The 72,089-nt window shown below is 37.1% G+C and overlaps 2 protein-coding genes and 1 non-coding gene across 3 annotated transcripts; 2 read left to right on the top strand and 1 right to left on the bottom strand.

Moving 5' to 3' along the window:
* Positions 1–12,028: 12,028 nt before the first annotated feature.
* LOC148564001 (small nucleolar RNA R71) lies at positions 12,029–12,136 on the top strand. The gene has a single exon (XR_015884167.1). It is a non-coding gene; the product is annotated as a small nucleolar RNA R71 (small nucleolar RNA).
* Positions 12,137–48,765: 36,629 nt separating this feature from the next.
* LOC107643563 (HVA22-like protein c) lies at positions 48,766–51,099 on the top strand. The gene is made up of 5 exons (XM_016347244.3): positions 48,766–49,060; positions 49,190–49,216; positions 49,332–49,454; positions 49,995–50,262; positions 50,768–51,099. Exons 1-5 carry the CDS (start codon positions 48,999–49,001, stop codon positions 50,846–50,848), a joined length of 561 nt encoding a protein of 186 aa, XP_016202730.1. The 5' UTR covers positions 48,766–48,998; the 3' UTR covers positions 50,849–51,099.
* Positions 51,100–53,323: 2,224 nt separating this feature from the next.
* Positions 53,324–57,224, bottom strand: LOC107643562 (protein GAMETE CELL DEFECTIVE 1, mitochondrial). The gene is made up of 3 exons (XM_088487986.1): positions 56,482–57,224; positions 53,943–54,129; positions 53,324–53,750 (listed from the first exon to the last, which is right to left on the bottom strand). Exons 1-3 carry the CDS (start codon positions 57,081–57,083, stop codon positions 53,550–53,552), a joined length of 990 nt encoding a protein of 329 aa, XP_088344112.1. The 5' UTR covers positions 57,084–57,224; the 3' UTR covers positions 53,324–53,549.
* Positions 57,225–72,089: the final 14,865 nt, after the last annotated feature.

Here is a 72,089-nt window from a genome sequence, read left to right as displayed (position 1 = left end):
GAAAAATTACCCCCACCAAGTGATGTCAAGGCAATTAGGAGCTTTTTAGGGCATGCCGGCTTTTACAGAAGGTTTATTAAAGATTTTTCAAAGATAGCCAAGCCCTTAAGCAATCTCCTTGTATCTGATACACCATTTGTCTTTGATGAAAAATGCATGCTAGCATTCGAAAACTTGAAAAAGAGGTTGTCCTCTGCCCCTATCATTTCTCCACCTGATTGGAACTTACCATTTGAACTGATGTGTGATGCATCTGATTTTGCAGTTGGGGCAGTGTTAAGACAAAGGAAAGATAACTTGGTCCATGTAATATACTATGCCAGCAAAGTCCTCAATGACACTCAAAGAAATTATACCACTACTGAAAAGGAGTTGCTGGCAATAGTTTTTGCATTTGAAAAGTTTAGATCGTATCTCATTGGTGCCAAAGTGATCGTTTTCACAGATCACACAGCACTTAAATATTTGTTTGCCAAGCAAGAATCAAAACCAAGACTAATAACATGGATCTTGTTGTTGCAGGAATTCAATATTGAAATTGGAGACAAGAAAGGAGTGGAGAACAAAGTAGCAGATCACCTATCCAGAATCCCTCATGATAAAGAAGGATCACATGATACAAGTGTAAATGAGTTCTTCCCAGATGAGCAGTTGATGACGGTTCACAGAGCATCCTAGTTTGCAGATATTGCCAATTTCAAGGCAACTGGAGCTTTACCTCCAGAAATCAACAAACATCAAAAAAGAAAGCTCATCAATGACACGAAGTATTTTGTTTGGGATGAACCATACCTATTCAAGAAGTGTTCAGATGGAATCCTTAGAATATGTGTTTCAGAAGAAGAGGGAAAAGAGGTCTTATGGAACTGCCATGGCTCGTGCTATAGAGGCCACTTTGGAGGGGAAAGAACTGCAGCCAAGGTGTTACAAAGTGGATTTTTTTTGGCCCACCCTTTTCAAGGATGCCAAGGAAGTAGCAAAGAGCTGCAATAAATGCCAAAGAGATGGAAACCTGCCCAAAAGAAATGAGATGCCACATAATTTCATCTTAGAACTGGAACTGTTTGATGTATGGGGAATCGATTTCATGGGACCATTTCCAACCTCATATTCAAACAAGTATATCCTAGTAGCAGTGGATTACGTTTCCAAGTGGGTAGAGGCCATTGCAACCCCAACAAATGATAACAAGGTGGTCATGAACTTCCTCAAAAAGAATATCTTTAGCCGGTTCGGAGTCCCACGAGCGCTCATCAGTGATGGATGGAGCCATTTTTGTAACAGACCACTAGAAGCTCTTCTCCTACGATACGGGGTAAAGCACAAGGTTGCCACACCTTATCACCCCCAAACAAGTAGGCAAACCGAGATATCTAACAGAGAGTTAAAAAGGATTATGGAAAAGACTGTAGGAGCATCAAGAAAGGATTGGTCAAAGAAGCTAGATGATGCTCTTTGGGCATACAGAACTGCATTCAAACACCAATCGGGATGTCCCCATATCAACTGGTATATGGAAAGGCTTGTCATTTACCATTAGAGCTTGAACACAAAGCCCTCTGGGCTCTCAAGCTACTAAATTTTGATAGCCTTGCCGCTGGTGAAAAAAAGAGTCCTGCAGCTGCAGGAAATGGAGGAGTTCAGATCTCAAACCTATGAAAATGCCAAGATCTATAAAGAAAAGGCAAAGAGAAGACATGACCTCAATCTGATACCCAGGAGTTTCGAAAAGAGGCAGCAAGTGCTCCTCTACAACTCCAAATTGAGACTTTTCCCTGGAAAACTCAAATCAAGGTGGTCTGGACCCTTTCTTGTCACAAAGGTCTCGCCGTATGGACACATAGAAATCATGGAGGAAAGCTCAAGGAGGACTTTCACTGTGAACGGACAAAGGCTCAAGCATTACATGGGCAACATGAGGGAAAGCCCCAAAGTGAAATATCATCTCAACTGATGGAGAAATCGTCGAGTTAGCGACGCTAAAAGAGCGCTTCATTGGGAGGCAACCCAACCTAAGGTAGTTTCCTTTTCATGATCATTTCAATAAAATTTACAAGTAGTTTACCCTGTATTGCGAGGAGCTAAGTTTGGTGTTGCACACCAAAACAATCCAAGAGTGAATGTGTAATTCTAAGTTTGGTGTTCCATCAAAGATTTCAGTTAGAATCACGCTACACCTCTTCAAGAGCAAATTGCTAGCCCCAACCAATCAGGGAAACCACTTGACAAGAGTTTAGTTTCTAGTTCATAGTCGTTTTAGTAATAAAAGCACATAAGATCCTCTGCATGTATTCAATCTGTTGCATTAGGCAAGGAACTAAGTTTGGTGTTCACACACCAAATCAGGTTCAGAAACTCACAAGCATGCATGCATGCTAACTAATTCTCAAGTGCTTTGGGAACAAGCAACTTCCAATAACTTTGCAGGAATTCAATCAAATCTTTGGGAACAACGGTGCACCATCATCCAAGGAAGCAAAGAAGGATGCAAAAGCTATGGACGATGACAACAAAGGGATGGCTAGAAGTCACCACCAAAAGGTTGTATTGTTACTTGATTCCATATGCTTGGAAATGCTCAAATTGGAAGTCTAAATGTATCCCTGATTATTAGCTACTCTTCAGTTTACATCACTAGGATTTAATGTTCGTTTTTTCCCGCCTTTGTCATATGTGTGCTGTGCCAAGCTATCTGCTGCATTTTCACCTTGCTTACTTGTATGCTTGTCCTTTAAGTCAAATAAAAAGAGATGTTATGAAAGACCAGAGTGATGTTCAATTTGTGGAGTAAGTTCTTAAGCTTGTGGTGTAGTAATTACTTAGCTAAGTTAGTTCACCAACAAGGTAGGAAGGCAACTACCTGTCTTGAATCATATGCTTGAAACACACCCCATGAGACTAGCTAAATAACAAGATCCTAATAAGAAAAGGGGAAAGAAAAATGAAAGTTGAGAAATAAAGAAAAAGAGTAAGAAATAAGGCTAGGCACCAAGGGTTAAATCTTAAGGCATGTGTCTGTGGTGCTCTTGTGCAAAGGATATACATGGATGAATAAGCTCTCAGAGGTGCCTTATCACTTGGTAACTTGGGTTAACTAACCCGGGATTATCAGCTGAAAGTCCACTATCAAGAGTAATCCTTGCTACAGAGCACTTAGTAACCCAAAGAGGTGCTGGACACCAAGGTCTCAAGAAGAAAAATAACAAACCATGTGCCTGTGATGTGAATGTATGGGGGAAAGAGACTTGAGGGAGTAAGTCCTTAGGGGTGTCTTAACACCTAGCACCTTGAACCAACTGGTTCGGGAGTGCTGGCTAAAAGCTTATATTAAAGAGTCACCCTCTTACAGAGCATCTAGTCTAAAGAACACAATCAAACCCTAAAAAGACAAAGGGATCAATGAATAAAAGTCTCATAGGGTACAATCAAGTGAGTATTCCAGGGCATGGTAAAGGTCTGAAAGCCAATGAAGGAATGAACCTAAGTTGCTGTGCATGAAACCCCATAAAACCAAGGACATGACTTCCACAATAATGACTCATTTCTCTTGTCATTTCATTCATCATTCTCATGTTTCAGTACTTGCTTAGGGACAAGCAAGCTTTAAGTTTGGTGTTGTGATACCAGGGCATTTTGGCCAATTTCACTGACCTTTTCTTTACTGTTTTATGGTAGTTTCATGCATTTTCTTAGTTAATAAGAAAGTTTTGGGTAGATAATCACTTACATCTTGATTCAAGCAAACATTGTAAATTTCATGTGATTTTATGAGAATTATGCATGAATTGAAGGATAAATTGGATAATGCATGTCTCATAACTTGGATTAGAGCTTTGATGCACTTTATTTGCTTGGTTTCAGGACAAAGGAAGCAAGGAAGAGCCACATTAGCAGTCACGTTAAACGTTAATCTAATTAACGTGACCACTAACGTGGAATGGGAATAAACTTGCAACGTTAATGAGAAAAGTGATTGCCAATAGCGCCTTCGAAACCATCATGGCCCACGTTAATTGCCACATTAACTACATTAATGTGGTAGTTAATGTGGAGAGAAAGGGAGCTCCAGCATTAGTGGTAAAAGTGAATATCACTAACGCTCCAAATTGGCAATTGGCCACGTTAAGAGTCACGTTAACTCAGTTCATGTGAACTCTAATGTGGAAAAGGAAGACAATGCCAACGTTAGTGACACTCACCTTTGTCACTAACGTTGGACTAAGCCCAATTGGCCACGTTAAGAGTCACATTAACTACATTAACGTGTACTCTAACGTGGGAGGAGCAAGGAATCACCAACGTTAGTGACACTCACCTTTGTCACTAACGTTGGACCAAGCCACTATGAGCCACGTTAGTTGCCATGTTAATGGCATTAACGTGGAAGCTAACGTGGAGGAAAGAAATAATGAACCAACGTTAGTGACACTCACCTTTGTCACTAACGTTGGAGATGGCAACCACCACCACGTTAGTGGCCACTTTAAGACAATTAACGTGAGGCACTAACGTGAGAAGGGGCGTTTGGAGCGTTAGTGACAAAGGTAAGTGTCACTAATGCCCTCGAGGCTAAGGCATGCCCACGTTAAAAGTCACGTTAGTTATACTAACGTGGACTCTAACGTGAGAAAAGGGGGGCTAAGAGTAACGTTATTGGCAAAGGTGAACGCCAATAACGCTCGCGATGGACCAAGAGGCAACGTTAGTGGTCACGTTAGTGCCACTAACGTTGAAGTTAACGTGAACCATCTTGGGCTAGGAACGTTAGTGAAAAAGGTGATTGTCACTAACGTTCTCGAACCCACATTTTCACTTAACGTTAATGCCACTAACGTCCTAGCTAAAGTCCATGCCTACTTCACACTTTCTCTGCAAGTAAAGCTGAGCCCACTGAAGATTCCAAACTGCTTCAACTCAAGATCCAAAGGCCCATATCCAAAGACTTGAAGAGCCAACTAGAATATAAGAAGAGTTGTATATATAGGAGTAGTTTTGAACTAGAGAAGAGAGCTTTTTGCATTAGGAGAACTACTCTCTGTATAATTTTACTTTTTCTGCACTTTAGTTTTACTTTGAGAATGTATTTTCCATCTTTGCTTTCAATTTCCAGAGCTATGAACAACTAAACCCCTTTTATTGGGTTAGGGAGCTCTGTTGTAATTTGATGGATCAATAATAGTTTTCATTATTCTTCTTCTTTCTTTTCTCTTGATTTTACTAGAAAGCTTTCAATCTTCATCCAATTGGGTAGTTGTCTTGGAAAAGAAGCTATTCATACTTGGATCTCTTCGAAACCTTTGAAGAGGAATGAAGAGATCATGCTAGAAATGCTTTCTCATGTTGGACCAAATTGGGGTTTGGATGGATATAGTGACATATAATCCTACAAACATTTTGATTTATGAATACATGTGGTATAATCAGTGACTGGTACGCGAAATCGTGATTACACTTTAATTATGTAAAGTTCATCGCTCTTTCTTTCCCTGGCAATGGCTCCAAAAACGTGGTGCCAGTACCATGGTTCACAATTCCGTGTAACTAACCAGCAAGTGCACTGGGTCGTCCAAGTAATACCTTACGTGAGTAAGGGTCGAATCCCACGGAGATTGTTAGTATGAAGCAAGCTATGGTCACCTTGCAAATCTCAGTTAGGCAGATATAAATTGATAATGGTGTTTTCGAATAATAATTAATAGAATAGGGATAGAAATACTTATGTAATTCATTGGTGAGAATTTCAGATAAGCGAATGGAGATGCTTTCGTTCCTCTGAACCTCTGCTTTCCTGCTATCTTCATCCAATCAGTCTTACTCCTTTCCATGGCTGGCTTTATGTGATACATCACCACTGTCAATGGCTACTTTCGGTCATCTCTCGGGAAAATGATCCAATGCCCTGTCACGGCACGGCTAATCGTCTGGAGGCATCACCCTTGTCAATGGCTTCATCTTATCCTCTCAGTGAAAATGGTCAACGCACCCTGTCACGGCACGGCTATTCATCTGTCGGTTCTCGATCATGCTGGAATAGGATATACTATCCTTTTGCGTCTGTCACTAACGCCCCGCAATCGCGAGTTTGGAGCTCGTCACAGTCATTCATTCATTGAATCCTACTCGGAATACCACAGACAAGGTTTAGACTTTCCGGATTCTCTTGAATGCCGCCATCATTCTAGCTTACACCACGAAGATTCTGGTTAGGAGATCTAAGAGATACTCATTCATTCGAAGGTAGAACGGAAGTGGTTGTCAGGCACGCGTTCATAGGGAATGATGATGATTGTCACGTTCATCACATTCAGGTTGAAGTGCGAATGAATATCTTAGAAGCGAAATAAGATGAATTGAATAGAAAATAGTAGTACTTTGCATTAATCTTTGAGGAACAGTAGAGCTCCACACCTTAATCTATGGAGTGTAGAAACACTACCGTTGAAAATACATAAGTGAAAGGTCCAGGCATGGCCGAAATGGCCAGCCCCCTAAAACGTGATCAATAGTCTCCTAAGATGAACAATGGATTAAAACTGAGACCAAAGATGTCTAATACAATAGTAAAAGGTCCTATTTATAATAAACTAGCTACTAGGGTTTACATGAGTAAGTAATTGATGCATAAATTCACTTCCGGGGCCCACTTGGTGTGTGCTTGGGCTGAGCTTGAGTGTTGCACGTGTAGAAGTCCTTCTTGGAGTTGAACGCCAGCTTTTGTGCCAGTTTGGGCGTTCAACTCTGGTTTTGGCTCCTTTTCTGGCGCTGGACGCCAGATTTGGGCAGAAAGCTGGCATTGAACGCCAGTTTACGTCATCTATTCTTGGCCAAAGTATAGACTATTATATATTGATGGAAAGTCCTGGATATCTACTTTCCAACGCAATTGGAAGCGCGCTATTTCAAGTTCTGTAGCTCCAGAAAATCCACTTTGAGTGCAGGGAGGTCAGAATCCAACAGCATCAGCAGTCCTTTTTCAACCTCTGAATCTGATTTTTGCTCAAGTCCCTCAATTTCAGCCAGAAAATACCTGAAATCACAGAAAAATACACAAACTCATAGTAAAGTCCAGAAATGTGAATTTAACATAAAAACTAATGAAAACATCCCTAAAAGTAACTAGATCCTACTAAAAACATATTAAAAATAATGTCAAAAAGCGTATAAATTATCTGCTCATCACAACACCAAACTTAAATTGTTGCTTGTCCCCAAGCAACTGAAAATCAAATAGGATAAAAAGAAGAGAATATACTACAAATTCCAAACTATCAATGAAACAGAGCTTCAATCATATGAGCGGGACTTATAGCTTTTTGCCTCTTGAATAGTTTTGGCATCTCACTTTATCCATTAAGGTTCAGAATGATTGGCATCTATAGGAACTTCAGATTTCGAATAGTGTTATTGACTCTCCTAGTTCAGTATGATGATTCTTGAACACAGCTTCTTTATGAGTCTTGGCCGTGGCCCTAAGCACTTTGTTTTCCAGTATTACCACCGGATACATAAATGCCACAGACATATAATTGGGTGAACCTTTTCAGATTGTGACTCAGCTTTGCTAAAGTCCCCAATTAGAGGTGTCCAGGGTTCTTAAGCACACTCTTTGTTTTTGCTTTAGACCTTGACTTTAACCGCTCAGTCTCAAGTTTTCACTTGACACCTACACGCCACAAGCACATGGTTAGGGACAGCTTGGTTTAGCCGCTTAGACCAGGATTTTATTCCTTTAGGCCCTCCTATCCACTGATGCTCAAAGCCTTGGGATCCTTTTTATTTCCCTTGCCTTTTGGTTTTAAGGGTTATTGGCTTTTTCTGCTTGCTTTTTTTTTTTCTTTCTATTTTTTTTCGCCTATTTTTTTTTCTGCAAGCTTTGTTCTTTGCTGCTTTTTCTTGCTTCAAGAATCATTTTTATGATTTTTCAGATTATCAAATAACATGTCTCCTAGTCATCATTCTTTCAAGAGCCAATATATTTAACATTCTTAAACAACAACTTCAAAAGACATATGCACTGTTCAAGCATTCATTCAGAAAACAAGAAGTATTGTCACCACATCAATATAATTAAACTAAGTTCAAGGATAAATTCGAAACTCATGTACTTCTTATTCTTTTGAATTAAAACATTTTTCATTTAAGAGAGGTGATGGATTCATAGGACATTCATAACTTTAAGACATAGTTACTACTACTAATGATCATGTAATGAAGACACAAACATAGATAAGCATATAACATAGAAAACGAAAAACAGAAGAATTAAGAACAAGGAATGAATCCACCTTAGTGATGGTGGCGTTTCCTTCTTGAGGAACCAATGATGTCCTTGAGCTCTTCTATGTCTCTTCCTTGTCGTTGTTGCTCCTCCCTCATTGCTTTTTGATCTTCTCTTATTTTATGAAGCATGATGGAGTGCTCTTGATGTTCCACCCTTAGTTGTCCCATATTGGAACTCAATTCTCCTAGGGAGGTGTTGATTTGCTCCCAATAATTTTGTGGAGGAAAGTGCATTTGAGGCATCTCCGGGATCTCATGGAAATGAGCTTCTTGCGCCTCTTGAGCTCCATGACTGGGCTCTCTTGCTTGCTCCATCTTTTTCTTAGTGATGGGCTTGTCCTCTTTGATGAGGATATCTCCCTCTATGTCAATCCCAGCCGAATTGCATAGGTGACAAATGAGGTGAGGAAAGGCTAACCTTGCCATAGTGGAGGACTTGTCAGCCACCTTGTAGAGTTCTTGAGGTATAATCTCATAAACTTCCACCTCTTCTCCAATCATGATGCTATGGATCATGATGGCCCGGTCTATAGTAACTTCAGATCGGTTGCTAGTGGGAATGATTGAGCATTGAATAAACTCCAACCATCCTCTAACTATAGGCTTGAGGTCCAATCTTCTTAGTTGAACCGGCTTGCCTTTGGAGTCAATCTTCTATTGAGCTCCTTCTACACATATGTCCATAAGGACTTGGTCCAACCTTTGATCAAAGTTGACTCTCCTTGTGTAGGGGCGTGCGTTCTCTTCCATGTTTGGCAAGTTGAACGCCAACCTCACATTCTCCGGACTAAAATCTAAGTATTTCCCCTGAACCATTGTAACATAGTTCTTTGGATCCGGGTTCTTACTTTGATCATGGTTCTTGGTGATCCATGCATTAGCATAGAACTCTTGAACCATTAGGATGCCGACTTGTTGGATGGGATTTGTTAGAACTTCCCAACCTCTTCTTTGAATTTCATGTCGGATCTCCGGATACTCATTTCTTTTGAGTTTGAAAGGGACCTCAGGGATCACCTTCTTCTTGGCCACAACATCATAGAAGTGGTCTTGATGGGCTTTGGAGATGAACCTTTCCATCTCCCATGACTCGGATGTGGAAGCTTTTGTCTTCCCTTTCCCCTTTCTAGAGGATTCTCCGGTCTTAGGTGCCATCAATGGTAATGGAAAAACAAAAAGTTTATGCTTTTACCACACCAAACTTAGAATTTTTCTCGCCCTCGAGCAATAAAAGAAAGAATAGATGAAGAAGAAGAAGAAATGGAGGAGAGGGAGAGTGGGGAGTATTTCGGCCAAGAAGGGTGTAGAGGGGTGTGTTGTGTGAATTTGATGAAGAATGGAGGGCTTTATATAGGGAAGGGATGGGGGGAAAGGTTTCGGCCATATGGGTGGGTTTGGGTGGGAAATTGGTTTTGAATTTTTGAAGGTAGGTGGAGTTTATGAGGTAGGTTTATGGGGAAGAGTGGATGGATGTGAGTGGTGAAGAGGTGATGGGGAAGAGAGTTTGAGGTGATTGGTGAAGGGTTTTTGGGGAAGAGTGTTTATGGGGTTGTGTGAAAGAGAGTGGTGAGAAGAGTTGAGTGGAGGTAGGTGGGGATCCTGTGGGATCCACAGATCCTGAGGTGTTCAAGGATTTACATCCATGCACCCATTAGGCATGTAAAAATGCCTTTGCACACAACTCTGGGCATTCAGCGCCAAGTTGGTGGCCATTTTGGGCGTTCAACGCCCATTTGTGTGCCATTTCTGGCGTTGAACACCAGAACCATGTCTGTTCTGGCGTTCAGCGCCCAGAAGCTGCCCATTTTGGGCGTTTAACGCCAGAACCATGCTCTGTTCTGGCGTTTGAACACCAGACAGATGCTCCTCCAGGGTGTGATTTTTCTTCTGTTGTTTTTGATTCCGTTTTCAATTTTTATATTTATTTTGTGACTCCACATGATCATGAACCTAAGAAAACATGAAAAACAAGAATAATAGAGTTAGATAAATAAACATTGGGTTGCCTCCCAACAAGCGCTTCTTTAATGTCAATAGCTTGACAGTGGGCTCTCATGGAGCCTCACAGATGTTCAAAGCATTGTTGAAACTCCCCAACACCAAACTTAGAGTTTGGATATGGGAGTTCAACACCAAACTTAGAGTTTGGTTGTGGCCTCCCAACACCAAACTTAGAGTTTGACTGTGGGGGCTTGGGTTGACTCTGCTTTGAGAGAAGCTTTTCATGCTTCCTCTCCATGGTTGCAGAGGGAGATCCTTGAGTTTTAAACACAAGGGAGTCCTCATTCCATTGAAGGACTATTTCACCTCTGTCAACATCAATCACAGCTCTTGCTGTGGCCAGGAAAGGTCTTCCTAGGATGATGGATTCATCCTCTTCCTTTCCAGTATCCAGGACTATGAAATCAGCAGGGATGTAAAGGCCTTCAACCTTTACTAACACGTCCTCTACTTGTCCATAAGCCTATTTTCTTGAACTGTCTGCCATCTCTAATGAGATTTTAGCAGCTTGCACCCCATAGATTCCCAGTTTCTCTATTACAGAGAGGGGCATGAGGTTTATTCCTGAACCAACGTCACATAGAGCCTTAAAGATCATGGTGCCTATGGTACAGGGTATTATGAACTTTCCAGGATCCTGTCTCTTCTGAGGCAATGTCAGTTGATCCAGATCACTTAGTTCATTGATGAACAAGGGAGGTTCCACTTCCCAAGTATCAATGCCAAATAATTTGGCATTCAGCTTCATGATTGCACCAAGAAACTTGGCAGTTTGCTCTTCAGTAACATCCTCATTCTCTTCAGAAGAGGAATACTCATCAGAGCTCATGAAGGGCATAAGGAGGTTCAATGGAATCTCTATGGTCTCTAGATGAGCCTCAGAGTCCTTTTGTTCCTCAGAGGGAAGCTCCTTATTGTTCACTGGACGTCCTAGGAGGTCTTCCTCCTTGGGATTTGCGTTCTCCACTCCCCTTGTAGGTTCGGCCATGGTGCTTATGTCAATGGCCTTGCACTCTCCTTTTGGGTTCTCTTCTGTATTGCTTGGGAGAGTACTGGAAGGGATTTCAGTGATCCTTTTACTCAGCTGGCCCACTTGTGCTTCCAAATTTCTAATGGAAGACCTTGTTTCATTCATGAAGCTCACAGTGGCCTTGGATAGATCAGAGACTAGATTTGCTAAATTAGAAGCATTTTGTTCAGAGTTCTCTGTCTGTTGCTGAGTGGATGATGGAAAAGGTTTATTATTGTTAAACCTGTTTCTTCCACCATTATTAAAGCCTTGTTGAGGCTTTTAATCCTTCCATGAGAAATTTGGATGATTTCTCCATGATGAGTTATAGGTGTTTCCATAAGGTTCACCTAAGTAATTCACCTCTGCTATTGCAGGGTTCTTAGGATCATAAGCTTCTTCTTCATAAGAAGCCTCTTGAGTACTGTTGGATGCAGCTTGCATTCCATGCAGACTCTGAGAGATCATATTGACTTGCTGAGTCAATATTTTATTCTGAGCCAATATGGCATTCAGAGTATCAATCTCAAGAACTCCCTTCTTCATAGGCGTCCCATTACTCACAGGGTTCCTTTCAGAAGTGTACATGAACTGGTTATTAGCAACCATGTCAATGAGTTCTTGAGCTTCTGCAGGCGTTTTCTTTAGGTGAATGGATCCACCTGCAGAAGTGTCCAGTGACATCTTTGATAGCTCAGATAAACCATCATAGAATATATCTAGGATGGTCCATTCTGAAAGCATGTCAGAAGGACACTTTTTGGTCAACTGTTTGTATCTTTCCCAAGCTTCATAGAGGGATTCACCTTCTTTCTGTCTGAAGGTTTGAACATCAGCTCTAAGCTTGCTCAGCTTTTGAGGAGGAAAGTACTTGGCTAAGAAAGCCGTGACCAGCTTATCCTAAGAGTTCAGGCTGTCTTTGGGTTGAGAATCCAACCATAATCTAGCTCTGTCTCTTACAGCAAAAGGGAAAAGCATGAGCCTGTAGACTTCAGGATCTACTCCATTAGTCTTAACAGTATCACATATCTGCAAGAATTCAGTTAAGAACTGAAAAGGATCTTCAGATGGAAGTCCATGAAACTTGCAGCTGCTGCATCAGAGAAACTAATTGAGGTTTCAGCTCAAAGTTGTTTGCTCCAATGGCAGGAATGGAGATGCTTCTTCTATGTAAATTGGAATTAGGTGCAGTAAAGTCACCAAGCATCTTCCTTACATTATTATTATTTTCGGCTACCATCTCCTCTTCCTGTTTGAAAATTTCTGAAAGGTTATCTCTGGATTGTTGTAATTTAGCTTCTCTTAATTTTCTCTTCAGAGTCCTTTCAGGTTCTGGATCTGCTTCCACAAGAATGTTCTTATCCTTGCTCCTGCTCATATGACAAAGAAGAGGGCACAGAAAAATAATAATAATAATAATAGAGATCCTTTATACCACAGTATAGGGATCCCTTTGTAAGTGGAAGAAAAGGGGGAGACAAAGAATGTAATATAATGGAAGAAACACAACTGTGAGGAGGGTTGAGATGTGAGATGAGATGTTAGTAAATGAATAAATAAATAGAATAAGATGGGAGAAGGAGAATTTTCGAAAAATATTTTTGAAAAAGAGTTAGTGATTTTCGAAAATGGTTTTTGAAAAATGTTAGTATTTTTCGAAAATTTTTAAAATCAAAAATAAAAATAAGAATAATTAGTTAATTAAAAAGAAATTTTTGAAAAAGAGGGAAGATATTTTCGAAAATTAGAGAGAGAGAATTAGTTAGGTAGTTTTGAAAAAGTTAAGAAACAAACAAAAAGTTAGTTAGTTAGTTGAAACAAATTTTGAAAAGATAAGAAGTTAGGCAGTTAGAAAAGATATTTTGAAACCAACTTTTTGAAAAAGGTAAAATGAGAAGATATTTTTGAAAAGATATGATAGAAATTAGTTTTTGAAAAAGATTTGATTTTTAAAATCACAATTAATGACTTGATTCATAAGAAATCACAAGATATGATTCTAGAATTCAAAGTTTGAATCTTTCTTAACAAGCAAGTAACAAACTTCAAATTTTTGAATCAAAACATTAATTGATTATGTTATTTTCGAAAATTTGATATAAAAATAAGAAAAATATTTTTGAAAAATATTTTTGGAATTTTCGAAAATAACTAAGAATTTTGAAAAAGATTTTATTTTTGAAAAAGATTTTGAAAAAGATAAGATTTTCAAATTGAAAATTTGATTTGACTCATGAGAAACAATTTGATTTTAAAAATTTTTGAAAAAGTCAATCCAAATTTTTGAATTTGATAAGGAGAAAAAGGGAAATATATTTTTTTTATTTTTGAAATTTTTATGAAAAACATGAAAATGAAGCAATGCATGAAAATTTTTGGATCAAACAATGAATGCATGCAATAATGCTATGAATGTCAAGATGAACACCAAGAACACTTTGAATGCCAAGATGAACATCATAGACACAATTTTGAAAAACTTTTAATGCAAAGAAAACATGCAAGACACCAAACTTAGAATTCTTTAATGCTTAGACACTAAGAATTCAAGAATGCATATGAAAAACAATAAAAGACACAAAACAAAAAATCATCAAGATCAAACAAGAAGACTTACCAAGAACAACTTGAAGATCATGAAGAACACTACGAATGTCTGAATTTTCGAAAAATGCAAGATGCATATGCAAGTGACACCAAACTTATGATATGACTCAAGACTCAAACAAGAAACAGAAAAATAAATATTTTTTATTTTTATGATTTTCTAATTTTTTTGGATTTTTTTTTCGAAAATTATTTGTAAAAGAAAAATAAGGATTCCAAAATTTTTAATATGAATTCCAGGAATCTTGCATTCTTAGTCTAAAGCTTCAGTCCAGGAATTAGACATGGCTCACTAGCCAGCCAAGCTTTCAATGAAAGCTCCAGTCCAAAACACTAGACATGGCCAATGGCCAGCCAAGCTTCAGCATTTAACATTAGAGTATATTGCTCTTGATAACAAATTGCTGCCTCAGTCCAAATAAATTTAGACATGGCTTTACAGCCAGCCAGGCTTCACATGCTTCATGAAACACTAGAATTCATTCTTAAAAATTTTGAATAAAATTTTTGAAAACATTTTTTTTTCGAAAACAGATGAGAAAATTTTAGAAATATTTTTGAAAAATTTTTGAAAATAAAATAAAAAGAAAATTACCTAATCTGAGCAACAAGATGAACCATCAGTTGTCCAAACTCGAACAATCCCCGGCAACGGCGCCAAAAACTTGGTATGCGGAATCGTGATTACACTTTAATTATGTAAAGTTTATCGCTCTTTCTTTCCCTGGCAATGGCTCCAAAAACGTGGTGCCAGTACCATGGTTCACAATTCCGTGTAACTAACCAGCAAGTGCACTGGGTCGTCCAAGTAATACCTTACGTGAGTAAGGGTCGAATCCCACGGAGATTGTTGGTATGAAGCAAGCTATGGTCACCTTGCAAATCTCAGTTAGGCAGATATAAATTGATAATGGTGTTTTCAAATAATAATTAATAGAATAGGGATAGAAATACTTATGTAATTCATTGGTGAGAATTTCAGATAAGCAAATGGAGATGCTTTCGTTCCTCTGAACCTCTGCTTTCCTGCTATCTTCATCCAATCAGTCTTACTCCTTTCCATGGCTGGCTTTAAGTGATACATCACCACTGTCAATGGCTACTTTCGGTCATCTCTCGGGAAAATGATCCAATGCCCTGTCACGGCACGGCTAATCGTCTGGAGGCATCACCCTTGTCAATGGCTTCATCTTATCCTCTCAGTGAAAATGGTCAACGCACCCTGTCACGGCACGGCTATTCATCTGTCGGTTCTCAATCATGCTGGAATAGGATTTACTATCCTTTTGCGTCTGTCACTAACGCCCCGCAATCACGAGTTTGGAGCTCGTCACAGTCATTCATTCATTGAATCCTACTCGGAATACCACAGACAAGGTTTAGACTTTCCGGATTCTCTTGAATGCCGCCATCATTCTAGCTTACACCACGAAGATTCTGGTTAGGAGATCTAAGAGATACTCATTCATTCGAAGGTAGAACGGAAGTGGTTGTCAGGCACGCGTTCATAGGGAATGATGATGATTGTCACGTTCATCACATTCAGGTTGAAGTGCGAATGAATATCTTAGAAGCGAAATAAGATGAATTGAATAGAAAATAGTAGTACTTTGCATTAATCTTTGAGGAACAGTAGAGCTCCACACCTTAATCTATGGAGTGTAGAAACTCTACCGTTGAAAATACATAAGTGAAAGGTCCAGGCATGGCCGAGATGGCCAGCCCCCTAAAACGTGATCAATAGTCTCCTAAGATGAACAATGGATTAAAACTGAGACCAAAGATGTCTAATACAATAGTAAAAGGTCCTATTTATAATAAACTAGCTACTAGGGTTTACATGAGTAAGTAATTGATGCATAAATTCACTTCCGGGGCCCACTTGGTGTGTGCTTGGACTGAACTTGAGTGTTGCACGTGTAGAGGTCCTTCTTGGAGTTGAACGCCAGCTTTTGTGCCATTTTGGGCGTTCAACTCTGGTTTTGGCTCCTTTTCTAGCGCTGGACGCCAGATTTGGGCAGAAAGCTGGCGTTGAACGCCAGTTTACGTCGTCTATTCTTGGCCAAAGTATGGACTATTATATATTGCTGGAAAGCCCTGGATGTCTACTTTCCAACGCAATTAAAAGCGCGCCATTTCGAGTTCTGTAGCTCCAGAAAATCCTCTTTGAGTGCAAGGAGGTCAGAATCCAACAGTATCAGCAGTCCTTTTTCAACCTCTGAATCTGATTTTTGCTCAAGTCCCTCAATTTCAGCCAGAAAATACCTGAAATCACAGAAAAACACACAAACTCATAGTAAATTCCAGAAATGTGAATTTAACATAAGAAATAATGAAAACATCCCTAAAAGTAACTAGATCCTACTAAAAACATATTAAAAACAATGTCAAAAAGCGTATAAATTATCCGCTCATCAGTGACCACACTTCATCTCTTCTCATGAGCAATTAGACCAAGGAATTGGCTATTGATCAAGATTTGAGAGATTGAATTACCAAGGAATTGGAATTCAATCACTTAAGATTGCCAAGGAGATCAATGAATGCATTGATTGAGGAAGAGATGAAAATGAACTTGATCCAGAGAATACAACATATCCTGAGCCCAATGAACTCCCCATTTCTGATCTTACCCATTCTCTTTACTTTCTGCCATTTACTTTTATGTTCATCTTCCCCATTCCCCATTTAAGGTTCTGCAATTTACTTTCCATCATTTACATTCAGTCTTTTATTTTCAGTAATTACATTTCCTGCCATTTACTTCCCGCCATTTAAATTCCTGCAATTCCCCAATCAAATTTTGCTTAGCTCAACTAGAACATTCCTCCAATTAAAGTTGCTTGACCAATCAATCCCTGTGGGATTCGACCTCACTCTATTGTGAGTTTTTACTTGACGACAATTCGGTATACTTGCCGAGGGAAAATTGTTGAGAGACAAGTTTTCGTGCATTAGCAACAGACAGAGAATTCTGAGCAGAATCCATCTAGCTTAGCAAATATAGTCTCTGATCTGTCTAAGGCCACTCTAAGTTTCATGAATGAAACAAGGTCCACTATTAGAAATTTGGAGGCACAAGTGGGCCAGCTGAGTAAAAGGGTCACTGAAACTCCTCCTAGTACTCTCCCAAGCAATACAGAAGAAAATCCAAAGAGAGAGTGCAAGGCCATTGATTTGACCATCATGGATGAACCTACAAGGGAGGAGGAGGACGTGAATCCTAGTGAGGAAGACCTCCTGGGATGCTCAGTGACCAATAAGGAGTTTCCCTTTGAGGAACCAAAGGAATCTGAGGCTTATCTAGAGACCATAAAGATTCCATTGAACCTCCTTCTGCCCTTCATGAGCTCTAATGAGTATTCTTCTTTTGAAGAGATTGAAGACGTTACTGAAGAGCAAGTTGCTAAGTACCTTGGTGCAATTATGAAGCTGAATGCCAAATTATCTGGTAATGAGACTTAGGAAGATGAACCTCCATTGCTCACCAATGAACTGAATGCATTAGATAGGCAGAAATTACCTCAATAGAAACAGGATCCTGGTAAATTCTTAATACCCTGTAACATAGGCACCATGACCTTTGAGAAGGCTCTGTGTGACCTAGGGTCAGGAATAAACTTAATGCCACTCTCAGTAATGGAGAAACTTGGGATCTTTGAGGTGCAAGCTGCCAGAATCTCATTAGAGATGGCAGACAACTCAAGAAAACAGGCTTATGGACAAGTAGAGGACGTGTTAGTAAAGGTTGAAGGCCTTTACATCCCTGCTGATTTCATAATCCTAGACACTGGGAAGGATGAGGATGAATCCATCATCCTTGGAAGACCCTTCCTAGCCACATCAAGAGCTGTGATTGATGTGGATAGAGGAGAGTTGGTCCTTCAACTGAATAAGGACAACCTTGTGTTTAAGACTCAAGGATCTCTTTCTGTAATAATGGAGAGGAAGCATGAAAAGCTTCTCTCACTGCAGAGTCAACCAAAGACCTCACAATCAAACTCTAAGTTTGGTGTTGGGAGGCCACAACCAAACTCTAAGTTTGGTGTTGAACCCCCACATTCAAACTCTAAGTTTGGTGTTGGGTGGTCCCAACAATGCTCTGAACATCTGTTAGGCTCCATGAGAGCTCACTGTCAAGCTACTGACATTAAAGAAGCGCTTGTTGGGAGGCAACCCAATGTTATTTAATTATATCTATTTTATATTTTTTATTTTATTTCATGTTTTATTAGGTTGATGATCATGTCGAGTCACAAAAACTACTGAAAAATCAAAAACAGAATGAAAAACAACATTAAAAATAGCACACCCTGGAGGAGGAGCAATCTGGCGTTTAAACGCTAGAAACAAGCATCTACCTGGTGTTAAACGCCAGAAACAGGCTACATTTGGACGTTTAATGCCAGAAACAAGCAACAGTCTGGCGTTAAACGCCAGGATTACACAGCAAGGGCGTTTTACACACCTAATTGGAGCAGGGATGTTAAGTCCTTGGCCCCACTGGATCTGTGGATCCCACAGGATCCCCACAGGATCTGTGGATCCCACAAGATCCCCACCACTTCTTCTCTCCTCTTCATACCTTTTCATAACTCTCTTCCCCAAATACCCTTCACCAATCACCTTAATCACTCTTTCCCATCACCTCTTCACCACTCACATCTATCCTCTCTTCCCCAAAAACCCCACCTACCTTCAAATTCAAAATATTTTCCCTCCCAAACCTAACCCTAATGGCCGAACCCTAACCCCCCCCACTCCTATATAAACCCCTCCTTCCTTCTTCATTTTCACACAACACAACCCTCTCTTCACCACCTTGGCCGAATACACCCCCCTCTCCCTCTCCTCCATTTCTCTTCTTATTCTCCTTCTTTCTTTCTTTCTTCTTTTGCTCGGGGACGAGCAAACATTTTAAGTTTGGTGTGGTAAAAGCGTTTCTTTTTATTTTTCCATAACCATTAATGGCACCTAAGGCCAGAGAAACCTCTAGAAAGAGGAAAGGGAAAGCAATTACTTCCACCTCTGAGTCATGGGAGATGGAGAGATTCATCTCAAAGGTCCATCAAGACCACTTCTATGAAGTTGTGGCCAAGAAGAAAGTGATCCCTAAGGTTCCTTTCAAGCTAAAAAAGAATGAGTATCCGGAGATCCGACATGAAATCCGAAGAAGAGGTTAGGAAGTTCTCACCAACCCCATTCAACAAGTCGAGATCTTAATGGTTCAAGAGTTCTATATAAACACATGGATCACTAGGAACCATGATCAAAGTGTGAACCCGAATCCAAAGCATTGGCTTACCATGGTTCGGGGGAAATACTTAGATTTCAGTCCGAAAAATGTAAGGTTGGCGTTCAACTTACCAATGATGGAAGAAAACGCACGCCCCTACACTAGAAGGGTCAATTTTGATCAAAGGTTGGACCAAGTCCTCATGGACATATGTGTGGAAAGAGCTCAATGGAAAATTGACTCAAGAGGCAAGCCGGTTCAACTAAGAAGACTTGACCTCAAACCAGTAGCTAGGGGATGGTTAAAGTTCATTCAACGCTCAATCATTCCTACTAGCAACTGGTCTGAAGTTACTATAGACCGACCCATCATGATCTATAGTATCATGATTGGGGAGGAAGTGGAGGTTCATGAGATTATACCTCAAGAACTCTACAAGGTGGCTGACAAGTCCTCCACTTTGGCAAGGTTAGCCTTTCCTCACCTCATCTATCACCTCTGTAATTTGGCTGGAATTGACATAGAGGGAGACATCCTCATTGAAGAGGACAAGCCCATCACTAAGAAAAGGATGGAGCAAACAAGAGATCATGGACCTCAACATGAACATGAGGAAATTCCTCACCATGAAATCCCTGAGATGCCTCAGGGGATGCACTTTCCTCCACAAAACTATTGGGAGCAAATCAACACTTCCCTAGGAGAATTAAGCTCCAAGATGGGACAACTAAGGATGGAGCACCAAGAGCATTCCATCATCCGCCATGAAATTATAGAAGATCAAAGAGCTATGAAGGAGGAGCAACAAAGACAAGGAAGAAACATAGAGGAGCTCAAGAGCACCATTAGTTCTTCAAGAAGAGGAAGACGTCATCCTCACTAAGGTGGACCCGTTCCTTAATCTCCTTGTTCTTATTTTCCTATTTTTCGGTTTTTATGCTTTATGTTTTATTTATGTTTGTGTCTTTACTATATGATCATTAGTGTTTAAGTGTCTATGTCTTAAAGTTATGAATGTCCTATGAATCCATCACCTCTCTTAAATGAAAAATGTTCTAAAAATAAAAGAACAAGAAGTACAGGATTTCGAATTCATCCTTGAAACTAGTTTAATTATTTTGATGTGGTGACAATACTTTTTGTTTTCTGAATGAATGCTTGAACAGTGCATATTTCTTTTGATATTGTGGTTTATGAATGTTAAATATGTTGGCTCTTGAAGAATAAGGAAAAAGGAGAAATGTTATTTGATGATCTGAAAAATCATAAAAATGATTCTTGAAGCAAGAAAAAGCAGTGAATAGAGAAGAGCTTGCGAAAAAAAGAGAAAAAAAATGGCAAAAAAAAAGAGAAAGAAAAATAAAAAGCAAGCAGAAAAAGCCAAAAGCTCTTTAAACCAAAAGGCAAGAGCAAAAAGCCAATAGCCCTTAAAACCAAAAGGCAAGGGTAAATAAAAAGGATCCAAGGCTTTGAGCATCAGTGGATAGGAGGGCCTAAAGGAATAAAATCCTGGCCTAAGCGGCTAAACCAAGCTATCCTAACCATGTGCTTGTGGCGTGAAGGTGTCAAGTGAAAACTTGAGACTGAGCGGTTAAAGTCGAGGTCCAAAGCAAAAGAAGAGTGTGTTTAAGAACCCTGGACACCTCTAATTGGGGACTTTAGCAAAGCTGAGTCACAATCTAAAAAGGTTCACCCAGTTATATGTCTGTGGCATTTATGTATCCGGTGGTAATACTGGAAAACAAAGTGCTTAGGGCCAAGGCCAAGACTCATAAAGTAGTTGTGTTCAAGAATTAACATACTGAACTAGGAGAATCAATAACACTATCTGAATTTTAAGTTCCTATAGATGCCAATCATTCTAAACTTCAATAGATAAAGTGAGATGCCAAAACTATTCAAGAGGCAAAAGCCTACTAGTCCCGCTCATCTGATTGGAGCTAAGTTTCATTGATATTTGGGATTTATAGTATGTTCTCTTCTTTTTATCCTATTTGATTTTCAGTTGCTTGGGGACAAGCAACAATTTAAGTTTAGTGTTGTGATGAGCGGATAATTTATACGCTTTTTGGCATTGTTTTCACATAGTTTTTAGTATGATTTAGTTAAATTTAGTATGTTTTTATTAGTTTTTAAATAAAATTTACATTTCTGGAATTTACTATGAGTTTGTGTGTTTTTCTGTGATTTTAGGTATTTTCTGGCTGAAATTGAGGGACTTGAGCAAAAATCAGATTCAAAGGTTGAAGAAGGACTGCAGATGCTGTTGGATTCTAACCTCCCTGCACTCAAAGTGGATTTTCTGGAGCTACAAAACTTCAAATGGCACTCTCTCAATTGCGTTGGAAAGTAGACCTCCAGGGCTTTCCAGATATATATAATAGTCCATACTTTGCCCGAGTTTAGATGACGAAAACTGGCGTTCAACGCCAGCTCCCTGCCCTATTCTGGAGTCAAACGCCAGAAACAGGTTGCAAAGTGGAGTTAAACGCCAGAAACAGGTTACAAACTGGCGTTTAACTCCAAGAAAGACCTCTCCACGTGAAAGCTTCAATGCTCAGCCAAGCACACACCAAGTAGGCCCCGGAAGTGGATTTCTGCATCATTTACTTATCTTTGTAACCCTAGTAACTAGTTTAGCATAAATAGGACTTTTTACTATTGTATTCAGAGATCATTGGATGTTTAGTTCTGGGATCATTGAGGCTGGCCTCTCGGCCATACATAGACCTTGTTCTTATGTATTTTCAACGGTAGAGTTTCTATAAACCATAGATTAAGGTGTGGAGCTCTGCTGTTCCTCGAGTATTAATGCAAAGTACTATTATTTTTCTATTCAATTCAAGCTTATTCCTATTCTAAGATATTCATTCGCACCCAAGAACATGATGAATGTCATGATTATGTGACGCTCATCACCATTCTCACTTATGAACACGTGCCTGACAACCACTTCCGTTCTACATGAAGATAAGATAGAATGAGTATCTCTTAGATATTTAATACAGGGGACCGAGTCCGAGATATTAGAGTCTTCGTGGTATAAGTTAGAACCCATGGACGGCCATTTCTGAGATCCGGAAAGTCTAAACCTTGTCTGTGGTATTCCGAGTAGGATTCGGGAAGGGATGGCTGTGACGAGCTTCAAACTCGCGAGTGCTGGGCGTAGTGACAGACGCAAAAGGATAGTAAATCAAATTCCAGTATGATCGAGAACCGACAGATGATTAGCCATGCAGTGACAGCGCATTGGACCATTTTCACAGAGAGGACGGGATGTAGCCATTGACAATGGTGATGCCCAACATACAGCTTGCCATGGAAAGGAGTAGGAATGATTGGATGAAGACAGCAGAAAAGCAGAGGTTCATGAGAAACGAAAGCATCTCTATACGCTTATCTGAAATTCTCACCAATGAATTACATAAGTATCTCTATCCTAGTTTATATTTTAATTATGTTTTAATTATTAATTCTCTATAACTATTTGAATCTTCCTGACTGAGATTTACAAGGTGACCATAGCTTGCTTCAAGCTGACAATCTCCGTGGGATCGACCCTTACTCACGTAAGGTTTATTACTTGGATGACCCAGTGCACTTGCTGGTTAGTTGTGCGAAGTTGTGACAAAGTGTGATTCACGTTTGAGAGCACCAAGTCTTTGGCGCCATTGTTGATGATCACAATTTCGTGCACCAGTACTCCCTAGGGATATCATGCCCCAGCCCATGGTCCAAGGATATAGTGCCCGTGCACACTCTTGTGATTCCGAAAGGATGCGAGCAGGATACTCTGCCACAGACCTCACATCTCAACATAAGCGGGACTAACCTTCACCCTTACGCCGCCGCCACAACCTCGACAGGCGGGATCCAACTAAACCGTCCTTGCCAGGCGCATAGCGTCTCAACAATTTCAATTTAAAAAAATGCTACATCAGTGGTTTTAGAAATCATATATTTCAGTACATCAGTAATCCATAATTCCACTTTGAGTCCCAGACTTGTCTCAACTACCATCAATTCATCATTTTCACAACTCACTACATCAATCATTATTACAGTACTCTGTCATCTCTCTCCACTAATCCATCCTCAGTACTCCAAAAACCTAAGCCTCCATTTTTTAAACATTTTTACAAGAAAATACCTAATTAATTTCACCTAGAGCCTTTCCTATGTTATGACGCCTAAAAACAAGCTAAACAGTCATAGGTAAGTGTCACGGAAGTTTACAAGCTTGCTGGGAAGGTAAAATAGTTGAAAATAAGGTTTTAATTGAAAAACAAGATAGTGTGCGTACGCATAGGGTTGTACGTATGCACACCCAGAAGGATTTTCAGAAAGTGTGCGTACGCATAGAAGTGTGCATACGCACGGAAGGCAAAAGTTTTCATGATAAATGCGCGCACAAGTACGTGCGAGCGCCCTAAACAGATTGCAAATCCCAGCATGTGCGTGCTCACGAGGTTGTGCATACGCACAACTTACAAATCACAAATTCTGCAACTTCACAGGATTCAGATTTCTGACCCAAACTTTTAACGATCATATCTTTCTCTACAAAATTTATATTTCTACAAAATCTATACCGTTTTAAATCTCTTTAAAGTATCTTTAATTTGATATAAAATCATTCAATTTCAAAAATTGTAGCTCAAAATATGATCTGTCGAAGTTCACTAAAAATCTATTTTTACCAAAGATCTATAAACCTCAATTTTACCAAATTTTTAATCCAACATCACTTATTCCACATTCAAAGCAGTCCTAATGTAATTAATTCATATTCATATACCTTTTCATCATTCCAAAACCTAGCAACACATAAATCATCCATTCCATACCCACATTCTACTTGTAAAATTTAAACCTCAACAATATACATCACAAAAATATCATTCCACCATCCTATATCCACATCACCAAACATCATCATTCATTAACATCCACAAGCATACAAACCCAATATCACTACCCAACATTATCATCATTCAACTTCCATCTCAATAATCAACAACAATATCACAATCATCAAAATCATCATGCATCACAATCATCATCAATCTATTTCAATCCTATCCTATGGTCTACTAGCCTAAGTGTCCATAAATATTATATATTACATAGAGAAAACCGAAACCATAACTTAGCCGATTCCCAATATGCAGTAAATCACCAAATTGAGTCCAACTCAAGCCTCCAATCACCAAAAGTCACGAATTCAAGAACCAACGCTCCAATAATCACAAATTCCAAGCTATGCACAATTAATATACACAACATAAATTCTAGGGTTCATAAATAATCTTAATTCTAGAAAAACTTCTACATGAACTACTTTTTATTAAATTATAAGTATTCTTTTAGCAGAAATTCAGTATAGAATATGCAAATAAATTGAGAGAACCAAAGTATCTAACAAGTCCATAGAGTATAGACATGGTTGTATTCTTTTGACAATGTAATTTGTTGAAATATGGTAACAGAGAAAGGAAGAGAAGGAACTAACAAAGTTTGACTTAGCAGTAAGAGGAGGGTAACTTATTGCTATAGCCTATAATCTCCTAATTAGTCCTAATTAAGTTCTTGTAATGAACTAACAAAGTTTTTTTATATACTCTAGTTGTACAATTCAAGGTAGAAAACTAGTTTCTGATCATTGCTTCCATTTGGTGACAGGTCCTGACAGAAGGATCTTCTTCCCAGAGGGTCTCTTGGACCGATCCAAGATCCCACCATACTTGACTGGAGAAGTGCCCGGAGAGTATGTGGATTCTTCTCTAGCTAGTCCCCTTTGAATCACAAACATTGTGAATCTTTGACTTGTTTTGCTTAAATTTTCTTTGATATTTATTGATGCAGCTATGGTTATGATCTTTTTGGTCTCAGCAAGAAGCCAGAGGACTTTGCCAAGTATGTCTTAACACTTTTTTCAAACTTGATATATATCCTTTTGGTCACATTAGTTTACGAACTGCTTTTAATACATTTATTATTTGAAGTATACTGGTTGATCCTTTTTTTTTATGTTAAATTGCTCTCTAGTATGCTTGGAAAGTAAATTCACTTTATTGAATGGGAATGATCATCTTTCTTGTTCCAAAATTCATTTCAAGTAGAAAATGAATGTATATATGCATGCATTAAAAGATGAACAAAGAACTATATCTCTGTTCTCTCTTTGTTTAAGTGAATGCTCATTAGCTCAGGAGCTTGTGTTGGAAAATTTACTCGTAATTAATGAGACTGAGCTTATATTTATGCAGTATAATTGAATGGTTTTACAGGATTCTGGCTGAAGTTGAAAACCTTGCTGCTAATTGTAATGAGACTGAGCTTAAGTTGTATTGTTTTTGTATTTTTTTTTCAATTTTTAGTTTTGGAATTTGAACTCGAGATTTATTTTGTATTTGAGTATTAGTTTTTTAATGTATAAAACAATTATCGCAAAAATTATGTCACTAATTATTGTTTGATTTATGTTGTACTAAAAATTGCATACTATATTTGTAAGTTTGGTAATAAAAAAGGATTGAAAATTTATATTTTGCAGGTAAAAATAAGAAAAAGGATTTTTTTTTAATTTTATAAGGCTATTGCCACGCTTTTAAAGTGTGGCCGTATAACTGGCTATCGCCACGCTTTAAAAAGTGTAGCCATATCTTTTCCTATCGGCACGTTTTTAAAGAGTACCCAAAACAAACATTCTGGGACGTTTTAAAAGCGTGGCGATATGTGCACTTTTTGGTACGCTTTCTAAGCGTACCTATAGGTTAAGAACTATGGCCACGCTTTTTAGGCGTGGCAAGAGTTGAAAGCGTGCCAACAAAAAAAGCATGCCGATAGATCCACAAAATCGTGGCGATAGAGCAACCGGCACGCTGGCAGATGTGACCCTTTCAAAAGCGTGCTGAAAGCTCAAAAAGCGTGGCAAAAAGCTATCGGCACGCTTTTTTGTACTTTTTGGCACGTTTTTAAAGCGTGGCAGAAAGCTTATTTTCTTGTAGTGCCATCAAGCAACTCACCGAGGTGGGTTACGACTTGCATGTGAAAAATAACAACAGAATATGGTATGAGAATCGGAGGTTCTAAGTATGGTAACAGTGCCCAGTAATGTAAGATATAAGACCCCGGGACGCCAGAGGTAATTCTAGATCTTCATATCAGTCATAAGATTCAACTTAAAACATAATTAAAATTAAAACCATAACTTTAAACCTTTATAAAAAGGGGGTAAACTAACTTAAGGAATTTCTAAGGGGTAAGTACGATTTTGGTCCCTTAAGTTTAGTGCCAGAATCGAATTCATCCATCTTGTTATTTTGCCATTAAAGTCGTCCTTAATGTTGCATTTGTATTTAACTTCGTCCTTTGTAATTAAAATTTTTTTTAATGACAATTCTACCCTTTCCCCTTCCCCCTCCCCCTCCCCCTCTTCGCCTCCCCTTCCCCCTTACCCCCACCCCCACTGTCCCCTCCCCCTCCCCGTCTCCCCTTTCCCCTTCCCCCTCCCCGCCTCCCCTTCCCCCTTCCCCCTTCCCCCCACCCCTACTGTCCCCTCCCCCTACCCGTCTCCCCTTTCCCCTTCCCCCTCCCCGCCTCCCCTTCCCCCTTCCCCCCCTTCCCCCTCCCCCCTCTTCCCTTCCCCTCCCCTTCCCTCCCCTCCCCCTTCGTATACCCTTTTCTTTCCCACCCCCAACGCGTTTTCTTCCCCTCCCCCAACACTGCATTTTCATTTTTTTTTTATTTTATAATTTTTATTATTAAAATAGGAATAGGGGTAATTTAAGAATAAAACAAAAAATTTTATTAAAAATGACAATTTTAATACGAAAAAAATATTAAGGACGATTTTATATCGAAAATTAGATTAGGGACGGTTTCGATTCTGGCCCTCAACGTTAGGGACCAAAACCATACTTACCCCAATTTCTAACTATCAGTTCACCGCTATCCCACAACCTTCACCAGCCTATCCGCCATGCGATCCCATTGCCACCGCCTTCCGAACCTCCTCAATCCTAGTAGAAAACACAAGTAGTAACAATGCAAGTAAAACACAAGTATAGCATGTATATCAAGAAATTCAAGAAGCAATTAATCATGTTATACAATTAAGCAAGCAATTCAAGTCGGCAAAACAAGCAAACAGATAGAAGATGCACATGATGAATGCTTGTCCTATTTGGTTGTGATATCACATTGTCGATTCAACTGCCAACCCGACACATCTCCATGGAGACGTCACCTTTCGGTCACGAATACAACGGGTACTCCCTAGGGATATCGTGCCCCAACCCATGGTCCAAGGATATAGTGCCCGTGCACACTCTTGTGATTCCAAAAAGATGCGAGCAGGATACTCTGCCACAGATCTCATGATGAGCGGATATTTTACACACTTTTTGGGGTTAATTTCATGTAGTTTTTAGTATGTTTTAGTTAGTTTTTAGTATATTTTCATTAGTTTCTAGGCAAAATTCATATTTCTGGACTTTACTATGAGTTTGTGTTTTTTCTGTAATTTCAGGTATTTTCTGGCTGAAATTGAGGGAGCTGAGCAAAAATCTGATTCAGGCTGAAAAAGGACTGCTGATGTTGTTGGATTCTGACCTCTCTACACTCGGAATGGATTTTCTGGAGCTACAGGAATCCACTTAACGCGCTTTCAATTGCGTTGGAAAGTGGACATCCAGGGCTTTCCATCAATATATAATAGTCTATACTTTGCTCAAGGATAGATGATGTAAACTGGCGTTCAACGCCAGTTCCATGTTGCAGTCTGGCGTTAAACGCCAGAAACAGGTTACAAGTTGGAGTTAAACGCCCAAAACAGGTTACAACCTGGCGTTTAACTCCAGAAACAGCCTAAGCACGTGTAAAGCTTAAGTCTCAGCCCCAGCACATAACAAGTGGGCCCCAGAAGTGGATTTCTGCACTATCTATCATAGTTTACTCATTCTCTGCAAACCTAGATTACTAGCTTACTATTTAAACAACTTTTAGAGGATTATTTTGTATCTCATGATATTTTAGATCTGAACTTTGTACTCCTTGACGGCATGAGTCTCTAAACTCCATTGTTGGGGGTGAGGAGCTCTGCTGTGTCTCGATGAATTAATGCAATTATTTCTGTTTTCTATTCAAACACGCTTGTTTCTATCTACGATGTTCATTCGCACTTCAATATGATGAATGTGATGATCCGTGACACTCATCACCATTCTCAATCTATGAACGTGTGCCTGACAAACACTCCCGTTCTACCTTCGATTGAATGAGTATCTCTTGGATTCCTTAATCAGAATCTTCGTGGTATAAGCTAGAATCCATTGGCAGCATTCTTGAGAATCCGGAAAGTCTAAACCTTGTCTGTGGTATTCCGAGTAGGATTCAGGGATTGAATGACTGTGACGAGCTTCAAACTCACAAGGGTTGGGCGTAGTGACAGACGCAAAAGGATCAATGGATCCTATTCCAGCATGAGTGAGAACCGACAGATGATTAGTCGTGCGGTGACAGCGCACCTGGACCATTTTCACTGAGAGGACAGATGGTAGCCATTGACAACGGTGATCCACCAACACACAGCTTGCCATAGGAGGAACCTTGCGTGTGTGAAGAAGAAGACAGGGGGAAAGCAGAGATTCAGAAGACAAAGCATCTCCAAAACTCCAACATATTCTCCATTACTGCATAACAAGTATTTATTTCATGCTCTTTTATTTTTCGCAATTCAAACTGATAAATATAATTGATATCCTGACTAAGAGTTACAAGATAACCATAGATTGCTTCAAGCCAACAATCTCCGTGGGATTCGACCCTTACTCACGTAAGGTATTATTTGGACGACCCAGTGCACTTGCTGGTTAGTGGTACGAGATGTGAAAAGTGTGATTCACAATTTGTGCACCAAGTTTTTGGCGCCATTGCCGGGGAATTGTTCGAGTTTGAACAACTGACGGTTCATCATGTTGCTTAGATTAGGAAGATTTTGTCTTTTGGGTCAGAGTCCTTTACTTTCTTTTCAAAAATCTTTCAAAAATTTTTTATTTTTCTTTATTAATCTGTGTTTTGTCGTTGAGTCTTTTATTATTGTTCTTGTTAAAATTTTAGAATCCTTATTTTCTTTTTCAAAATTTTTTTCGAAATTTTATTTTTTTTACTAATAATTGAGTTTTTCTGTTTAAGTTTAGTTTTATGTTTTAAGTTTGGTGTCAATTGCATGTTTTTTTATCTTCCTTTAAAATTTTTGAATTAGTGTTCATTGTTCCTTCTTAATCTTCAAGTTGTTCTTGTTTATTTTCCTTGTTTGATCTTTAGTTTTTCTTGTTCTGTGTCTTTTCTTGTTTTTTTTTTTTTTTGTGCTTTTTCAAGATATCAGTTTCCAAAGAAAATTTTATTTATTAAATACAATATTAAAACACTTTAAATTTATAACTCAATTGGCTAGAGCGTTGTGTTTATGTTCTTAGTAATTGGGAATCTTCCTTTTAAAAATTTTTCAAAAATAATTTTTCTTTGAGCAAATCTTGTGTCAAGTTTTAAGTTTGGTATTTTCTTGTTAGCTTTTCTTTAGTTTTCGAAAATTTATTCTGATTTTCTAAAAATTTTAGTTTGGTGTTCTTTCTTCATGTTCTTGTTGTTCTTGTGAGTCTTCAAGGTGTTCTTGAGTTTTCCTTGTGTCTTGATCTTAAAATTTTTAAGTTTGGTATTCCTTGGTATTTTCCCTCTAAATTTTTCAAAAACAAGAAGCATTAGATCTAAAAATTTTAAATCTTGTGCTATTTCATTGTTTTTCTCTTTCCTCATTAAGATTCAAAAATAAAAAAAATTATCTTTTTCTCATTCCACTCATAATTTTCAAAAATTTTGCATTATTTTAGTCATCAATTTAAAAAAAAAATCAAATCTTTTTAAATTGTTTTTCAATCATATCTTCTCAATCAATTTTTTTTCAAAACTTCCTAACCACTTTCTCTTCCTTCATTTTTTTTTCGAAAATATCATTCAAAAATTCAAATTTCTATTTTAAAATTTTTATTTTTTTATTCTTAATTTTTGAAATCTATATTTAATTTCTAGTTATTTTATTTCATTTTTCTTTATTCATTCTCTTTTTATAAAATAAAAATAAAAATATATTTTAATTGCAATTCACATCAATTCCCTTTTCTCCATCATGGACCTAAGTGGAAATGAGCAGTCCAGAAGGACTCTGGGGTCATATGCTAACCCCACTACTACTTCATATGGGAGCAGTATCTGTATACCCTCCATTGGAGTCAGTAGCTTTGAGTTGAATCCTCAGCTCATTATCATGGTGCAGCAAAGTTGCTAGTATTCCGGTCTTCCACAGGAAGAACCTTCAGAGTTTCTGGCACAGTTTTTACAAATTGTTGACACAGTACATGATAAGAAAGTAGATCAGGATGTCTACAGATTATTACTGTTTCCATTTGCTGTAAAAGACCAAGCTAAGAGGTGGTTAAATAACCAACCTAAGGCTAGCATAAGGACATGGAAACAGCTGTCAGAAAAATTCTTGAATCAATACTTCCCTCCAAAACGGATGACACAGCTAAGACTGGACATCCAAGGCTTTAAACAAGGAGATAATGAATCTCTTTATGATGCCTGGGAGAGATATAGAGAGATGCTAAGAAAATTCCCCTATGAAATGTTTTCAGAATGGGTGCAGTTAGACATCTTCTATTATGGGCTTACAGAGAAAGCTCAAATTTCTCTAGATCACTCAGCTGGTGGATCTATACACATGAGAAAAACAATTTAAGTGGCTCAAGAGCTTATTGATACAGTTGCCAGAAATTAGCATCTGTACCTAAGCAGTGAATCTTCCATGAAAGAAGAGGCTAAAACAGTAACTGCTGAACTCAGTCCTGCAGAATAAATTACTGAATTCAATCAGCAATTAGACTTTCTAACAAAACAGCTGGCCGAATTCAAGGAGATACTACAAGATATAAGAATAGCTAATCTGAATATGGAAGTATTGTTGAAGCAAACAGAATAGCAGTTATCAAAACAAATAACGGAAGAGTGCCAAGAAATTCAATTAAGAAGTGGAAAAACATTAAATACCTCACTTCAAGGCAGCAGGAAGCCAAGAAATGAACAACCTGCTATCCAAAATCCCTCTGAGGACAGTAAGAGCCCAGAGAGGAATAACTCTGGTGTTCAAACGCCAGAAATAGGCAAGGATTTGGCGTCAAACGCCCAATGGAAGCTCAGTTCTGGCGTTCAAACGCCAGGAACAAGTAAGGAGTTGGCGTCCAACGCCACTCCAGCTTCTAACCCTGGCATTCAAATACCAGTGAGGGATCAGACACACACAAGTGCTGATAACAACCCCTCTAAAAAGGCTTCTCCAACCACCTCCTCAAAAACTCTGCCAAGAGGAGCAGGATAAGCAATTTGCTCGCTTTGCAGATTATCTCAGGACTCTTGAAATAAAGATTCCGTTTGCAGAGGCATTTGAGCAAATACCTTCTTATGCCAAGTTCATGAAGGAGATCTTGAGTCATAAGAAGGATTGGAGAGAAACTGAAAGAGTTCTCATCACTGAAGAATGCAGTGCAGTCATTCTGAAAAGCTTTCCAGAAAAGCTTAAAGATCCCGGAAGCTTTCTAATACCATGCATATTAGAGGGTAATTGCACCAAGACAGCTTTATGTGATCTTGGGGCAAGCATCAACCTAATACCTGCATCTACTATCAGAAAGCTTGGTTTAACTAAAGAAGTTAAACCAACCCGGATATGTCTTCAACTTGCTGATGGCTCCATTAAATACCCATTAGGCGTGATTGAGGACATGATTGTTAGGGTTGGGCCATTCGCCTTTCCCACTGACTTTGTAGTGCTGGAAATGGAGGAGCACAAAAGTGCTACTCTCATTCTAGGAAGACCTTTCCTAGCAATTGGACGAACTCTCATTGATGTCCAAAAGGGGGAAGTAACCCTGAGAGTCAATGAGGATGAGTTTAAGTTGAATGCTGTCAAAGCCATGTAGCATCCAGACACACCAAAAGACTACATGAAAGTTGATCTCATTGACTCTTTGGTAGAGGAGGTCAACATGGCTGAGAGTCTCGAATCAGAGCTGGAAGACATCTTTAAAGATGTTCAGCCTGATTTGGAGGGTTCAGAGGAATTGAAAGAGCCTCTGAGACTTCCTCAGGAAGAGGAGAAACCTCCTAAACCCGAGCTCAAGCCATTACCACCATCCCTGAAATATGCATTTCTGGGAGAAGAAGACACTTTTTCAGTGATCATAAGCTCTGCTTTAAATCCACTGGAAGAGGAAGCACTAATTCAAGTGCTAAGGACACACAAGACAGCTCTTGGGTGGTCCATAAGTGACCTTAAGGGCATAAGCCCAGCTAGATGCATGCACAAAATCCTATTGGAGGATGATGCAAAGCAAGTGGTTCAACCACAGAGGCGGCTAAATTCAGCCATGAAGGAAGTATTGCAGAAAGAAGTCACCAAATTACTGGAGGCTGGGATTATTTATCCTATTTCTGATAGCCCCTGGGTGAGCCCTGTTCAAGTTGTTCCCAAGAAGGGAGGCATGACAGTGGTTCATAATGAAAAAAATGAACTGGTTCCTACAAGAACAGTTACAGGGTAGCGCATGTGTATTGACTATAGAAGGCTCAACACAGCCACCAGAAAGGATCATTTTCCTTTACCATTCATAGACCAGATGCTAGAGAGACTAGCAGGTCATGAATATTACTGCTTTTTGGATGGCTATTCAGGTTACAACCAAATTGCAGTAGATCCTCAGGACCAAGAGAAAATAGCATTCACATGTCCTTCTGGAGTATTTGCTTACAGAAGAATGCCTTTTGGTCTGTGTAATGCACCTGCAACCTTTCAGAGGTGCATGCTCTCTATCTTTTCTGATATGGTAGAGAAATTTCTGGAAGTCTTCATTGATAACTTTTCAATATTTGGAGACTCATTCAGCTCCTGCCTTGACCATTTAACACTTGTTCTGAAAAGATGCCAAGAGACCAACCTAGTTTTAAACTGGGAAAAATGTTACTTTATGGTGACTGAAGGAATTGTCCTTGGGCATAAAATTTCAAACAAGGGGATAGAGGTGGATCAAGCTAAAGTGGAAGTAATTGAAAAATTACCACCACCTGCTAATGTTAAGGCAATCAAAAGCTTTCTGGGGCATGCAGGATTCTACAGGAGGTTTATAAAGGATTTTTCAAAAATTGCAAAACCCATGAGCAATCTGCTAGCTGCTGACACGCCATTTGTGTTTGACACAGAGTGTCTGCAAGCGTTTGAGACTCTGAAAGCTAAGCTGGTCACAGCACTAGTTATTTCTGCACCAGACTGGACATTACCATTTGAACTAATGTGTGATGCCAGTGACCATGCCATTGGTGTAGTACTGGGGCAGAGGCATGACAAGCTTCTGCATGTCATTTATTATGCTAGCCGTGTTTTAAATGATGCCCAAAAAAATTACACAACCACAGAAAAAGAATTGCTTGCAGTGGTTTATGCCATTGACAAGTTTAGATCATACTTAGTAGGACCAAAAGTGATTGTGTACACTGACCATGCTGCTCTTAAATATCTACTCACAAAACAAGATTCAAAACCCAGGCTCATAAGATGGGTGTTGCTTCTGCAAGAGTTTGATATAGAAATAAGAGACAGAAAAGGGACAGAAAACTAAGTGGCTGATCATCTGTCCCGGATAGAACCAGTAGAAGGGGAGTTTCCCCCCTCTATTGAGATCTCTGAGACCTTTCCCGATGAGCATTTGTTTTCCATTCAGGAAACACCATGGTTTGCAGATATTACAAACTATAAAGCTGCAAGGTTCATACCCAAGGAGTACAGCAGGCAACAAAAGAAAAAATTAATTACTGATGCAAAGTACTACTTATGGGATGAACCCTATCTCTTTAAGAGATGTGCAGACAAAATAATCCGTAGGTGTGTGCCTAGAGAAGAAGCACAGAGGATCTTATGACATTCCCATGGATCACAATATGGAGGCCATTTCGGAGGTGAGCGAACAGCCACCAAGGTCCTCCAATGTGGCTTCTACTGGCCTACACTCTATAGGGATTCCCGAGAGTTTGTACGTAACCGTGACAGTTGCCAAAGAGCTGGTAATCTGCCTCATGGTTACGCCATGCCTCAACAGGGAATCTTGGAGATTGAGTTGTTTGATGTATGGGGAATTGACTTCATGGGACCTTTCCCACCATCATACTCAAACACTTATATTCTGGTGGCAGTCAACTATGTATCAAAATGGGTAGAGGCCGTTGCCACACCCACCAACAATACTAAAACAGTGCTGAAGTTCCTCCAGAAACATATCTTCAGCAAGTTTGGTGTCCCTAGAGTACTAATCAGTGGTGGGGGCACTCACTTCTGCAACAAACAACTTTACTCTGCCATGGTCCGGTATGGGATTCACCACAAGGTGGCGACTCCATATCATCCACAAATAAATGGGCAAGCTGAAGTTTCTAACAGAGAACTAAAAAGAATCCTGGAACGGACTGTAAGTACCCGTAGAAAAGATTGGGCAAGAAGCTTGGATGATGCTCTGTGGGCTTACAGAACAGCATTCAAGACTCCTATAGGGACCTCTCCATACTAACTTGTGTATGGTAAGGCCTGTCATCTGCCCGTGGAATTGGAACATAAGGCCTACTAGGCAACCAGATTCCTAAACTTTGATGCCAAATTAGCTGGAGAAAAAAGATTGCTCCAGCTGAATGAGCTAGAGGAATTCAGATTCACTGCTTTCGAAAATGCCAAGCTTTATAAAGAGAAATAAAAAAGGTGGCATGACAGAAAGTTGTCATCTAGAGTCTTTGAACCAGGACAAAAGGTTCTATTGTTTAACTCTAGGCACAGGCTATTCCCCGGGAAACTGAAATCCCGGTGGAGGGGACCATATGTGATTACAAGTGTATCACCATATGGTTATGTGGAGCTTCAAGACATTGATTCTGATAAGAAGTTTATTGTAAATGGACAGAGAATCAAGCACTATCTTGAAGGCAATGTTGAGCAAGAGTGCTCAAGGCTGATGCTAGATTAAAAGCTCAGCAAGGTCCAGCTAAAGACAATAAAGAAGCGCTTACTGGGAGGCAACCCAGCCATTAGCAAAACTTTTTCTGTTATTTTATTTATTTTATTTTTCATTTTATTTATTTTTGAAATACATGAGCTTAATATTAACAAGGTAAAGAATCAATTGCATAAGTCCACAGGGTTACAGAAGAATTCAGAGCACAAAATAGGAAAAAGGAGCTCACTGGCAAGAAAACGCCAGTAAGAGGCACAACTGGGCGTTAAACGCCCAAAAGGAGCATCTACTGAGCATTTAACGCCAGTAAAGATAGCCATCCGGGCGTTAAACACCAGAAAGAAGCAGCTTCTAGGCGTTTAATGCCAGATTTACAGTATCCTGGGCGTTTAGAAAAACGCCCAGTGACAAAGGGGTTTCTGGCATTTAACACCAGCTAGAAGCAACAGCTGGGCGTTAAACGCCCAAACCAAGCACCAACTGGGCGTTAAACGCCCAAAACATGCAGCAGTTGGGCGTTTAACGCCAGGATTGTGGGGAGTAGGCAATTTCGTTTTCAATTCAAATTTTTTCCATTTTTTATGTTTCAATTCATGATTTCTTGCACAAACTTGTTACAAATCCTAATTTTTCGAATCCTTTTTCAAAAGATATCAAATGTATCTTAATTCATAAACCCTTTTTCTTAATCCTCTTCAAATTATTTTCAAATCCTTTTCAAAACAAATCTATCTCTTTTCCTTCTAAAATCTTTTCAACTCATCAATATCTTTTTTAAATCTTCACATTATCTTTTTCAAAATCCAGATTTATCTTTTTCAAATATCTTTCATATCTTTTCAATTTTAAATCACATCTTTTCCTATCATACTTATCTTTTCTAAATCACTTTTTCTATCATATCTTTTTCAAATAATTTTCGAAACCCACCCCCCTTCCCCTTAAATATTGGTTCGGCCTCTCCCCCTCTCCTCCACAAGTTGCGCTTGGCTCTCCCTCTTTCCCTCTCCTTTCCTTTCTTTTGCTTGAGGACAAGCAAACCTCTAAGCTTAGTGTGTTTATCTGTGATCACTAAACCAATACCCACTAAGATCATGGCACCTAAGGGAAAACAAACTGACTCAAGAGGCAAGAAAGAGAACATTCCAAAACCACTTTGGAATCAAGGAAGTTCATAACCAAAGAACATTCAGACCATTTTTACAAAATAATGAGTCTAAGGTCAGTGATCCTGGAAATTAAATTTGATCTGAAAGAAGATGAATATCCGGAGATCCAAGAGCAAATTCGAAACAGGAGCTGGGAAGTCCTAGCTAATCCTGAAACAAAGGTGGGAAGAAACATGGTTCAAGAATTCTATGCTAATCTATGGCAGACGGACAGGCAGACGATAGCTGGAACCGCATTCTATGACTATAGAACTTTGGTCAAAGGGAAGGTTATTCACACCCACCCTGATAAAATAAGGGAGATCTTCAAGCTGCCTCAACTGCAAGATGACCCAGACTCCTTTAATAGGAGAATGATGAGATCAAACCTGGGCTTGGATAAAATCTTAGAGGACATATGTCTCCCTGGAGCCAAGTGGACAACCAACACAAAGGGTGCCCCGAACCAACTCAAGAAAGGAGATCTCAAACCAGTCGCCAGAGGCTAGCTGGACTTCATTGGGCGCTCTATACTGCCCACTAGCAACCACTCTGAAGTCACCATCAGAAGAGCAGTGATGATTCATTGCATTATACTGGAAAAAGAAGTGGAAGTTCATCAGCTGATTGCTTGTGAGCTTTACAAAATTGCAAATAAGAACTCCAAGGATGCCAAATTGGCCTATCCAAGCTTAGTTTCTCTGTTATGTAAAGATGCTGGGGTAAAGATGGGAGTAAATAAGTATATCTCAGTTGAGCAACCAATCACCAAAAAGTCTATGGAAGGACAACAAGTGCAGGATGACCCCATCAAGAGAAAAGCAGAGGAGTTCCTCCTGGAAATCCCTCAAATTGAATACTGGGAGCGCCTAGAAGCATCTATCACCAAGTTGTAAGAAGCTGTGGATCAACTGAAGGAAGAACAGCAAAATCAAAACAGCATGCTCTGCAAATTGCTTAGAGAACAAAAAGAGCAAGGGCGTGAACTGAAGGAATTAAAGCGTCAGAAAATATCTCTTGAAGGGCCAAGCACTCCACAGACTAAAGAGGCATCCACCTCCCAAATTCAAGGTTGTTGAGTTTTAATCCTAGCTTTAACTATGTGATAATTGTTCTTATTTGAGTTTTACCTTAGAAGTTATATATGAGTAGTCGTAATTAGTATCTATATTTTGATTTTATCTCCAATTAAGCTATAATTTATTTTTCTCATCATCATTAAACATGAATAAAATAGCAGATTTTCTTTAGAATAAGGAGGCAATACTTTTTGAGTTTTTAATAAGAAAAATTCTAATTATTTACATATGGTGGCAATGCTTTTTGTCTTCTGAATGAATGCTTGAACAGTGCATATGTCTTCTGAATTTGATGTTTATGAATGTTAAATATGTTGGCTCTTAAAAGAATGATGAAAAAGGAGAAATGTTATTTGATAATCTGAAAAATCATAAAAATGATTCTTGAAGCAAGAAAAAGCAGTGAAGAACAAAGCTTGCAGAAAAAAATGCGAAAAAAAAAGAAAAGAAAAAGCAAGCAGAAAAAGCCAAAAGCTCTTTAAACCAAAAGGCAAGAGCAAAAAGCCAATAGCCCTTAAAACCAAAAGGCAAGGGTCATAAAAAGGATCCAAGGCTTTGAGCATCAGTGGATAGGAGGGCCTAAAGGAATAAAATCCTGGCCTAAGCGGCTAAACCAAGCTGTCCCTAACCATGTGCTTGTGGCGTGAAGGTGTCAAGTAAAAACTTGAGACTGAGCGGTTAAAGTCGAGGTCCAAAGCAAAAACAGAGTGTGCTTAAGAACCCTGGACACCTCTAATTAGGGACTTTAGCAAAGCTGAGTCACAATCTGAAAAGGTTCACCCAGTTATGTGTCTGTGGCATGTATGTATCCGGTGGTAATACTGGAAAACAGAGTGCTTAGGGCCACGGCCAAGACTCATAAAGTAGCTGTGTTCAAGAATCAACATACTGAACTAGGAGAATCAATAACACTATCTGAATTCTAAGTTCCTATAGATGCCAATCATTCTGAGCTTCAATGGATAAAGTGAGATGCCAAAACTGTTCGGAAGCAAAAAAAAAAAAGCTACTAGTCCCGCTCATCTAATTAGAATCTGAGCTTCACTCAAAAAACTCTGAGATATTATTGCTTCTTGACTCATTTGTATTCTATTTTATTTGTCTAGTTGCTTGGGGACAAGCAACAGTTTAAGTTTGGTGTTGTGATGAGCGGATATTTTATATGCTTTTTGGGGTTAATTTCATGTAGTTTTTAGTATGTTTTAGTTAGTTTTTAGTATATTTTCATTAGTTTCTAGGCAAAATTCATATTTATGGACTTTACTATGAGTTTGTGTATTTTTCTGTAATTTCAGGTATTTTCTGGCTGAAATTGAGGGAGCTGAGCAAAAATCTTATTCAGGCTGAAAAAGGACTGCTGATGTTGTTGGATTCTGACCTCTCTGCACTCGGAATGAATTTTCTGGAGCTACAGGAATCCAATTGGCGCGCTCCTAATTGCGTTGGAAAGTAGACATCTAGGGCTTTCCATCAATATATAATAATCTATACTTTGCTCAAGGATAGACTATGTAAACTGGTATTCAACGCCAGTTCCATGTTGCAGTCTGGCGTTAAACGCTAGAAACAGGTTACAAGTTGGAGTTAAACGCCCAAAACAGGTTACAACCTGGCGTTTAACTCCAGAAACAGCCTAAGCACGTGTAAAGCATAAGTCTCAGCCCCAGCACACACCAAGTGGGCCCCAGAAGTGGATTTCTGTACTATCTATCATAGTTTACTCATTCTCTGCAAACTTAGATTACTAGCTTACTATTTAAACAACTTTTAGAGGATTATTTTGTATCTCATGACATTTTAGATCTGAACTTTGTACTCTTTGACGACATGAGTCTCTAAACTCCATTGTTGGGGGTGAGGAGCTCTGCTGTGTCTCGATGAATTAATGCAATTATTTCTGTTTTCTATTCAAACACGCTTGTTTCTATCTAAGATGTTCATTCGCACTTCAATATGATGAATGTGATGATCCGTGACACTCATCACCATTCTCAATCTATGAACGTGTGGCTGACAAACACTTCCGTTCTACCTTCGATTGAATGAGTATCTCTTGGATTCCTTAATCAGAATCTTCGTGGTATAAGCTAGAATCCATTGGCAGCATTCTTGAGAATCCGGAAAGTCTAAACCTTGTCTGTGGTATTCCGAGTAGGATTCAGGGATTGAATGACTGTGACGAGCTTCAAACTCACAAGGGTTGGGCGTAGTGTCAGACGCAAAAGGATCAATGGATCCTATTCCAGCATGAGTGAGAACCGACAGATGATTAGCCGTGCGGTGACAGCGCACCTGGACCATTTTCACTGAGAGGACGGATGGTAGCCATTGACAACGGTGATCCACCAACACATAGCTTGCCATAGGAGGAACCTTGCGTGCGTGAAGAAGAAGACAGGGGGAAAGCAGAGATTCAGAAAACAAAGCATCTCCAAAACTCCAACATATTCTCCATTACTGCATAACAAGTATTTATTTCATGCTCTTTTATTTTTCGCAATTCAAACTGATAAATATAATTGATATCCTGACTAAGAGTTACAAGATAACCATAGATTGCTTCAAGCCAACAATCTCCGTGGGATTCGACCCTTACTCACGTAAGGTATTACTTGGACGACCCAGTGCACTTGCTGGTTAGTGGTACGAGTTGTGAAAAGTGTGATTCATAATTTGTGCACCACCTCACATCTCAACATAAGCAGGACTAACCTTCACTCTTACACCGCCACCACGACCTCGACAGGCGGGATCCAACCAAACCGTCCTTGCCAGGCGCATAGCGTCTCAGCAATTTCAATTTAAAAAAAAATGTTACATCAGTGGTTTTAGCAATCATATATTTCAGTACATCAGTAATCCATAATTCCACTTTGAGTCCCAGACTTGTCTCAACCACCATCAATTCGTAATTTTCACAACTCACTATGTCAATCGTTATTACAGTACTCTGTCATCTCTCTCCACTAATCCATCCTCAGTACTCCAAAAACCTAAGCCTCCATTTTTTAAACATTTTTACAAGAAAATACCTAATTAATTTCACCTAGAGCCTTCTCTATGTTTTGACGCCTAAAAACAAGCTAAACAGTCATAGGTAAGTGTCACGGAAGTTCACAAACTTGTTGGAAAGGTAAAACAGTTGAAAATAAGGTTTTTATTGAAAAACAGGGTAATGTGTGTACGCATAGGGTTGTGCGTATGCACGCCTAGAAGGATTTTCAGAAAGTGTGTGTATGCATAGATGTGTGCGTACGCACGAAAGGTAAAAGTTTTCATAATAAATGCGCGCACAAGTACGTGCGAGCACCCTGAACAGATTGCAAATCCCAACGTGTGCGTGCTCACGAGGTTGTGCGTGCGCACAACTTACAAATCACAAATTCTGCAACTTCACAGAATTCATATTTCTAACCCAAACTTCCAACGATCATATCTTTCTCTACAAAATTTAGATTTCTACAAAATCTATACCGTTTTAAAGCTCTTTAAAGTATCTTTAATTTGATATAAAATCATTCAATTTCAAAAATTGTAGCTCAAAATATGATCTGTCGAAGTTCACTAAAAATCTATTTTTACCAAAGATCTCTAAACCTCAATTTTACCAAATTTTCAATCAAACATCACTTATTCCACATTCAAAGCAGTCCTAATGTACTTAATTCATATTCATATACCTTTTCATCATTCCAAAACCTAGCAACACATAAATCATCCATTCCATACCCACATTCTACTTATAAAATTTAAACCTCAACAATATACATCACAAAAACATCATTCCACCATCCTATATCTACATCACCAAACATCATCATTCATTAACATCCACAAGAATACAAACCCAATACCACTACCCAACATTATCATCATTCAACTTCCATCTCAATAATCGACAACAATATCACAATCATCAAAATCATCATGCATCACAATCATCATCAATCTATTTCAATCCTATCCTATGGTCTACTAGCCTAAGTGTCCATAAATATTATATATTACATAGAGAAAATCGAAACCATACCTTAGCCGATTCCCAATATGCACTAAATCACCAAATTGAGTCCAACTCAAGCCTCCAATCACCAAAAGTCACCAATTCAAGAACCAACCCTCCAATAATCACAAATTCCAAACTATGCACAATTAATATACACAACATAAATTCTAGGGTTCATAAATAAGCTTAATTTTATGAGGGTTTGAGGCAATCTTACCTTACTCACTGCAAATTTGGGTAAAACCCAATAATTCCTCACTATTGGTTGGCACCTAAACAACCAAATCACAAAAATTCACTCAAAACAAAAACCTAAATTTCAAAATTCTTAAGGGCTGAGAACTGGGCAGAGATTTGCAAGAAACTTACCACAATACCTAGCTAGAAGTGACGGGCTCGGCAGGAGTTTTGGCCGCTGGCGGCACGCAAATCAGAGCATCGTAGCTCAAGTTACAAGAGAAAAAAGATGAATGTGAATAGTGCTTCTTGTAACCCTCACCTCTCTTCTCGCTTAGGTTGCAGCTGCTGTGTTGTGTTATTATGAAGTGTGGTGAGGCTGAAATGGCCTCACTTATGGCTATATATATGTTGGGCTTGGGCCCAACTTGGGGCCGGTCCAACCCGTTAGCGTTTTTTGCACGTTTGGTTCAACTTAGGGCCAAACCTTTTAAATTAGTGTCCGGTTTTCAACTTTAATTTATTTTCTAAGTTTTCTACTGTTTTTATCATTCTCGCACAGTACCGGATAGATTTAAGCTGATACTGTCGGCTAATTTACCAGTACGCGTTTTATCAATCCAAGGTAAATCATTAGGGTCAACGCAAGAGATCAATGCAATATGACCAATGTCCAAAGATTTGATTTGAAATTTTTAAAAATCGATTCCACAACTTGCAAGAAGACACAAGATAAAGGATGGAAACATAGAATTGAGCGATCGAACCCCTCACCGGATGTGTATATGCTCTAATCGCTCAATGTTTAGGGCTTAACCACTCAATCCTCCTTTAATCATGTTTTTTCTATGATTTGCTAGTCATTTAACAATCAACAAATAGTTGATGAATGAATAAAAATATCATGAGGTCTTTAGAGGGTTGTAACAGGGTTAGGGTAAGGGTAGGATTAATATAGTTAAGTGGACTAGGGAATTGGATCTTTGATTAGCTCAAGTGTCCCACCTAATCCTATATCAACCTATTTACACCAAAGAAAACAACCTAACTTCCCATTCATCTCCTTTCTCACATTCATTCATGCATCTTCTTTCTAATTTAACCACATATGCATTCTTTATTTACATTATTACCATCATTTCTTTTCTTTTCTTTTCTTTTTCTTCTCTTTTTTTTAATCAAGGGTATATACACCAAAATTTTTCTTATATCACCAAAAAGAGATGCATATATTTTAAGTAATGAATGCATGAGTGTTTACCCATTCTTTCAAAATTTCTCAATGAATACTCAAAGTAAACTAACTACCAATGTGTCTCCAAAAATCTCCCCACACTTGATTAACACACACTCCTCAACCCAAGCTAATCAAAGATACAATTCATGGACGTTCATAGTTTTTCACTTAGGGAGAATGATGTGCTTAGAATTAGAACAAAATGGAAATTAAAAGGCTCAAAAGTTGGTTACAATGGTAGATATAAGGGTATGGCCATATGAGTTAGTGAGTTTTGATTTCAAAAATAGCCTCAATCATACTAAATGTATTCAAAACACCAAATATAGGACATAAAGAGTCAAGCAAATCTAAGATCACAATCATGAAAGAGTATAGCACACAAGAACAAAATTTTATGGTTGAAAATGTGCAACCACGCATTAAAGCTCAAATCTCACTTGGTGTTTTGTTCTAGCTCTTTTCTATGTTCCATAAGAAAAATACTTCAAGCAAGTTGAAAACAAGTTTTTAAATCTAATCAATCGAACACCCTAAAAGGGATTTCTTGAAAATTCTTTTGTTGTTTTTACCAACTTATTTCCTATACTAAGTAACATGTAAATATTTACTATAACAAAACTAGAAATAAACTAGGACACACACATATATATAATATAAGCAAAATAAACAAGGTACGATTCAAAAAGTCAAAAATATCAACAAATATCTAGAAAAGACATAATAATAAAAGCAAGAAATATTGCAAAATATTCGGAAAAGAGATGTTTACGTCCCAAAGTTACGGATCCTCCCCTACACTTAATTATTGCACGATCCTCTGTGCATGCACACAATCTGGGGGGTAAAAAACTATGAAGCTCCACCTTCAACTGGTGGGCACTGGGGTGCGGGCTGCTGTATAAAACAAATAAACAGGAATTGAGGAAGAGTTGATATATGTGTGGAATAATAAAAGACAATGTGTGTTTTCTAAATGTGCGCATGGTTTAGAACACACACATTGGCTGAGTAAAATGGTAACCACACAATCAAAAGAAAAAGCATGTGTTCCTCAATTAAGTAGCCTAGGTTGCAAGTAAAAAATAAGAGTTAAGGCACAAACAAACCTAGGTAACCACAACTAAGGTGAATTGAATATTTGAGATATTGGATATTGAAATTGTACAAGTAAAAGCGCAAAATTGATATGGAAGCACAATAAACAATAACCAATGCAATAATAAAAAGAAAACTCCTTATTCATCCCGAAATATAATGAAATAGTCACATGATAGAGGTACTTATTACAAAAAGTGACAAGTTTGATAAGAATCAAGTCAAGTCACTCAAACAAATGTAAAGCATCAACAAAAAACAAGTACCTGTTATGTGACTAAATCAATATGAAAATCATGAAGAACAAGTAATTCAACTCAATTCACATAATTCAAAATGCATTTACAAATAATTTTTCCTAGGATGCAATTAAAACAGGAATATTCAAACCCACTAGGTACTAGTAATTTAAAGCAAAGTATAAGTGCATTGATAAGATTCAATATTAAATAACCTCAACGATCATCTAAGGTGCACAATTGATGATTAAGTTGCCAAACGAGGATATAGTTTAACGCATATGGTAGTTACAACATATGAATCAAACTCAAAATTCATTCAAGCAATTAAATAAGGACCTAATGTTTAGTGCACAAATTCATCAAAAATTAAGCCAAGATTCAAGGAAGAAGCAACCCAATCAACAACAAGCAAACACTTGTAACTTATTTAATTGACAAACAACTAAACTAAACCTAATATAATTACTAAAATAAAAATGAAATACAATTAAAAGTAACTAGAATAAGTAGAAAAAAACAGGGGAAAAGCAAGAGAAGAGAGGGACGGAGCGGGCGGTAGTGCCTTAGGGCTAAAGGCAAAGTGCAATCAACATTTTGTCCAAAACAGCACTAGTACGTACGCACAGACATGTGTGCATACACACATGAGGTAGAAAATAAAAGGTGTGTGGATGCACAAGGGTGTGCGAGCGCTTTCAGAAGAGAGGGGATTAAGAAGTGTGCGTATGCACAAAAGACTTTTTTTTAACCTGAAAAAGGATCATGTGTGCGTGCGCACATATGCGTGCTTGCGCACAAAGAGCAAAAATATCAGTGGTGCATGCGCACAGGAACATGCGAGCGCTCCCAACAGTGGGGGCGTAAGTGAGTTCGTGTACGCACAAGCAGGTGCGTACGCATAGAGTGCGTGAAAAGGGGTTGGTGTGCGTACGCACAATGGTGTGTGTGTGCACACTGAGAGGAAAAAACGGGGTGCGCACGCAGAGACAGGTACGAGCGCTCCCAACAGGGGCTGTGTAGGCTAGTGTGCATACGCATAGAATATGGCAATTTTGTGCGTATGCACAAGGCTGTGTGTGCACACAATGTCCTGTTTTTCCAAAAAAAATTCTTCAAATTCTAAGGTATTTAAGCCTTAGCTCAACAAAATTTCAACCCCAAACATCTAGAAATCCATAAATGTATGATCCATACAAAAATTAACCTAACTAAGCTCAAAATTAAACTAATCCTAAGCTAACCAAGACAAACAAAAATGCAATTAAGGTAAATTATAAACAAAGAGAAAATGTTAGAAAGATGTTACCATGGTGGGGTGTCTCCCACCTAGCACTTTTATTTGAAGTCCTTAAGTTGGACTTTTTGAGGAGACTCTTGTTATGGTGGCTTATGTTTCCATTCCTCCTTGAATCTCCATCCAAGCTTGCACTTCAAAGCTCCTTCGGGATCCCATATTCTAGTTTCCTGTTTTCCTTCTTGTTGATCATTATACTTCAAGCCGGATGGACAAACTCTCAAATTACCCTTGAAGCAACCCAACACTCTCCAGAAATCACCCAATTGTGCTTTACATCCTACTTGAACTCCAACTCTTGAATTGGTTTTCTTGAAGAACCTTGGATTCACTTGGAAGCCAACACCCCTTTCTCCACTATGCAACAACCCAAGAAGGATCTTAAGTTGATGGTCCATCTCTAAGATAGCATATTGATGTGGGCCAATAAAATTCATCAGTGAAATTAGCACCCACTCAATTTGCTCTTGAAACGGAATTGTTTCCCTTGATTCTTGCATGAGGACTGCTACTTCTTGGTTGTCAACTCCTTCGTCACCAACCTCTTCCTCCTCTTCCCCATCACTTAAGTCGTACTTTGGAGGTTGTGTGAAGTCTACATCAACCTCTTCTTCAAATCCAAAGGAGGAAGGTCTATCAAGATCATTGAGGGGATTGACCACAAGCGCACAATTTTGGTTGCGAAATCAAAAAGGGGTTTTCACTGATGAAGCGAACAATTAAAGGAATTAAAGAACAATCAAAATTGCAATTAATAAAGTAATAAAGGAATTAAAAAACTATCTATGTAATATGGACAATTAATGCTTTAAAATGATGAAAATGTGGTTCAAAACATAAATGGAGCCTTGACTTGGGATGAGTTATGGAATTCCTTCCTTGCCATAACCACAACTATGATAATTATGATGGATTAATCTCACCTAGGCAACCCTTAACATCGAAGAGTAAATCAAGTGAGCATAATTGTTATTAATCCACAAATCCTAGCTAACTTACTAATTACCTTAGTAAAAAGCTAGCGTTAGTGGAAAAAATAACAACTAACAACCCAAGAATTATCACTAAATGTCAGACATTATGACTCTAGTATTCTATATACTCATTTCTCCAAGCCAAGGAGTGGAAATCTACTCCATATTCAAAATTGGCATTTTAACAAACACATGGTGGGCATATCCACAACACATGGCAAAATTGGAAAAATGCTTGAAACATCAAAATCAACAAAATCAACCAACTCAACAAACATAAAATAACCACTAAACATCAAATTCTTTAACCAGAAATCAAAATTGCAAAAGCAAATATGTATTGATAAAGGAAATTAAAATATAAGAAAGTGTAGAATAAATAGTGTAATAAAAGAGATAATTAAAAAATACTTACAGTGAAAATAGCTAGAATCCAAGATCAAAATTAGAAAATTCAAACTTGTGATATAAACCCTAACTAAAACCTAAGAAAATTTGAGAAAAACCTAAGCTAAAACTACCCTAAACTATCTAAAAATATGCCTAAGTGTGTTGTGTAAATGTATGGTATTTATGGTGTATTGCTAGCCCTCCTTATATGCTCCCAAGGCCTTTAGAAATGGGCCAAAAGCCTCCCAAAACGCGAGCCACGTGACTTTTTAATGAAGTCACGCGCAGAGACTTATGCGTGTGCGTACGCAAACTTGTTGATTTCCTCTTGTACGTATGCCAGAATGTTGTGCTGACGCACACTTGGCTGTGTGCTTCTCCTTTGTTTTCTTCATGTTTTCTCCCAATTGCATGCTTCTCTTCCACTCTTATCAAGCCATTCCTACCTATTACACCTGAAATCACTCATAAAAAACATCAAGGAATCGAATGGAATAAAAGTGGAATAAAATTGATTAAATTAAGCACAAAATAACATGTTTTTATAATTAGACATAATTTAGAAAAGAAATACAAAAAGTATGCTATTTAAGTGAATAAATGTGAATTTATGTGATGAAATCCACTCAATTCAATCTATAATTTGTCATCAAATGTAGATTCATCATGTAGCAAAAAAGAAAGACCTTCTGTATAAAAAAAAAAAAAAAACAATAGAGGGGAGAGATGATCACCCTAATGGATGCTTCTACTTAGTTTAAAAAAATCAAAAGGATGACCTTCTATAACAACAGGATAAAAAACATATGTAATCGATTCTCGAATTCAATCAATCAACTCTGATCCAAAACACAATTTCGCTATGATAAATCAAAGAAAATGTCACTCAACTCTGTCATATACTTTACTCATATCTAACTTGACAGCTATCTCCCCTTCTAAATTCTTTCTCTTATTTTTTAAATAATAAATACGCTTATGTGCAATAAGAATATTATCAGAAATAAGACTACCTTTTGTGACTGCACTTTCATTGGGATTGATTAACTTATACATACAATTTTGTAGTTTATGATTAGGACTTTAGAAATAATTTTGTACATAATTGAAGATAAGCTAATAGGTCTTACATGAATAATATTAGTAGTATTTGAGATCTTTAGAAAGAGATAGATATGAGTGTAATTAAAATTTTTGAAAATTTTTTACCATAAAAAACGTTACGCACTATCTGAAAATATTCTCACTTACTATATCTCAATACGGAAATGTTTGGTAAAAAAAAAAGTCAAAAACAATTATAACTTGCCTTATTTAACATTATTAATTGTCACAACAATTTATAAATACTAAATAAAACAAATTCTGTTATTTTTGTCTCCTTAGTATAACTAATCTCAATATTTTTAAAGAAACCTAACCGATTCATAAAACTTTGTAATTTTTGGTTTTGAGCTGTAATTTTGGTACAAAATTAATAAATTATATAACAATTAAAAAAATAATTTTTATGTATAACACGAATTATTAGACATGTTAGCATATTGATATGTAATAGTTACGCTATCTGACCCTTTTTATTAGTGATAGATATACTTTATAAAACGATCCAATATATGTTATTTAACTTTTTTGATAAATAGAACTTAATCATAATCAGTTATTATGGATTTTTAGATGTATAAATTTTTTGTTGATCGATTATTTGTAAAAGAAAAGTTGGGTTTCAAATTAACGTGTAATTTTAAGAAGATCCCGAATCAAATATTTCTCTTTTAGTTTCCTCAACTATTCCCAAACCCAAACACTAGTACTCCAAATAAAAAAAGGATCGAATTTTATTTTCGGTGCATAATAGTAAAAGATTCTCCCAAAAAATCAGTACTTTCCAAGGAGTCTGAACTCTGGTCTCTCAAGGACCCCATTGCCAACTTTTTCCCACAATTTGATTTCTTTTCTTTTTTAAATTTACTTTTTTTTCTCGTGTCACTCCTTTTCAAGACACTGTTCTTCCCTCTCTCTCCCCACTCTCGGTCTAAACTCCAAACCCTCTTTCTCAGTTCAAAACCATCAATAGAGTGCAGAAAACGCAACATCTCCATTGCAGCACACGCATGGGGGCTTCTGAAAACAATTTCCTCCACGTCATTGCCAAGAACTTCGATGTTCTTGCACTGTATGTCTCTCTTTACTCTTTTAGAGCTCTGATTTCATTACATGCTTCAGATTCAGACATTTTTTGAAACTACAGAGTTGTTGTTTTGATCTGTTTCTTACATTGTTTATTTCTGTTTCCTTTGTTTAGGCCCTTGGTTACCCTCGTTTACCCTTTGTAAGTATGCTTTTTGCTTTTGTGATATTTTATTTTTATGAATATGTTTTTTTTAGAGCAATATATGTGTGAATTTTTTTTTTTTTTGACATTCCCTTTTGTCCTTTTTGAACAGATATGCTTCAATCCAGGCCATAGAGACCAGGTCAATTGCTGATGACCAACAATGGCTCACATATTGGGTTCTCTATTCTTTGATAACACTCTTTGAGCTCACTTTTGCCAAAGTTCTTGAAGTGTATGTTTTTTTATTTTTATTTTTAAATTGTTAAGAGCATTGAAAAATTTTATACCAAATTGATTACCATGAGGAATAAAAGATGCATAACATTACTTTGGTAGTAAAAAAGAAAAGGTAGTTTTGAAAGAAATTATTATATGGGTTGTAAAGAAAAGGTAGTTTTGAAAGCAATTAGACAACATCTCTAACATGCATCCGACCAATTTTACTCACATTAGTTTTTGAATGTTCATTTAAAACTATAATAGTAGTTATTAATATCTAAATAATTCAAATTTTAAATGTCAATTTTTCATTCTTTAAACAAAGGCTGCCTTGTCTACTACTTTTGAGTGGCACATTGGCTTCACACTTTTAAGAACCATCAATGTAGTCGAATTTCTATGATGTTTGCTTTTTGTATTTGTACTCTCTGGTAAAGATGGAAGATGAACATGATTTGTTCTTAAAAGGGTGTTGTTCTTTGTCTTCTTTCTTTCCTTTTATTTTCGAATTTCCTATTCTAGTTCCCAGTGTAACTATGGTGCTAATTTTCAGGCTTGCCATATGGCCCTATGCCAAGTTGATACTTAGTTGCTGGTTGGTTCTTCCACACTTTAATGGCGCAGCGCATGTTTATAAGCAATACATTAGACCTTTCTATATGAACCCACAACTTCCGCACCTGCCGCAGATGCCACGAACTTCTCACATGTGGTATGTTCCAAGAAAGAACATATTCAGCAAGCAAGACGATGTTTTGACTGCGGCTGAGAGATACATGGAAGAGCATGGAACAGAAGCCTTTGAAAGACTCATAAGCAGGGTAACAAATATTTGCTATGTTATTACATAATTCAAAATTTTCTCACCCATTAGCTTAGATAATACAAAATTTATAAAATTTCTATATTTAGCTATTTTAGCTTTAACTAGAAAAAGGATTCAATCTTAAAGAATAATACGCACATTGACAAATTATAATCATAAGAGACCATGGCTGAATAGTACTGATATTACTTTATTCTAGAGTATTGATTTGGGGTTGAGACTTGAGATAAGACCAATCAGTCTCAATTATAATACTTTGCACATAATCTATATTTGATATTATTGTTATGGGAACATCACTAAGCGAGGGAAAGAAACACTAAAGCATGTTGATGGTGAGTGTTTTATATTACATTTTGGTCTTTCTTATGGACTCAATTTATAAGGTGTTCGTGGCCCTTGTCTAATGCTATCTTCACATGAACATATATTTAGTCATGCTTATATAATCATTAAAAAAGTAAATAATAAATTAACTTTTACACAATGCTGAAATGCAGGATAGAGAAGCTAGAGCAAGGCATCATGGAGCATACACAAATGGAAATTACACAATCTTCAATGATGATTTTATATATTAGACTTTGTTAACACAAAGTTCTCTCATTTGTGGCATTGCCAGTTGCATATATTTTAGTAGTTGTATAATGGGTATGAGATACAAACACTTTTACTGACCTTAATTTCCTTTACATTAATTTTTCAATAGGCATCTACCTAGTACATTGAGTTAGCTTAAGTTCTTATCCACAAGGTATGTACTATGTAGTGATCTAATTTTGTTAAGCTTTATTTTTTTGTTCTCCTTTCTTATCGAAGGAAAGTTCAGACATGAGATCGATTTCCTAGTTCCTAGTACTCACCAGTGAATTTCACTTTCTACTGAAACTCAGTGATTCAGTGAAAGCCAGAGTTGAGATATTAGAAGTTAAACAACTCCATCACAGAACAAATCAGATTGAGACTATGGTCTTTCTACTTAATGCAAGATTCAAAGAGTTCAAGCCAGAATGCCATCATATAAGCAGAGAGGAGGGTATTCACTCTCTACTATTATAATAGCATTCAGAAACTATAACCTCACATGGTGGGTCATGTGTCTGAACGGAGTTTGAAGCCATGTGTTATGGACAATATTCTCTTGGAGGGACCTTTATGTGCATAATAGCACAGGCAGCATCAGATCCTAAAGATGCCGCTACCCGCTAGCATAGAATTATTTGTTTCAACATTTTCCATGTTGGTTTTCAATAGCTGAAAATTTTGTTGAAATATGATTGTTACTTGTTCATAAAAAATCAATCACATACAAATGCCAACTTCATAGAGGGAAATAAGCAAGAAGGCATGTTCTTAAAATCATAGATATTAAAATTGAATCGGTGATTGAACTGGTGAGATTATCAAGTCATTACGTTACTAGTTCAACTTACTGATCTGGTCATAATTAATGAACTATATAAAATTTTACCTTCTTATTTTCATAATAATTGATTTTTTTAGTTTTATTTATAAATGTAATTGTAATTATAAAGACCCATTGGTTGAGCACTGTCACTCCTTTAGATTTGCATTTCCTAACAATGTTAATGTATTACTACCTCTGCTCGCAGTTTACAAGATACGAGACTTAATAATACTGATTTCTTTTCCTGCATTCATCCATATAGTGTACATGAACGTTAAATTCCATGAACTTGCAGTGCCTATAACGATGGGAAAAAGCTTGTAACCAGCGACCAATGTTTAAGCATAACTAGTCAAGTTCCTTTTAGGCAAAAAAATATGACATTTCGAGGGTCTTAATGTGGCACGATTGAGGTTATCACATGATGATTTTAAGGAGACATGATGTAGAAGTTACACAATGGACGCTAAGGCACATAAACTTACACAAGTGCATGTAACCATGAAGCCGAACTTGTAACTATGTGATTTAGTGCTTCTAACCCTTCACAAATCCATGTACCCAGGGATCAGTGTTCAAATGAAACTAGGTAAGTGCTTATTAGGTAAACAAGTAGGCTAATTTGACGATCTTCGTGTGAAATTAAGAGGCATCATGTGAAGGTTAGACAATGAACATTAAAGCATATGAAGTTGCACAAGTGCTTGTAAGTTGTAACGATGAGAAGTTTGTAACCGTATCAGTGCCTATAACCCCTCGGCAAAACCTTGTAAGCAGGAACCAATGTTTAAACGCAACTAGTCAAGCCTTTTAGGCAAACAAATACGACGCTTCGAAGGTCTTGAAGGTCTTAATGTGTAATGATTAAGTTGTCACATGATGGTTATAATGGGCTCGATGTGAAGGTTATACAATGAACATAGGTAGCGTTTCGTTGCTGACGGTGACACCCGATTACTCCTTTTGCTTAAGAGGAAGTATAGGGAGCCAATGGAATATTTGTACAATGTGTACAATGGGGGTTTAGGAATGTCTAATTCAGTATTAGAGATATAACCACTAGTGTTACATTTTCTTATCAGCTTAAACTTTGGAATGAGCGGTTTCATGACATAGTATTAGAGCTCTTACCCGGATGGTTATTCTGAATAGTATGGGTAATGTTCATTTTTAACTCATAACCCATTGTACAAATATTCCATTGGCTCCTTAGCAGGACTCCTTCGTATGCATTACAAGAATTATTGTCACTTAAAAAATTTTAACTGCTTGTAAGTGCAGTTCTCTAATCTCTATTCTTCTCTAATCTCTATTCCCTTCCTTCTTTTTTCACTTCTCTGTTACCCATATACTTTTTATTGTTTTTACTAGTATCAATGATTCTCACAAAGCATATCTACAACTACTTGAAAACCCTTTCTTTTGTCAATTCCCATCTCAAAAAACAGCAGTAATATGCCATTTCTCATGAATATCACTCCATAAAATCCCATTTGGTACTTTATAAATATCTTATTCAATTCAAATACCTTAATCTGCAAACCATTTTCTAAAACAAACTATCTTTTTCCTTGCAAGTTTATTAACTTATTATATTAAACATTTATCTATTGACGGATAATAGGATAACTTTACCAACACAAGGATAGGACGCAAACATTGCCAGACAAACATGCAATAGATTGGATGCATTACCAATAATCCGCAGAGTAGGACAACTTAAACCGAAAATGCATAACTTCATGAAGGGTTTTGAGCATTTAACCATGTACTCATGAAGCATATCTGTTGTATTGGTAAGTTGCTATAACTGTCCTCTTATCTGCCAATATTAAATGATAATACCTATAGACAGTGAAAGAGAATACATGATACTACCTTCTCTCAAGGGGAATGTAACTCTTGTCAACAAGGGTCTTCTTGAACGGTTGAGTAGAGGGATCAGCTAGACTGGGAACCCTAGAGACACTACCCTTCCCTTTCTTAGCATTTGGTCCCACCACCTCTATCATATATTTCCACCCATCAATTGGTCTCCTCCGACTAAATATATGAGTCTTGATAAAACTAGCGATCTGCATTCCAGATTCACAAGATTGTGAATAATAAGTGCTGCAAATAAGGACTGAGGAAGAAATTTGAAGATATAACTGACTGACATTATAGAAAACCAGAATGTATCCATGAACTTTATTGTTTGTGAAAATGGTGTTAGTGCCTTGTTTCGGCACTCGAAATGCATAATTTGAATATATTTATAGACACACCTGAAACTTGCTATAAGCAATTCGACGCTCAAATTCCTGGAGAAGTATATCCTCTTCTCTCTGGGACATCTCCCATATGTTTCCATCTTGAGATTTAGATATTGTTTCCCACCCATCAGGCATGTTTTTGAACTCAGAAGTTGGAACTTCTGTGTTGTTCAGATCATTGTTGCCAGAGTCGAAGATGCTATAAGTGTTTAGAGCATTAAGTGCAACACACAGAAATAGTACAGCACTATTGTATATGTATTTGAAATTATTGAAGTTGCTATAGCATACATGAATTAGGAAAGGAAGAGGAAGCAGATTTGTTTTGTTTTGGGGGCCGGGGGGATCGTGAACTTAAAAGAGAAGGTGCATGTTAGGATATATAAAACTAATCGGAGGATTGATTCTTACAACACCATTTAGCTAAATAAAAAATGGAATTTCATCACATAGAAAAGCACTACACTGAGCTATACTTTGTCCAAACTTCAAGCCTAATTATCTATTATAACATGGGGTTGTCACAGAATAATTAGAAATGAATCACAGGCATTAGCAAAAAGATTAAGTTATCGGGAGAGCTGGTCATTAACAGTAGAAAATGGAATAAACTAGGATTAATTGATAAAATGAGATATTATCAAACACTCCTGAATCCTTGCTAAGAATTTTCAAAAATTATACATGGTGCCATGTTTATATTTAACATGAGAAACTATCGTTTTATAATTTATTAATTTTATTTAGATAGACAACCATGTTGAATGGCAACTTGTCAAAGCAACATATGCATTAACATTCCCATTGACGAGACCACATTCAACACAAATTTGACATGCCCTACTCTATCAAAGTAGCTATAATGCCTCATAAGATGGTGTGCAGTCACCAATAACATAAAGACATTAAGGCCTCAGTGCCTCACAAAGCCGACTTTAGTTCAATTCTTGAGATTTCACATTGATGAATTATTATAAAAATGTAAGAGCAATACTATATGACTAACAAATTTATCATATTTTACCAACACTTGGCCAATAAAAGTATTTTTACACTAAATTCAAAATCCTAAACCCTAAATCTTAATAGTATAAAAATAAAGTGTTACCTAATATTGATAAAAAGTGTTGGCCTCTCACATTTCTCAAAATGTAAATTATAGTAAGTACCTCATTGATCTCAAAGCCATACCTGATCCTAAACTAAGACAACTCTTCCCTGCAACATAAAATTTATGTTTATCTCATAAAACCAGGAAGCCTAAACTTCACTAACATGGTCCAATCCCATCTAAAATTCTCCTCACTCATCAGTACGAGGCAACTTCAACTAGGGTTGGCAATTCATACCCTACCCGCGGGTACCCAACCCGGTCCAACTCGTTCGGGTAGGGTAGGCTACCCGACCCACTGCGGGTAGGGTAGGGTAGGGTACGGTCCTGGTATTCCTGCAGGTAGGGTAGGGTACGGGTTTAGAGTATACCCTACCCTACCCGCACCTCATATATAACACATATTTTTTAAAAATTAGGTATATAGTGTGAAATAAGTGAAAGTTAAATACACAACCTCCCTTATTTAATGACTTACACTAAGTGAACAACCACTAAACTAGTTAGTTAATTTAGTAATTTAGAGCATTAATTTTTTATTTTTTTATGTTATTAATATGTATAAAATTCGAAATTATTGAATTTTATATTTACTTTGAAAAAATTTGATATTTCTGCGGGTAGGGTTAGGATTGAGAGATTCTCAACCCGCGGGTAGAATAGGGTAGAGTTTTAATAAAATTTTCAACCCACGATAGGATTAGAGTAGGGACCCTACCCTACCCTACCCATTGCCAGCCCTAACTTCAACTGACCAACTCTGAATACTTACTCATAATCCAATTAAGGGACCATCCACACCATGCATTAACGTTACAAAACCTTCATTATTTGAAGAATAAAGTAACAATTAGATCTTTGAAGATGTTGAACTTGGACTAATTAGTCCTTGAAAAAAAAAAGTACCAATTAGATTCTGCAAAATAGCAAACAGTGAACATATATATCCTTCTGTCAATAAATAGTGTAAAACAAAATGAAATTGTCCATATATTTCATTATTTATAGTGGTGCATGTCTTGTTACTGACACGTGAACATGAAGATGACGTAGTTTTGGACAGTGAAATATTTATTATCTTTTCAATTTCATATACCCTTTATCTCTCTATTTATCGCTATCAAAACAAGTGAAGTTTAACTCTAAAAATTGTTATCTATATAAATAGGCACGTCAAAGTAATTAACCGTTCATATAAAGATCACCGGTAAGTTGATAAATTGATAGAAGATCATCACATGTCTGCGGTTTGCTTTTCTGGAGGGCCAAAGTGATATATTTTTTTTTTTTTAGAAACTAATTAGTCAGGAAGGCAAAATCTTTGAGACCTAATTGTCCCTTTATTCTTATTTGAAAATAATAAAATAAAAGTAAAAATAGAAATGCAATTCCAATTTTCAACACCGAAATTACAAGAGAGAGAGAGAGAGAGAGGCATACTCCGAGCAGCTGTCAAGCAATCTCTGAATGTCATCGCCGCCGCCGCTGCCGATGTGATCCCCCAACTTAGCCTCCTCGAGCTTCTCAATCTCCTTAACCCACAGCCCAGCGTGCACCCTTTGCTTCCTCAACCGGTAATCCTTCTTCATATTCTCCACGCTATAAACGGCACCATTTTGCACCTTCTCTTTCTCCTTCGATCCCTTCTTTCTCCTAACCTCCCAATTCTCGTTCATCTCCTCCACGAACGCCTTCGTCTCCGCGTCAGCATGAGTTTCGATCTCCGCCACCGCAACCCCGTCGGAAACGGCGGTGGAGGAAGACTCCGGCAAGGACGTGGAGGGGGAACCAAAGTTAACGTCGGTCTCCCATGGCGCGCGAGACTTGGGCGTGAGATCCTCCGGAAGCCACGCTGACTCCCACGCCTCGTTCCATTCATCTTCGCCGTTGCCGGAATCGCGCCCCGACGACCAGAACCTGGTCGCGGGAACCTCGTCGGAAAGTTTGAGATAGGGTTTGGCGGCAACCGTGAACGACGCTGCGTTTAATTGCTTCGGTTTCGACAAGTAGATAGAGGTTGCGAATCTTCGAAACGCTTGCATTTTTTGTTTTTCATGATTTTTTGTTTGTAGAAATTAGGAAGCTAAGTAGCGAAGTAGGCAATAGCTAAGCGCTACTCGGACCGCGAAGTAGACATTGGATTCGGAGTGGAAGAGCGTAGAACATAGCGTAATATGGGTTATTCGTCGTTAGCCTCTATATCGTTCGCCCCATTAATGAAACAGTAGGCCCAATTATAAACGGGTTCCCAAAAACTCGAAACGGCCAGTTTTTTTTTTCTTTTCAAGTTTGCGAGAGCCGGCCAATGAATCCGTAGAATAATTGGTTCAATAATTTAATAGTCTAATTCGAATGGAATTATGATGGAATCAATTTAATTAAATATAAAATAAATATATTAACATTTAAATATAAAATTAAAATATTTAAATATAATAATTTTTAAATTAATAAAATTTAAAATTTTATAATTTTATATAATAATTTATTTATAATTTGTTATTAAAAATTTACAAACATATATAAATATTTAAGTTTATAACAAAAAAATCAAAATATATATAATTGACAAATACAGCATGTTTCACTAACAAAAACAAAACAATAACAAATTTTCAACTAAAAAAACACCTCTCATGACAAATCATAATCATAACCACACATAAGGTACCACCACAATCTGTTAACAACAATCAAGAACAATCGATACGCTTGTTAACAACAATCAAGAGTCAAGAAAATTAATCAAGCAAAAACAATAATTAGCTCACAAAAATAAAACTGAAGAAGCAATGGAGGGCTGAAGATTTATTAGCGGTGACATGGAGAGAGAGTAACAAACTATTTAAAAAGTTTAATTATTTTTACTACAAAAATATTCAAAATAAAAATAAATATTTTATATATGTTTAAAGCTGAACAAACTATTTATTAACAAAATTAACATAATTTAAAATTAATTTAAAATATTTAAAGATTCTATTTTTTTAAAGACTTCTATGTAAAATATATATTATTATTACTAGACGTAGCAAATATCTTCTCATAATTAATAAACAAAATTTTTAGTCACTTATATTCTTAATTCTTGAAAATATTATATATAGTTAATCATATATAAAAATTAATTTGTTTAAGTGCAACTAAATTTTAGAATAAAAATTTTTGAGATATTTTTTATTGTCATGACAAAAGATATTAAGATAAAGTATTGTTTTAGTTCTTAATATTTAAATTAAGTCCAAATTTTGATCTTAATATTTAAAATATCCTATTTTTATCCCAAATATTTTATTTCATTCTATTTTAATTATTTGATCAATTTTTTTTTTCAAAAAGATCATTTCTTCTATTATATTTTTTTTAAATAGCAGCAAATTGAAAATCATAATTATAGTTGCCATAATGGTGGTTGTAGTAATTTAAGAATAAAAGTGACGGAATAATAATAATAATAATAATAATAATAATAATAATAATAATAATAATAATAATAATAATAATAATAATAATAATAGAGAAAAAAGGATATTTGTAAAAGGCTAAAATAGGATGAAATAAAACGTTTAGGATAACAATAGGACTTTTCAAGCGTTAGGGACGAAAATTAGGATTTAGCTCAAACATTAACAATTAAAAGAGTACTTTACCAAAAATATTATTATAAAAAATTGTCATTGATAAAATTTAATTGAGACAGTTTTATTTATTGATGCCATATTTATTCGTAAAATTAAAGTAATATGACCAATATTATCACATATCAAAACTTTATATCATTTTTAAGCTTCCTAATTTGCAGCTTTATATTATTACAATGACTATTAGATTGGTCAATATTTCTTAATGATATCCTTGGAAAACCAACCTTATCTATTAGTTTGTGTTGAAGTAAATCAGAACAACTTATTTATTCGAATATTCAAACCAATGAAAAATAAGAGTCAATATAGTTCTGTTTTTGAAAAAATATTTTGAAGATATGTAACCCCTTCAATTCCATCATCGTATTTAACATAAATTATTTAAACAACCTTCTTAATCTCATATTTATCGACAATTCTCCTTTTTTCTTCTATAAGTGAAAAATAAAAAATTGCTGCAAAGTGGCTATTTACTTTTTCTATTTTTAGTAGATTCAATATTGAAAAATTGACGTTGTGATATCCACACAAAATCCATCATCCTCACACAAAAACAATAATGACTATTATAAGGCTAAATACGAGAGATAGAGAATATCAATGCATTATTGAAGTTTTTTCGATTGACTCACTATAACAATGTCCTTGTTGTCTCTTCTTAATTAGTTGACATTGCCAACAATCAATCTTAGTTACTTTAGACGCATCTATTAAGTTATATATTTGATATGTGAGCATCTTTTCTATATTTTTTTATTATTTTTTATGTAAATTTATTGAGTTTTATTGAGATTTTAGTGCTTGAAGCCTATTCAGATGCTACTTTGAGGCGCATTGTGGTTTTATTTATTTCAGAAAAAATCTGGGCAAGTTTGGCAAAATTTGAGCAAAAGAAAAAGGAAAAAATTTGAGGCTGCCAAGCTGGCGCTAAACGCCACGACCTGGCGTTTAGCGCGGAAGACCTTGTAAAGCGTGCCCAAAATCTCACACTATCGGCGCTAAATGTCGAACCTGGCGTTTAGCTCCAGAAAGAGAGCAAGACCAGAAACCTCTCTGCCTTAGCGGCTGGCGTTTAGCGCCAGTAGCGCGAATATGATTTTTCAAAGAAGGCTTCGTTGGCTTAGATGTTTTATTAATAATTAATTTATTTTATTTTCTTTTGGTTATTATTATTTCAAAACACAATCTTTTAGATTTAGAATTTATTATTCTATTTTATTTTCAAATCAAATTAGGTTAGATATAAAAGGAAGAAGATTTAGCCTTTCGGGATCCTTCTCTTTCTACTACCTTATTCTGCACTCTACACACTTTTGACCCCTAGTTTTTCTCTAAACCATGAGCAACTAAACCTCGTCCGTTAAGGTTAGGAGCTCTGTTTATTCTATGGATTAATACTATTGTCACTCTATTTTAATTATTGTATTGATTTAAATTCAAGGATTACTTTCGTTCTTCATCTTATGAGTTTGAGTGTATTGGAAGATAACTCTTGTTCTACATGAATTCTTGTTGATTCTTGTAAAAGTTAACTCACCTGAATAACAGCTTGAAAGTAAATTCCTCCCAAATCACTAACTACCTAGACTTAACGGGATACGTGATATATAATCCTCTTATATTTTGGTAACTAGGGTTTTAGTGGCTAATAAACTAGATTTGATCTTAACCCTTTAATCTAATTAAGTGACCAAGAAATTGGCAGTTGATTAGGTTAGAGGACACTAGATCCCTAAGAAATTAGGGTTTAGTCAATTAAAGTTTGTCATGAATTGAATCTTGCATGATTAAAGTATTTGGTAAGAACCATTAATCCGGAAAAATAAATATCTCATAAACCTTAACTGTTTTCTCACATACCTTTCACCCCAAAATTACTGCTTGCTTTCTTGAATTCTCTGAATTTCTGGTTAATGTAATTTAAACCCAAAATACTATTTTCTGCTTATCTGACTAAGTGAATCACTCAATTATTATTGTTTGGTCCATCAATCCTCGTGGGATCGACCCTCACTCACCTGATGTATTTCTTGGTACGACCCAATGTACTTGCTGGTTAGTTTGTGGTTTTGAAAATTCGCGACCAAGTTTTTGGCACCATTGCCGGGGATTGACTGTGATTAACAACTACTCGTTGTTTGATTGTTTAGATTAAACATTTTTGCTTTAATTTTGTTTAATTTTTTTACTTGAATTTTCAAAAATTAGCTTTAAAGTATTTAAAAATTTATTTTCCTTAATTTCTGAAATTAAGTTTGGTGTCCCCCTAGTTTCTTTAATTTATTTTCTCCATTTATTTTTTCCTTTAAAATTTTCGAACTCATTAGCTTATTTTTCTTTAATTAAGTTTCGAATTTGTTGGCTTATTTCTTTCATTTATTTTTGAAAATTTTGTATTTTTTATTTGATTTATTTTTTTTCTTTTACTCAAGTTACCTCACTGAAAATTCTCTTCACTCTGACGTAGAGATTTCCATTTTTTGTTTTTTGTTTTTTGTTCGTTTATGAGTAAGAACAGGAACAAAGAACCTCTTCTTGACTTTGATCCTGAGATTGAGAGAACCTTGAGAAGGTGTTTACAGCAGGCAAGAGCTTACAAAACCACTGAGAATCTCAATGATAATTTTGAGAAGGAAGTTGAAAGAGCTACTATGGCAAACAACAACAATAATGTTGTTAATCCTCATGTTCTCAATGCTCCTAATGTGCCTGAGCAACCAAGAAGGAAACAGAGCTCATACACTGCTTCTAGCCCCAATTTCTATGGCAATAACATTATTGTACCTCCTGTGGCTGCTAATAACTTTGAGTTGAAGCTTCAGCTCATCTCTCTAGTGCAACAGAATTGTCAGTTTCATGGACTCCTGCAGGAAGACCCAAACTTATTTATCTCTAATTTCCTGTAGATTTCTGACACTGTGAAAATCAATGGAGTTCATCCAGATGTCTATAGGTTATGTTTCTTTCTGTTTGCTGTACGGGACAGAGCCAAGTAGTGACTTGATATACAGCCCAGGGAGAGCTTGGATACATAGGACAAGTTGGTTAATAGATTTTTAACCAAGTTTTTTCTACCTCAGAAGTTGACTAAGTTGAGGAAGGATATTTATACCTTCAGGCAGAGAGAGAGTGAGTCTCTTTATGAAGCCCGGGAGAGGTACAAAATAATTCTCAAGAAGTGTACTCCTGATATGTTCTCAGACTGGATTCAGTTACAGGTTATGGGGTGTGGTGGAGGAGAAAGTTAAATTTGAATTTGGGTTGTTGGGAGGAGAGATTGATGAGATAGATGAGAGTAGATTAGGTGAAGTGAGAGGTGGGTTAAGAGAATCAAGGGAAGTGATGGGTGATGAGAAGGATGAATGTGGATAGAAAAGTGGGTGAAAGAGGAGAGAGAATGGATAAAATTTGAATTGGTAAAAAGTGGTTGAGGTTGGGGTTTAACCATGGTTAGAAAGCCTTCCTTCCATGCTCGCTACCCCCCTCTAGGCGTTAAACGCTGGTCTGGCATTTAATGCCAACACGGGGTAAAAAAAAAATTTTGAAGCATCCCTGGCGTTTAGAGCTCCTCTAAGGAGGGGGATCATAGGGGCTCAGATCTTCACCCCTCATGGTGAACTTCTTTCATGTACTCTCATGAATCAGCTCAATATTTTTTAAAGACAGGATTCTGTTCATAGTATGTGGTATGACTGGACTCTGAGTGAAGACTACTCTCATGCCAGGTGAAAAGTCTTCAGTAGAAATCTTCTTATTTCTCCAACCCTTGGGTACTTTCTTCTTGGGGCCTCCTCCATCTTTGGTGGGTGGTGAATGCTCAACACCAAATTTAGATTTGATGTCAGAGAGGATGGTATGGCTTTCCACCAAGTGAGAAGGCTTAAAGACTGAGCTCTGCATGTTAGTACCTTTTTTGTCAAAGAGTGGAGGAGGTTTAAAGATCTTGAATAGCATATGGTCCTCATGCATCCTCAGGACTAATTCTCCTCTCTCCACATCAATCAAGGCTCTCCCAGTTGCTAGGAATGGCATTCCTAGGATGATGGAGTTGTCCTTCTCCTTTTCTTTTTCCGTGTCAAGTATCACGAAGTCTGCAGGGAGGTAAAGGTCTTTAACCTTTACTAGAACGTTCTCCACCAATCCATATGTCCGTTTTAGGGACTTGTCCGCCATCTCTAATGAAATCCTTGTAGGTAGGGCTGGAAGTGAGTCGAGCTAGACCAAGCTCAAGCTCGACTCACGAAAATTAAGCTTGGCTCACGGCTCGGCTCATGAACAATTGAGCCCATTTCGTAAGCTAAAGCTCAGCTCAACGAAAGCTCACGAGCTGGCTCGAGCTCACGAGCTGGCTCAAATAATAGAAACATAATCTATAATTCTATATCAATAAATTATAACTTTTATATATATATATATATATATATATATATATATATATATATATATATATATATTAAAAAAATAAATTTAGTATATTGTCTATCTATCAATTATAAATTTTTTATTTATGTCCTATATTAATATTATATATAAAAAATGACTATAAAATTTTAAACAAGTAAGAACATATGTTAAATTATATATTACTATTATATATATATATATATATATATATATATATATTAAATTATTAATACGCATATCCTATATGCATTTAATCTATACTTTTAATATTATATATATAATCGAGCCAGCTCACGAGCGAATAAGCTGAGCTTATCCAAGCTCAAACTCAGCTTATTTAATTTATGAGTTCAAATCCAAGCTCAAGCTCGCCTCACTAGCTCACGAGTTCAGCTTATCGAGCTATTAATGAGTCAAGCTCGAGCTGGCTCATGAGCTGGCTTGACTCACTTTCAGCCCTACTTGTGGGCTCCACCTCTTGGATCATCAGCTTCTTCATCACAGAGAGAGGCATCAAATTTATGCTTGATCCAAGGTAACATAGTGCCTTCTCAAATGTGTTGGTCCCTATGGTATAGGGAATCAGGAAGCTTCCGGGATCTGGCAACTTTTGAGGCAGCTTCTTCTGCACTAGTGCACTACACTCTTTGGTTAGCACCACAATTTTAATCTCCCCTCAAGGCCTTCTTCTCAGAGAATACACTTTTCAGATAGGCCATATAGGGAGTCTTCTTCTCTAACACCTCAGAAAAAGAAATATTTATTTGTAACTTTTTAAAGACTTCCAAGAATTGAGTGAGTTTCTCATCCTTCTACTCTTGCGCGTTCTGAAGGTGTTGTACTTCAGGCTCCTTCATCACCACTGGGGCATGTACTATTGTACTGTCAGTCTCTTCTTGAGCATTTTTCTCCTTTAAATCCTCAGCAACATGCTCCTCTTTAGGCACGGCCTCCTTGTCCATGGTGAGGGCCTTGCACTCTTCCCTTGGATTCACTTCTATGTTGCTTGGAAGAGTGTTGGAAGGTCTCTCAGGTATCCTCTTCCTCAACTGACCCACTTTCACTTTCAAGTTCCGAATTGAAGATCTAGTCTCTTGTATGAAGCTGTGAGTGGTCTTGGAGAGGTTAGAGACTATTGTGGCTAAGTCAGAGAAACTGTGTTTCTGAGAGGACTCTTGCTGCTGCTGAGAGGGTTGGAACTGCCTGCTATTGAACCTATTTTGATTGGTTCCACCCTGATTATTGATGAAGCTTTGTTGGGGCTTCTGCTGCTGCTCTTTCCATCCAAAGTTAGGGTGATTCCTCCATCCCTGATTAAAAGTGTTCACATAGAGATCATTATTGGGAATTATAGATGATTTTTCCATGTAATTAACTTTTTCCATGGTGGGCTGAGCAATGTCACAAATGTCCCCTTGGGTGTAGCTTCCAACCATGTCATAGATTAAAAGTGTTCACATAGAGATCATTATTGGGAATTATAGATGATTTTTCCATGTAATTAACTTTTTCCATGGTGGGTTGAGCAATGTCACAAACATCCCCTTGGGTGTAGCTTCCAACCATGTCATAAGATGCATCTTGAGTGTTGACAGCTGAAACCTGCATCCCAGTCAAATGCTGAGAGATCATGCTTATCTGATGGGAATGAGCTTGTTTTGAGTCAAAATGGCGTCTTTTATGTCCACCTCCATGACACCTTTCTTCTGAGTAATCCCAGTGTTCACAGGGTTCCTCTCAGAAGTGTAAAGATACTGGTTGTTGGCAACCATCTCAATAAGCTCGTCTGCCTCTTCGGGTGTCTTCTTCATATGTAGAGAGCCACCAGCTGAGTGATCCAATGACCTATTGGCCATCTCAGAGAGGCCATCATAAAATATCTGCATCTTGGTCCAGTCAGAAAATATGTCCGGAGGGCACCTCCTGATCATCTGCTTGAATCTCTCGCAAGCTTCATAAATGGACTCTCCATCTTTCTGTCTGAAGGTCTGGACATCCACCATAAGCTTAGTCAGCTTCTGAGGTGGAAAAATTTGGTCAGAAATCTTGTGACCACCTTGTCCCACGTGTCCAGACTTTCCTTGGACTGTGAGTCAAGCCATTGCCTTGCTCTGTCCCTTACAGCAAAAGGGAAGAGCATGAGCTTGTAAATCTCAGGGTTCACTCTATTTGTCTTTACAGTGTCACAGATCTGCAGAAAGTCAGAGATGAATTTATTGGAGTCCTCCTGGGAGAGTCCATGATACTGGAAATTTTGCTGTACAAGAGTAACCAGTTGAGTTTCAGCTCGAAATTATTAGCACCAATAGCTGGTACAGCTAAACTGCGCCCATAGAAGTCAGGCATTAGTGCAGTGTACGAGCCAAGCACCTTCCCTGCTTGCTCCCCAGCGTTTCCACCATTAGCTTCCATGGTGGGTTCTTCAGCTTCCTTCTCAAAAATCTCCCTGAGATTTTCTCTGGCTTTGTAAGCTCTGGTTTGTTATAAACGTTACCTCAAGGTCTTCTCAGGTTCAGGATCAAACTCAAGAAGGGATTCCTTGTCTCTATTCCTGCTCATAAACAAATAAGAAACAAAGAAAAGTGGGAGTCTCTATATCATAGTATAGAGAGCTCCTAGCGAGATACCTAAAAGAAATAATATAAAACAAAATAAAGCAAACTATTAAGCCAAAAAATAAAAAATAAGGATAAGAAAATAACTAAAATTTTTTTTTTGAAAACTAGAAAAAAAAGAGCAAAAAAAATTACTAAACTTTTGAAAATAAAGAGAAAATACTAAGGGACACCAAACTTAAAATCTGAAATTAAAGAAAAATAGATAAGATAAAAAATAAAAAATTAAGAAAAATAAACAAAATAGAAATAAAAAATTAAAAATAAAAATAAATAAACAAAAACTAATAAAATTACCTAATCTAAGCAACAAGATAACTGGTAGTTGTCAATCACAAACAATCCCTGGCAACAGTGCAAAAAACTTAGTGCACGAATTAGGATTTCGCACAGCTTAACTGGCAAGTGCACCGGGTCATCCAAGTAATATCTCAGGTGAGTGAGGGTCGATCCCACGAGGATTGTTGGACTGAGCAAGCAATGGTTGTCTTGTGGACTTAGTCAGGTGAATTAAATAGGGGTTTGGTGAATGCAATTCGCATAAAAACAATAAGCAATAAAATAAAGAATACAATAAACAGTCTGATGTGAAAACAATATGAGAAAACAGTTAAGGTCTTGGAAATGTTTACTTTTTTCAGATTAAAATATCTTGCCAACTATTTTAACAATGAATGATTCATTCTATGACAAACCATAAATGTCTAAACCCTAATCTCTTAGTAATTTAGCCTCATCTAACCTTCATCAACCGCCACTCTCATGGTCACTAACTCCGATCAGAGGGTGAAGTTCAGAAAACTAGTTTAGCACCACAAAAATACTAATTACCCAAGACTAACAGGATTATATGTCACATATCCAAATTAGTTCATGCAATTAGCAGTTCAAGAGGAATTTGTTTTCAAGCTGTAGTCCAAGCGAGATAACTCTCTCGAGAATCACAAGAACTCATGTAGAAAAGGGTCATACTCTCATTCCACCCAGTTCAAACGATTAAGAACGAAAACAATTCTTAGAATTGAATCAAACATAAATTAAAATAGAAGAATGATAGTTCCAATTCATAGAAATAAACAGAGCTCCTAACCTTAACCAGGAGATGATTAGTTGCTCATACTTACAGAGAAAACACAATTGTCGTCTAATGATGCTTGATGCCCAGAAAGGGTGCATCTTATACCTTAAATACTAACCTAGTAATAAATGCTAGACCTAAAAAATATTGTTTGTAAATAAAGATTACAAAAGGAAATTAAAATAAATTTGAGAAATGCTAAATCCAATTGGAAGCCCAAAGAGAAGGTGTCTTCGGCCTGCTCTTGGCATTTCACGCCAGAGATGGGCGTATAACGCCCCATAGAGAGTAGAGTTGTTCATGCCTGGGTCTCCTGCTGGCGCTAAACGCCAGCTAGGCGTTTAGCGCCCAGGGAGGGTGCTGCAGCATTTCTTCTTTTTGCTCCAAAATTTTGCCAAATTGCTCCAAATTTCACCTAAAATCATAAAAACACTAAAACAATTCAAAGTAGCATCCAAAGAGGATTTTTACACTAAAATCAAGTAAAACTAAATAAAATCTTACTAAAAACAACTAGAAAATTCTAGAAAAAAGGGTATAAGATGGTCAAGAATCAGATACCTCTCTCGAGAATCACAAGAATTGATGTAGAATAAGGGTCATACTCTCGTTCAACCCAAATTCATAAGATTAAGAACAAAAACAATCCTTAGAATTGAATCAATACATTAATTAAGATAGAAGAATAATAATCTTAATCCATAGAAATAAACAGAGATCCTAACCTTAACCGAGAAGTTTAGTTGCTCATGGCTTACAAAGAAACTAGGGTTCTGAAAACGTGCAGAAGAGAGAGGATCTGAATCACAAGAGATCTTTTCCCTTTTATACTAACCTAATTTGATACGAAAATAATATAAAATAATAAATCCTAAGACTAAAAGATATTATTTGTAAATAAAAATTACAAAAGGAAAATAAAATATAACTAATAAATGCTAAATCCACTTGAGAAGCCCAAAGAAAAGGGAATTCAGACTGCTTGCTGGCATTAAACGCCATAGTGGGTGTTTAACGCTCTAGATGGAGTAAGCCTGCATACGCTGCTGGCGCTAAACGTTGGCTGGGTGTTTAGCTCCCTGGGGGGCTGCCAACTTTGTTATATTTTTTTGCTCCAAACTCTATCAAATTGCTCCGAATTTCACTTAAATTCATAAAAACACTAAAATAACTCAAAGTAGCATCCAAAGAGGATTTTTGCACTAAAATTGATTAAAATTAAATAAAATCTAACTAAAAATAACTAGAAAATGCTAAGAAAAAGAGTACAAGATGCTCATGCATCACTTACCAAGTATGCTCACCTTATTGCCGTGAAATCAGATTTCTCAAGTAATAGTGCTGCTGAGAGTTTTGTTATTAATGTGGTGAGCCTTCATGGAATGCCTAAGTCTATTGTTTATGACTAGGACAAAGTGTTCATTAGTGCTTTTTGGCAGCAATTGTTCAAACAACAGGGCACTAGATTAGCCATGAGTTCAGCATATCACCCAACGACTGATGCGCAGATTGAGGTGGTGAATCGATGTGTGAAAATGTACCTTCGTTGCTTTATTTTTTATCTTCCCAAATCTGGTATAATACTACTCATCATTGAAGCATTGGCATGACACCTTTTAAGGCTCTATATGGCAGGGCCCTCCAAGTATAGCTAGATACGAGCCGACTTTCGCTGATCCACTAGAACTACAACTTCTTCTCCAAGATAGAGATTCGATTTTAGCATAACTGAAGGCCAACCTACTTAACACACAAAACCATATGAAGCTACAAGCAGATAAGAAGCAAAGAGATCTTCAATTTAAGCCAGGTGATGAAGTGCTACTTAGACTACAATCATACAGGCAACATTCTGTTGGTTTTTGAAAAAAACATAAATTGGATTGAGGTATTTTAGCCCTTTTAAGGTGCTAGCCAGGATGGGGCAAGTAGCTTACAAATTGCAAATTCCAGACAACTTTAAAATACATAATGTATTTCATGTGTCGGTTCTTGAGAAATTCAGGGGTAATTCAAGTGTGCATTATTTGCCACTAACTATAGATTTCACTGAAAATGGCCCACTTCTACATCCACAAGTTGTTTTGGCTCAATGAAATCTCCTTAGAGGACATGACCAGGTGCACCAAGTGTTGATTCAATGGGACCATATTTAGAGTTTAGAGACAATTTAGAAAGATACCAAACAATTCTAACAGAATTTTCCTAATTTCAACATTGAGGATAAGGTTGTTTTCGAAGAGGAGGGTAATGATGCAAAAACAATTAACACAAGGGTGAATCTTGAAAAGCTTAGCACAAAAGGGGAAAACAATTCTGTTATAAATGGGAATGACGTGGCAACAGATCCGGAATTGGTCGTAATAAAGAAGAGCATAAAGACTAAGAAATTACCTACAAAGATAAAGGATTACGCTATGAGAAAGGCATGAGAGTGTAAGCATCCTCCTTCTTCCTTGATCATTATTCTCTCATCTTAATTCTTCTAATTTCTCTACTCTTTATTCTTTCCAGGTGATAATTGATACCAAAAGTGCAGAGAGATTGTACAGGATATACATAGTTCCATACATACCTCTTCTTTTTTTCTTTACAATTCAATCATATAAACCAAAATTTTTCAAAAACATTCTTCTGTTTACTTATATTGTTATTATATCCTACTTCAATTCAAATTCTGAAACACTTTAATTGATTCTTCCATCATAAAACTGCTATCTCAAATCACAATTTTTATCGAAGTTAAATGACCATTTTTAAATTGGTTCAAAGTATGATTTTAAACTGTTATTTTAATTGGGTATATGATCAAAATAAAAGTTTTTGAGTTATTCAAAAAGGCGGTTTAAATTTTCATAATTTTAAAAATGTCATTAAAAGTAAATTTTCATAATAAAGTGCCAAAATAAATAAAAATTTAAAATCTCATTATTGTTAAATTGCCTTATTATTCATTGTTTTATATTGTTAAATTTTTTCCTCAACCGCTTGTTTTATTCTTTGCAAAATTGCATTTTTTTTTACTTAGAAATATGGATAAAAATAGAAAATTAAACCTAAGATTAGTCATAACATCATCTTCATAAATGAAACATCATCATAATGCTTTACAAATATAGTTTTCACTTTATCAGTTATAATAATAAGTAATAACAGATGGCTGCGCTTTATGATTTAATGTAGAACCCTTGTTGCTGACTCGCTCCTCTTGAAGATCTACCTGCTAACACCAATTTGCAGCCAATAAAAACGCAAACATCAATTTGATAAGTATTAACTAACTACAACTGCAACACATTTTAATTAACATTTTTAGTTATTAGCTCAAATTTTATTAATTTTGAGCAAGGAAATTTTATACTTATATTAACTTTTTTCTTTTAATATAAGAAATGAATTTTTTTTCTACCATTCTTTAGATGGTTGAATTTGTGGTATTTGTTACTTTGTTATTTTTAACCAATCAATTTTTATAAATAATCATATATGTGATGAACCTCAGCTCGAAGATCAATTTCTTCTGCAAGCTAAGACCGAAAAAGAAAAAATGGAATCCAGAAATATTGCATAACACAAAAAATAAAATAAAATACGAACAACATACAACAATAGCCTGCTAAGACAAATAAGAATAGTTTTTTTTTTTTTTAAGAACAGACTTTCATTCATAGAAATTATCAAATGACACTTACTTATTACAAATAAAAGCTTGAGAGAGAGAGAGAGAAAGAGAGAGAGAGAGAGAGAGAGACCTATGCTATGGCTCAATAGTTGTGATTCAAAGACAAAAGAAGAAAAGAAGAGCAAATGAGCAATATGCAAAAAATAGTTGACAACCACCCTGCCGAAATTTAGAATTCAACAGTGCAGATTAGCAGGTTAAAATGTCACCCTAACTAGTCTTTTTTTATGATTTTAAGGAATTGACCCAGCGAATTCAAATTATTTTGACATCCCTAAGTAGTATGAGTATATGGATATATAGTAGATGAGCATGACTCAAATAAAAAAACAAGTCTACTTATTATATCTTTGTATCTGCAATCTATTTAATTTGATGTAGAATTTTTAGATCTTTTTTTTCTTCTTCTCTATTATTTCACAAACCACATCTCTTTTTATTATTTTGATACTTTTTTTGCTATAATTTTTTAAAAGAACATGGGTTTATGTATTGAAATTTAGTTTTAACTCTTACACTAACATATATATCTTTACTGTATATCTTCAGAACTTTTCTCTAAATCTACTACATTACCTTTTTCAGAGTATAGTAGATATTTATCATCAATACTCATCTTTTTCTACGTGTAAGACTCCGAATTTTCGAAAATTAAATAATAAATTATTTTACAATTTACTCTATTTAATCAAAATCTTATTTTCGGAGATTTTTACATATAAATCGAGTAATTTCTTAATTATAATTTAAAGTTCTAGTAATTGAGAAATTACAAAAATTTTATATTTTAAATATTTAGTTTCGAACTTTATTTTATAAATAAATAATTTATTTATTTATCTATAATTTTAAATTAGAAGTATTTAATTAAAAATAATTGATAATTTAAAAATAAGTAGTATTCTTAAAATTTTTTATATTAGATTAAATCTGGTTTTAAATTAAAACTCTATTCAAACCCTAAATCCCCAATTTTAAACCCTAATTTCACCAACCCTAACCCTATTACCCAATTCACCCACACGTACCCCCCACCTGTTCACCTGTTAGTGAGCCACGCTCACCTCTTCCTCACTATTCACTCACCCACCGCCATCCCCTTTCCCATATATCTCAGCAAACAAAAGAAAAAAAAAAGAAAGAAAGGGAAAGGAGGAGTGGAAAGAACCGATTGGGAAAGAGGGAAGGGAGAGCACGGAGAAGAGATCCGAGAGAGGGAGGGTACCATGCCGTCACACCACTACTGTCGTGCACCACCACCGTGTTGCCAAGGCCGTCGCGTCGCTGATGAAGGGAAGAGAGAGAGAGATGCGCAGAGTTCAGGAGAGAGAGAGAGAGAGAGAGAGAGAGAGAGAGAGGCTGAATGCTTCCTCGTCGCCTCGCCATTTCGCCGTCGCCCTCACCACAAATCGCCGCCATCAAGCTGCGTCCTGCGCTGCCATGCCTCGTCGACGAAGATCCGCCGCAAAACTATCATTGTCATCAAGCCGAGGCAGAGAGGAGAGAGCGCTCGATGAGTGACAAAGGATGGAGGCTGGGTTTTGTCGCTGTTCTACTCCATTGCTACCTTTGGCGTGCCTTGTCGAAGCTTCTGGAGCCGCTGCCGTCAATCGAAGCCGCCACTC

This window comes from Arachis ipaensis, chromosome B5 (assembly GCF_059453495.1).
Source record: "Arachis ipaensis isolate K30076 ecotype BB chromosome B5, ASM5945349v1, whole genome shotgun sequence".
NCBI classification, from domain to species: Eukaryota; Viridiplantae; Streptophyta; class Magnoliopsida; order Fabales; family Fabaceae; genus Arachis; species Arachis ipaensis.
Note: the sequence above shows the minus strand (reverse complement) of the source record. Positions and strands in the feature narration are given on the sequence as shown.

Bases quoted from the DNA above. Each gene is read 5' to 3' on its own strand.
- LOC107643563 (XM_016347244.3), top strand. From the start codon at position 48,999: ATGGGGGCTTCTGAAAACAATTTCCTCCACGTCATTGCCAAGAACTTC. The intron at 49,061-49,189 runs GTATGTCTCTCT...TCCTTTGTTTAG, and splicing joins AACTTCGATGTTCTTGCACT to GCCCTTGGTTACCCTCGTTT. The intron at 49,455-49,994 runs GTATGTTTTTTT...GCTAATTTTCAG, and splicing joins TTTGCCAAAGTTCTTGAAGT to GCTTGCCATATGGCCCTATG.
- LOC107643562 (XM_088487986.1), bottom strand. From the start codon at position 57,083: ATGCAAGCGTTTCGAAGATTCGCAACCTCTATCTACTTGTCGAAACCG. The intron at 54,130-56,481 runs GTATGCCTCTCT...AAACACTTATAG, and splicing joins TTGCTTGACAGCTGCTCGGA to CATCTTCGACTCTGGCAACA. The intron at 53,751-53,942 runs GTGTGTCTATAA...TCTGGAATGCAG, and splicing joins TTGCTTATAGCAAGTTTCAG to ATCGCTAGTTTTATCAAGAC.